We start from the raw sequence: 71,591 nt of genomic DNA, 5'->3' as shown, positions 1-71,591 counted from the left end.
CAGCTATTCACAAATGATGAATGACATATGAGACTCTGGCATGTTACTCTCTGGCCTGCACTATGGCTGCATAACTTACATTTAACCTCCCACCCTCCATCCATAGAAAGTGAGATTTGGGTTATCTGCCCCAAAGCGGGGATGGATGTCCCAGAACCATTCACAGTCCTCGCCAATACCTCAAAAGTGGCAGATGGGGATTCAGATACAACCTGTAGAATGTCTACACAGCTGACACTCAGCTCTGCTTACTGTTACAAGTGGATACCCACCCATTTCCCTTTCCTCCAAAATGACACCAGGGCCTTCTTCCTCTGCCATCCCAGACAAAGAGGAACCAGTCCTCCAAGCCAAGCAGGGGTGGAGGCCAATGCCTGAAAAATAAATTATTTCACCCACAGCTTTTTTTTTTTTTTTTTTTTTTGTCAACAAATACCTCTAGGCTGAGTTGGCAAATGAGAACCTGGGAAACGTGCAGGGAAATTCTGGTCCCTGCTGCAGCTACTGAGTAATCACTCTGAATTCGTCTTGTCTCTCCCAGAACTCTGCCTCCACTTCCTTGGGAATTCCCCCAGAACAGGGAGTTTGCAATGAACTTGATGTCCTGCTGTTTATTTCTAAAGCTGCACATGGAATATTTGTGGAACTTCCTTTGCAAGAGCAAACGGTGACCTTTAAACTTTCATCGAAAGAAAAGGAAGTAAATGCTATAATAAGATTCTCTCAGCCGATACTGTCTGGCAGGGCTAAGAGACTCTTACCTTTGGAGTGACCCCAGCAGAGCCCCTGAGAGACACCTGGGCAGGGGATCCCTAGTTTCTCAGGGCCTAAACCCCAGAGACCCTTCCTCCTCCCAGCCACTCTCCACTCTCAGGAAGCCTTAGATTCCATTTACTAAGATTAGGATAACAAAAACTCATCTAGACGAACTCTGTAGTCTCTACCTGAACCTATTTCCCAAACCTGTCCCTCCACACCCACCCACTCATCAGCCACTTGGTCTTTCTGTATGAGGAAGGAACTTTCTACCTCGTCACCAAAAAAGTCCAGGCCTTCAGGCTGCTCCTCATCAGCTGAGTTCCTGCCACCTCAGAAACTATACGCTCTTAAATTTCTCTTCCTGGGACTTCCCTGATGATTCAGTGGTGAAGACTCCATGCTTCCACTGCAGGGGGCATAGGTTTGATCCCTGGTCAGGGAACTAAGATCCCACATGTCATGTAGCATAGTCCCCAAAATAAAAACTAAGTCTTTTCCTGGCCTCAGGCCCTGGAACCCCTTAGAAATGAAATGTAAGTCACTCAGTCGTGTCTGACTCTTGCAACCCCATGGACTGTAGCGCACCAGGCTCCTCTGTCATGGAATTCTCCAGGCAAGAATACTGGAGTGGAATGCCCTGCCCTTCTCCAGGGGACTTTCCCACCCACTGCACTGTAGGCAGGTTCTTTACCATCTGAGCCACCAGGGAAGCTCAGAATCCCCTTACTCAGAGGCTTATCTTAACTCCCTTCCCTTTCTCCCTCTTCTTTTCTTGGCAGGAAGACTCACCTTTAACTGACTCCTGAGGTGCCTCTCTTGACCTTCACAGCATCCTAAACTAAGCTGCAGCATCTCATTTGTCTTCATTTACCCTTACTCACGGCAGGCACGTTCTCCTCCTGGGAAGTTTCCCCACATCAGCTGCTGAAATAAAAGAAGAAAAGGAGGGATGAAGGGAGACAGAGAGGGAAGGAAGGAGAAACGAGCTTTTACTGAACAGTAAACATAACCAGTACATTGGGCAGTCTGAACAGCACGAATGGCAACATGAAATGATTTTGTTTTCAGCTTGTTTTTGTGTATGGTGTTAGAGAATATTCAAATTTCACTCCTTTACATGTAATTGCCCAGTTTTTCCAGCACCACTTATTGAAGAGACTATCTTCTCCATTATATATTCTTGCCTCCTCTGTCATAGATTGCGGTGTGTGTGTTGTGTTGTGTTGTTGTGCTCAGTCATGTCCGACTCTGTAGCCCCCTGGACTGTAGCCCACCAGGCTCCTTGCTGCTACTGCTAAGTCACTTCAGTCGTGTCTGACTCTGTGCGACCCCATAGACAGCAGCGCACCAGGCTCCCCCATCCCTGGGATTCTCCAGGCAAGAACACTGGAGTGGGTTGCCATTTCCTTCTCCAACGCATGAAAGTGAAAAGTGAAAGTGAATTTGCTCAGTCGTGTCCAACCCTCAGCGACCCCATGGACTGCAGCCTACCAGGCTCCTCCGTCCATGGGATTTTCCAGGCAAGAGTACTGGAGTGAGGTGCCATTGCCTTCTCCACCAGGCTCCTTAGTCCATGGGATTCTCCAGGCAATAATACTGGAGTGGGTTGCCATTTTTTCCTCCAGGGGATCTTCCCAACTCAGGGATCAAACCTGCATCTTCTGTGTCTCTTGCATAGGCAGACAGATTCTTTAACACTAAGCCAGTTGGGGAGCCTTGTCATAGATTAACTGACATAAGTGCATGGGTTTGTTTTTTTTTTTCCAGCTTTTCTATCCTGTTTCATTGATCTATATGTCTGGTTTTGTGCCAGTACATACTGTTTTGATTACTGTAGCTTTGTGGTATTGTCAGGCAAAGTGATTCCTCCAACTCTGTTCTTTCTCAAGATTGTTTTGGTTATTTGGGATCTTTTGTGTTTCCATACAAATTTTAAAATGATTTGTTCTAGTTCTATGACAAATGCCATCGGTAATTTGATAGGAATTGCGGTAAATCTGTACAGTGCCTTGGGTGATAGGGTCATCTTAACAATATTGATTCTTCTAAACCAAGAATGCAGTATATCTTTTCATCTGTTTTCCTGCAGCAACTGCTTCAAACATGCTGTCAGAGCCCTCTGATGCCTCCAACCAGTGCAGAGCTTTCTCTCGAATAATCTTCATTTTTGAACAGTCTCAGATTCCAGATAAAGATGGCAGATATGAACTCATTCACTACTGTTATTTCTGTTCCCAAACCCACTAAAATAACATTAAAGGGGTCTTTAAAGGCACAAACCCACAAGGATGAAGAGAACAGGAAAGGAGACAGCAACAATGACCAGACAGCTCCCTGGCATGCCCTGTGCTGAGTTCACCTTCACAATAGAGATGCAAGAGTTCCCAGACTCACACAGGAGTTTCTCAAGGGGGAAAAAAAAAATTGAAAGCTGGAAAGCAGTAATTGGACCAGTGGAAGCTGACCTTAAGTGAGCAGAGGGAAAACTGAGAACCAGGCAACATCTAGTATCTCTGAAAAAGGGAGTAGAGGTTAAACTATGGAAAGTTGCTTAAAAGCTGATAAACAGACCAAAAAACAGTACATCTTGTGCAATTCTATTTTCATAAAACTCTAGAAAATGTAAACTAAGTCACAGTGACAGAAAACAGATCAGTGTTTGCTGGAAATGAAAAAGGGGAGAGGAATTATCAAGAGGCCTGCAGGAACTTATGAAGTGAGGAATGCCTTCACTATCTTGATTGTCGTGATGGTTTTGCATGGGTACATCAAAACATATGAATTGCACAATTTAAACATGCGCAATTTATCATATGTTGGTTTTACCTCAGTAAAGTTGTTTTTACCTCAGTAAAGTTGTTTTTTTTTTTTTAGAAGTATTGACAGGGCTGTGAGGGAATTCTCATTTGTTGCTGCCTGGCTCAGTGTTTTTGAAAAGCAATATGATAGTCATTTAACATCTGGATAATAAAGTGGAGAAGGAAATGGCAACCCACTCTAATATTCTTGCCTGGGAAATCCCATGGACAGAGGAGCCTCGTGGGCTACAGTCCATGGTGAAGCAAGGAGTCAGACATGACTTAGTGACTAAACAACAACAACAAACAATAATTAAAATGACATTACCAGGGGAAAAAATTAATAAGTAGATCTACAGATCATTTTTCCCATGCTAATACAAGACAACAAATTGATTCTGTAAAGGCTGTAAAATAAAGTGTCTTTGAACTAGGGAACACCAAGTATATCTGAAGGTGGGAGAAGTATTACAAACAGTAATTGCTTAAATTTATTTATCTATTTTTATTTTTGGCTCCACTGGGTCTTCGTTGCTGCAGGTGGGCTTTCTCTAGCTGCAGCAAGTGGGTTTAGTTGCTTCCCTGCAGTGCTGGGGCTTGTCACTGTGGTGGCTTCTCTTGTTGCAGAGCATGGGGTCCAGGGTGTCCGGGCTCAGCAGCTGTGGCACACGGTCTTAGTAGTGCCACAGCATGTGGACTCATCCCGAACCGGAGATGGAACCTGTGTCCCCCGCATTGGCAAGCAGATTCTTAACCACTGGACCACCTGCGCTACAGGAAGAACCTGTGCTACTTTTCAAACTTGTCTGGATGTTTAAGGATTTTTGTGGTGAGAACTGGCAGGGGAGGACAGGAAGCAAAAATACCAATCTCACATCTAATTCAAAGTTTCTCATGGGTCCTACTCAGCCTGGCCCATGGCTCTGGGACAAAGAGGCATGTCGGTTCCTTCACTTTTTCCTCCTTGCCCTTCTTCCTCTCTCCTACCTTCCTCCCTGATTTGGAGCCTAGGAAGAAGCAGTGGGGAGTAGGGAAAGTCTTTCATGTCTGGGGTTTGCCAACCAGACCGAGCCTGCCCTGAGTGATGGGAGGGCCGGGTGGAAACCTAGGTCAAGCCAGTGCTTGGAGACAGCTGGTCCAGGCAGGTCAGATGAGCAGGTGGGGCAAGCAGCAGGAAGTCCCTCATTGGCATGAGCTGATATGAATGCGGGGGCAGGAGAATCCACCCAGGAATCTGCGGTGAGGAAACATTGTGGCATTCTTCTTTAGTAAGTGCCTCTGTTCAGGCACTGAAACCAGAGAAGGGGCTTGGGAGAGTTATCTCATCAGAGACTCCAAGAGAGGTGGGGGTAAAAAAGTACCCAAGACACAGAGGCAGGTGGTAGGGACATGATCTGCTCTCTTCCGTCCTGATGCAGAATAGCCTTGATGCTTGTCCACAGGCAGGTCCTCAGAGGGCAGCCCCTCCTGGAGGGACCATGCCTCTGGCCTGTACATCAGTTTTCTCTGCTGATACCCGGCAGCAGGGCCAGCACCATGCCCTCAAGAAGCATCACAAGCCACTCCCAACAAGAGCAGCGTCAGTGCCACTGTGGAGACTGTAATTCCCAGGCCAATTTACATATGAGATAGTGTCAAAGCTATCTCTGCCTCTAAGATAAGCCGGGTGAGACACAGGAGCAGACTCTGAGTTCTTGGCCAGAAGGAAACAGCAGTCAGGGGAAACTGGAATTACGCTTTTGTAGTTTCTTCTTTTTTTTTTTTTTAATTTTTATTGGCATGTAGTTGATTTACAATGTTGTGTTAGTTTCAGATTTATTGAATAGTGAATCATTTATACATATACATGGCAATCCACTCCAATATTCTTGCCTGGAAAATTCCATGGACAGAGGAGCCTGGCAGGCTACAGTCCAAGGGGTCACAAAGAGCTGGACATGACTGAGCATGCATACATGCATGCACTTATTTTTTAGATTCCTTTCCATATTTGTTTTGTTTTTTGGCCACACCATGTGGCATGCAGAACCTTAGTTCCCTGACCTGTGATCAAACCCATGCCCCCTGCATGCGAAGCACAGAGTCTTAACAACTGGACTGCCAGGGAAGTCCCCATTTTTACTACAGAGTATTGAATAGAGTTCCCTGTGCTATACAGTAGGTCCTTATTTGTTTTTGCAGTTTCTTTACACCCACACAATTGTGAGACCCAGAGTACCTTTGTTTTGTCTTTTAACAGCTTTATTGAGATGCAACTGACCAGTTTAAAAAAATGCACACACTGAAAGAGTACAGTCTGATCATTTTGACAAAGGCATACACCCGTGAAACTATCCCCACAATCAAGATAATGAAGATTTCCATTAACCCCCAAAGTTTCTTCATTCCCCTGTGTAACCCCCCCTCCCCTGACCAGCCCCCAACACCAGACAACTACTAATGCTTACTGCCCCATTAGTCAGTTTGTATTTTCTAGAACCTTCTATAAATGAAATCATACAACATGTACTCTTCCACGTTTGGCTTCTTTCAGCATAACTATTCTGAGATTCATCCAGATTGATGTGTATGTCATCAGTTTATTCCTTTTGGAAGCTGAGCAGTTTTCCACTGTGTGTGGATGTACCATAGTTTGTTTATCCATTCATTTACTGATGACATTGGGTTGTTGCCACTTTTAAAATATTTATCTTTATTTACTTATTTGCTTGCTTCACGTTTTATTTGTGGCACGAGGGATTTTTAGTTGCAGCATGTCAAATCTTAGTTGCAGGATGTGGGATCTAATTCCCCAATCACGTACTGAACCAGGTGCCCAGCACTGGGAGTGTGGAGTCTTAGCTACTGGATCACCAGGGAAGTCCTTGCCATTTTCAAATAATGACAAAGTTACTATAAATACTTTTGTATATGCTTTTGTCTAAACATATGTTTTCACTTCTCTTAGATAAATAAAAACCTAAGTGGAAGGTCTGAGTCATATGGTAAAATAAATGTTTAAATGAATAAACTGTCACCTTGTTTCCCAAAGCAGTTGTATCATTTTCGTTCTCATCAGTACAGTATGAAAGTTCTATTCCTCTACATATTCATCAACACTTGGTATGGTCAGTCTTTTTCATAGCAGACATTCTTGTAGGTGTGATATGAGGTCTAAAGAGTCTAGAGTACACCGGTATCTTCTTTGGCACCAAGAACAATGCCAGGCCTAGGGGAAATATTTGTTGCTTGATTGATCAATCTTCTTCCAGTAAATGGAATCAGTTACTAACTGGTAGTCCTATGGGTTAAACTGTGCCTAACCAAAGGCACAGACACAGAGACAATGATGCAGAGAAGACAGAATATCTAGTAAAATATGAGTTAAGTAGCCATGGGCAACTCACTCAACTTCCCAGGGGCTCAATTTTCTTATCTGTAAAATGGGAAACTTTAGAACAATTGATTTGCATAAGTTTATGGTTGGTCAGGGAGAAGGCAATGGCACCCCACTCCAGTACTGTTGCCCGAAAAATCCCATGAATGGAGGAGCCTGGTAGGCTGCAGTCCATGGGGTCGCTAAGAGTCAGACACGACTGAGCAACTTCACTTTCACTTTCCACTTTTCATGCATTGGAGAAGGAAATGGCAACCCACTCCAGTGTTCTTGCCTGGAGAATCCCATGGATGGAGAAGCCTGGTAGGCTGCAGTCCATGGGGTCGCACAGAGTCGGACACGACTGAAGCGACTTGGCAGCATGGTTGGTCAAAATTTTATCAGTGAATAAAGTTTTCCTCTATCATATTACAGAAATTTCATTTCTATGAGAGATGCAAATTTCCAAATATTTTAAGGACTGCATCAGATGCAAAAGCAGAGAATTTGAATATTTTTGAGCACTTATTTTTTTTACCAGGAAACTCACCTTTTGTTTGATTTCCACACCTACCTTATAAGGAGAGGTACCCCATTTCAGATGCTAGAAAACATCAGTCTGTCAGACTCCAAAGCCCAGGTTCTCCTTCCTGCAGCAAGAAGTGAAGGAACTAGTTCTCCACAGATGCATTAACCATGCAGGAACCCTGCCTATGTGAAATCTGTCCGCCAAAGCTGAATGGAGTTGTAGTTTCCCAATAATCTCCTCAATCATTCTCAACCCAATCCTTAACATAAATAGCTTCGCCAGGCCTAGAGACAAAGTTGTTGAGGATTTAAAAAAAAAAAAAAAGAATGTGTTACAAATGAATTTATATGCAACACAGAAATAGAACCCCAGACATAGAAAATAAACTGATGGTTACCCAAAGGGAATGGGGGAAAGAGAAATAAATCAGAAGTTTTGGATTAACATATACATACTACCATATATAAAATAGGGGCTCCCCTGGTCTCTCAGCTGGTAAAAAATTCATCTGCGATGAAGAAGACACTGGTTCAATTCCTGGGTAGGGAAGATTCCCTGGAGAAGGGGTAGGCTACCCACTCCAGTATTCTTGGGTTTCCCTGGTGGCTCAGACGGTAAAGAATCTGCCTGCAATGCAGGATACCTGGGTTCGATCCCTGGGTTGGGAAGATCCCTTGGAAGAGGGCAGGGCAACCCTCTCCAATATTCTTGCCCGAAGAATCCCCACATAGAGGAGCCTGGCATGCTGCAATCTATTGGGTGGCAAAGAGTCAGACACAACTGAGCAACTAAGCACAGCATAGCATATACAAAATAAGGATCTACTGTAAAGCACAGGGAATTATACTCAAACTTTTTTATTTTGTCTTGGGGTATAGCCCATTAACAATATTGTGATAGCTTCAGGTGAACAGTGAAGAGACTCAACCATACATACACATGTATCCATTCTCCCCCAAACTCTCCTCCCATCCAGGCTGCCAGATAACATTGAGCAGAGTTCCCTGTACTATAGAGTAGGTCTTTGTTAGTGGTTATCCACTTTAAATATAGCAGTGTGTACATGTCCATACCAAAATCCCTAACTATCCCTCCCCCAAACCCACCCCAGCCCACGAGCAACCGTGAGTTCATTCTCTAAGTCTGTGAGTCTCTTTCTGTTTTGTAAGTCAGTTCATTTGTATCGTTTCTTTTTAGGTTCCACACGTAAGGGATGTCATACGATATTTCTCCTTCTCTGTTTGACTTACTTCACTCTGTACAACAATCTCTAGTCCATCCATGCTGCCGCAAATGGCATTATTTCATTGTTTTTACTGGCTATATATGCAATGCTTTTAATAATCTATAAGGGAAAAGAATCTGAAAAAGGATAGATAGATGTATAACTGAACAACTTTGTTGTACACTTGAAACTAACACAAAATTGTAGATTAACTATACTTCAATAAAAATAAAAAATAAAAAAATTTTAAATTGTAATTAAAATAAAGAAGAATGTGGTTCACCTTAGCTCCATTAGACAGAGCAGAGCATGAGCAGCAGAAAGGCCAGCCCATACTATTCTTCACACCTGGAGAACTCAGGAGTCCACATATTTCAGGAGGGCCACAGAAAAGCTGAGCCTTCACTGAGGAGAGAAACCAGCTCAGTGAGGGGTCTGAGAGACAAGCTATGTGAAGAGAACTCAGAGAAAACTCGGCAGGGGGTGGGGGTTGGGGCAGTGCATATGATCAATGTCATCACCTTCCTCAAGAGCTCTGCTGTGGTGTCCTAACTTCCGTGCATCTTTTCGGATATATCTTGGATCAACAGCTGGAACTCACAGAGGTACTTACAGGCTTCAGTTCTTTCACCAAAAGCGAGAACATTCTACTAGCAGAGCTGTCCACTTGCACAGTGGGCTGCTTCACAAAGTTTGTCGTTGTTTGTTGTTTTGGTTGCTAAGTCCTGTCTGATTCTTTTGCGACCCCATGGACTGTAGCCCTCCAGGCTCCTCTGTCCATGGGATTTCCCAGACAAGAATACTGGAGTGGGTTGCCATTTCCTCCTCCACGGGATCTTCCCAACCCAGGGATTGAACCCGCATCTCCTGCATTTGCAGGCAGATCCTTTACCACTGAGCCATCAGGGAAGCATGCTTCACAAAGCTACAAGTACCCCCATCTCTCACATCACCCTAGTCTTTGCAAGAAATGCAGGTGAAGGTACTTACTTCTACCATGAGGAAGAGTTGGACTAGGAAAACAGTCCAAAATTCTAAGAAGTAAGGTACGGTCGATCACATACTAGGAGTTTTCTAAGGTCTCTGTTTAATGAAACTCAAGAACTGAGACAGGAAATGCCAAATTAGACATTAAGAGATTGCATTAAGACAACGCAAGTGGATGGAAATGAAGTAATGAGTTCTAGGGCCTGGCTCAATTATAGTGAAGAGGGCTGAAAAAGAAGATTTCCCAGAATATTAAGTAAAGCTAAACATGGGCCCAGGCCAACTGGAGAGGAATAGTCTGGAGGGACTTTTATACAATGATCTGCTACCCAAAAAACTATCAACATATCCAGTGAAAAGAGGCATACGCACCCCCTTCAGAAGCCCAGAAGAGAAAAACCCCAAGAGCTGAAGGCCAGAGGAAGAGCTCTTGTAAAATTTTCATAAGCAGTTGGGAAAGACTTTTTTTTAATGTTTTAAATGCTTTTAAACAATTTTAAATGTTTTTCTTAGTATAACAAAAGTAATATATGTTTGTGGTTGAAATACTTTAAATAAAGAAAAGCACAAAGAAGAAAATTTTAAATATCTGTAATCCAAAATTCAAAATATTTCTGTTTGTGACATACTGGTATATATCCAACCAGTCTTATTTGTTTTTATAACATGGGACCATAAACACTGTTTGGGAACTGAAATGCAGACCAAAAGGGAAAAAACATATTTGCTTCAATGGAGTCAATGAGTTTACATTATTATTTTATAAAGAAGTTTTAAAAAGTAATAATAGGGACTTCCCTGGTGGTCCAGTGGCTAAGACACTGTGCTTCCAGTGTAGGGAGCCTGGGTTCGATCCCTAGTGAGGGAACTAGACCCCACATACCACAGCTAAGAGTTCACTGCTGCTGCTGCTGCTAAGTCACTTGAGTCGGACACCAGGCTCCGCCGTCCCCGGGATTCTCCAGGCCATCTAAAAACCCTACATGCCACAACCAAGACCCAGAATTATGTAAATATCTGCCTTTATTCTTCTCCTAATTTTATGATTTCTTTTTTTTTTTTTTATGTCTATGCCTTTCATTTATTTGGAATTGAATTTGAATTTGGAGGCTTTCCTGGTGGCTAAGACAGTAAAGAATGTGCCTGCTAATGCAGGAGACCCAGATTCAATCCCTGGGTCGGGAAGATCCCTTGGAGGAAAGAATGGCAACCCACTCCAGCATTCTTGCCTGGAGAATCTCATGGACAGAGGAGCCTGGTGGGTTATGGTCCATGGGGTCATATAGTCTGACATGACTGAGAGACCAGCACTTTTTGGCATGGAGAAGATAACCTTTTCATTTTTTCAGTGGATGATTCCTTCCTGAACAGCATTCATTCATTAACGTAAGTATTCCCCCACTGCTTTTAAATACTGGAAGTTTGGCTTTGACATGGAGTCCACCACCTTTCAGGCTACATTTCAGGAAATTTTAGACTGAGCCTCAGAAGATCCTGTCTCCTCCCTCAAGCCTATGAGACAGAGAATACGTCACTTCCTTTTTTTTCACTTTGTTTCTATGAATTTCTTCTTTCCAAACTCTGCAAGGTAAGGCCACTGGTTCCGTTTTGTAGAAATTCTCAGGACCACAGACAAAGCAGAACTAAATAAAATGGGGAAATACGGGAAACGCTTTCTATGCGTGAAGCCCACCCCATGTGACTCAAACTGTCTAGAGCATAAATCATTATTTTCCTCCCCAAACCATTTCCGCCTCCAGACTTCTCCAATTCTATTGTCCAGACTGATGTCACAGTAGAGTCCTCGTTCTCTCTCAAACACCCAGGACCCATCAGGGTCCATTCCTCTTTCCCCACTTGGGCCTCTCTGATCCATTTTCTCCATCCGGTCCCATCACGACTTCCCTCTGCCCAGCCTTCTGTCACTTTTCACCTGGAGGAACAGACTGAGCTTCCACCCCGACTCACTTCCTGTGCTAATCACTGTCAGAAATTTCCCCCATGCAGCATTGCTCTGCTCCAAACACTCCAGGGGTTCCTTCTTGGACATAAATGGAAGTTCAGATATTATACTTAGTGATGCCCACCACAACTTGGGAACCCCACCCACCTCTTCAATCTTTTCTCCTTCCTCTGACACAAGCTCTCAATTGATCTCTTCAACATTTCGTTATCTCTCTCCTCTTTTACCTTCAGTCTCAGCTGGATTTAAGGATTATTTATCCAAGTATTGAATAAAGCATGACAGTGCCCAATGTTAATTTCTAACATTTTAAATTACATTGTACCTTAATTCTCATGTATTTACTTTTCTCAGTGGGTTAGTAAGGCTTCCTAGTTGACAAAGTGGTAAAGAATCCACCTGCCAATGCAGGAGATGCAAATTCCATTCTTGGTAGGGAAGATCCCCTGGAAGAGAATATGGTAACCCTCTCTGGTATTCTTGCCTGAAAAATTTCATGGACAGAGGAGCCTAGCAGGCTACAGTCCACCGGGCCACAAGAGTCAGACATGACTGAGCACAGCACTGCACAGCAGTGGGTCAGTACCCTCACAAAGCACAGTTCTCAGGCCCAGCCTAAGACCTTGCTTTCTCCAAGCTCTTCTTTCAAGAGACATCAATATCTGCAAGGTGCACTATATTTGGTCCTGGAAATTTTGCATGGAAGATTTTATCAGATCACTTTCCTCTAAGCCACGAAAAGACTGGGAGCACAATAGGCCATGGGGTGACTAAAATGAAAGGGCTGGAACAGGTCAGAACAAGCTAGAAGGAGCAATGAGTAACACCACAGGTGAGCCGATGGCTTCAGCTGCACTGTGCCCTATGGATGGACCAGAGCTGGCAGCTTCTTTGACTCCCAGGAACTCACACTCTTTATGCTTTCCCTACTTCCTTGGCTTCCCATTTACTCTTTCTACCCTTTCCCAGGCACCTGCCCTCTGACCTCCAGCTGCACCTCTCAGAGCCTCTCACCCTTTCTCAAGACTTGCACTGCTAAGGATTCCACATCACCATCTCCAGCCCATTGGCTCTTTCTGAGCTGTAAACATATGGCCCCAACTCCCACTGGCTTCAGTCACAGGCTCCTCCCACTCCACAGCCTCTTCTGCAAGTCCGTTACCATTTATCTTAGAATATAGTGCTGTAATTATTCCCCTCACTGCTCCTTCCACAATAGGGATAACTGTTAATAAAATGCATCAGCCATCCGAGAGGATAGTTTTCTTGGAGCCATCTATCTTCCTCACATCCCTTGTCTAATCATCAAGTTTTGTAGGTTCTACCTTCTAATAACCCAAATACACCCTTTCTCTCTACCTCCACTGCCAGGACCCACGTCAAAGCCATCCTTATCTCTTACTGGGAGGATTCAGTAGCTTTCTCCCCTCATTTGATTTCTCCAGTTTAAACACAATACAGATCTTTTAAAAATACAAACCTGATTTTACCTGCTCAAAACAGCTCGATACTGCCTTCAGGGTAAATCCGATGTCCTTAATGTGTTTACAAGGCTGCCAGTCATGACCTAGCCCTGCCAACCCCTTCACCCTCACGTCAAGCCACTTAAAGTCCCCTCACTATTTTGGTTTCTGCCAAGCTGGCCCTTTTTTCAGTTTCTCTAATACACCATAGTCCTTCTAGATTGGGGGCCAACATGCATGCTGTTCTCATTGCTCAAGATGTGAATCGCTTTCCCTGCATCTACTTGCACATTCATGGGGATAAATCCTCCTCTTTCTATGCATTACATTGTTTCCCTTTAACAATAGATTCAGTTCTCCCCTCCCCCACCCCATATACATCTCCATAGCATCCCACATGACAGCTTTCTTAATAACCACCCACAATTGTGATCACATGTGCAAGATATGGTTTCTGGCTAGCAGAAATGATCCATGAGGTTGTTTTTTGGGGGCGGGGCAGAGGGAAGGGAGGGGTTTGGCTGTGCCATGCAGCTTGTAGCATCTCAGTTACCTGACCGGGGATTGAACATACACCATTGGCAGCTAAAGTTCAGAGTCCTAACCACAGGATCGTCCGGGAATTCCCAGAACCATGTTTCTCCTAATCACTCTCTGGCTTCACACAGGTTCCCAGATCAAAGATCCCCATCTTCTATGAATGAATGAACTGATAACCTTTAATAATTACTCCAGCCTACTATACCCACTCTAGACAAGCTTGCATTAGAATTCCTTTGACTGTAACCTGATCTCTTACCAGCTACATTTGACATTCCCTGCAGCAAATCTATGCTTTCCATTCTGTGTCCAGGAGGGAATAGGGCTAGGAAAGAAAGGTCCTAATTCCATGGATGGAAGAGGCGGAATAAATCCCAAAGCGGGAATAGCTTGAGGAAGGGTGGAAAGATGGGAGAATGTGGGACATTTGGGGAGAAGGAAAAGGAAACTAGTAGTAAACTGAATGCTCTGGGAGTGGGAGGAGCCTACTGTATAGCACAAGGAACTCTACTTGGCAATAGTACTGTAGTGGATTGCCATTTCCTTCTCCAGGGGATCTTCCCAAACCAGGGCTCGAACCCGGGTCTCCTGCATTGTAGACAGATGCTTTACCGTCTGAGCCACCAGGGAAGCCTACTTAATGCACTATGGTGACCCAAATAGGAAGGAAGTCCAAAGGGGAGGGTATATATGTGTAAGTATAGCTGATTCACTTTGCTGTATGGTAAAAAACTGACACAACATTGTAAAGCAACTACACTCCATTAAAAATTAATTTTAAAAACTGATTGGCATTTCCTGACTGCAGATGCACTAGAAATTTGAAGTTCACTGGGGAGAATGAGTGGTTTCAAGTTCTGTGTCTAATAAATGACTCAGTATTCCTCCTTTTAGTAGCAGAACTATACCTTAAGCTAATGTGCTAACTGAATAATAAAAATCTCAAGATAAGAGTTAAATAAATAAATAAACAAACTGAACACTCTTGCAACCTCATTTAACCTTTCCAAAATTCCTAAAGAATTACTAGCCCAGTTTTATAGATAAGGCAACTAAAGCTGTAAAAGTTAAGGAATTTGCCCAGGGCACAGTGGGCTTCCCAAGTGGCACTAGCGGTTAAGAACCTGCCTGCCAGTGCAGGAGACAAACAGGATCAAACTTGTAGGTTTGATCCCCGGGTTGGGAAGATCCCTTGGAGGAGGAAATGGCAACCCACTCCAGTATTCTTGCCAAAAGAATCCCATGGACAGAGGAACCTGGTGGCTACAGTCCATAGGGTCACAAAGAGTCAGACACAATTGAGCACACACAGAGCAGGGGAGACAGATATGAAATGTCTTATGCTTTTACTTACATAATTTCTTCAGCCTGTACTGTCCATTCTCCACTATCTAGATCTAATTCTTTGAGACAAAGCTAAAATCCAGCCCTCAGAGGTCCTGAAAGTGAAAGTCGCTCAGTCGTGTCCGACTCTTTGTGACCCCATGGACTATATAGTTCATGGAATTCTCCAGGCCAGAATACTGGAGTGGGTAACCTTTCCCTTCTCTAGGGGATCTTCCCAACCCAGGGATCGAACCCAGGTATCCTGCATTGCAGGCAGATTCTTTATCAGCTGAGTCACAAGGGAAGCCCAAGAATACTGGTGTGGACAGCCTATCCCTTCTCCAGCAGATCTTCCCAACCCAGGGATCGAACCTAGGTCACTGGAACCTGGACTTCCCTGGTGGCTCAGACGGTAAAGCGTCTGTCTACAATGTGAGAGACCTGGGTTCGATCCCTGGGTTGGGGAGATTCCCTGGAGAAGGAAATGGCAACCCACTCCAGTACTTCTTGCCTTGAAAATCCCATGGACGGAGGAGCTTGGTGCAGGCTACTATCCATGGGGTCACAAAGAGTCGGGCATGACTGAGCAACTTCATTTCACTTCTTCTTTACCAACTGAGCTTCAGTAACTCCTTTCCCATCTATCTGCTTCTGTCTTATTACAGCACTTTTTTTATTCTGCTTGTCCTGTCAGCATCTGCACAGGTCTTGCCCACAAGTTCCAAGGCTGTTAAGGCCCAATGGAGGTCTTTTTCACCTCTTTCATGTGGCTTCCAATACAATGCCTTACACGGGATGGATCTGTGAAGCAGGTTGTCAAGAGGGCTCCAGGAAGGTTTCATGGAAGTGTGCTCTATAGAATCACCTGCTCCCCTCTGCCTCCAGGTCCCCCTGCTGAGTCCAGGCTCTCTTAGGCTGCCCCTTCTCTCCCAAGGAAGTCAGTGCTTTGAGCAACCCTGCAGAGAATATAGTGGTCTACTGAGGACAGCCCTGGATGGAAGGAGGAAATTAAGATCATATTTTTTTCTTAGATGTTCTTTTATCTTTTTTCAAAATACTCCAACAATTATCCAGCCTTTCAGGCTCAGAAACCTAAACTTCCTTTTCTTGAGGGTAATAAGGACTCAGATGGTCCTCTATGTATACCAAGCTTTCTAGAAAACAAGCCTGAGTCATCATCACTTAACAGATAAGAGTACAACTGCCATTTCCTTCCAATTTATCAGCAACTGTTACGTACTTCTGTCCTAGAAAAGGAAATTATTTCTATTTATATTCAGAGTGACAAATCAAATTTGCCATTGGAATCATGAAAAAAATATATATGTCTTTGTGATTCAACTGTATGTGTGACTGAGAAAGATTTGACCAAAGCATAGTGCGGAATGAGTCCAGTGTAGGCTCTACACAATGGAACATAACATTTCAAGGGCACAGAGGTGCCACGGTCACGTTCAGGGTAGTCAAGAAATGTGGAATGGACAATCTGGGCTAGAAGTCCGTACAGTCATTCAGTAAAACTTCCTCCTTCTATAGATAAGGAAAGCCTGGGGAATGTGTGGTAATTGCCAAAGGTCACCAACTGGTTAGGGTCAGAGTCAGATCCAAGATCTCTTGCCTCTTCCACTGCCCTGTCTGCCACACCTGCGACTCCACTCCCTGGGCCACAATTGCTCTTATCAAGGGAGCATTCTCTCCAGCTTCCAGGAGTTCATACCAAAGGGAGGGAGGAGAGAATCATGTGCTGGGCATGGAACCTTTGCGATTTAACATTTGCATGCATAATAAGCTGTATTCAGTGCTTATACTGAGTTGGCTCAAAAGTTTGTTCAGGTTTTTTCCATAGCATTATACAGAAACACCCAAACAAACTTTTGGGCCAACTCAAAAGTTTTGTTGATGAAAAAATGCTTTGAAAAACTGTAAAGTATCGTATACAGGTTAGAGTTTTAATGTAATTATTATGTGTTTCTATTCCGGGAGGTTAATTCAACTTTATCATTGGCTATTTTGCTTTCACAGTTAATTGATCTTTATATCTGAAATTGAAATTCAGCCAAAATGAAAACATCTGATTATATTCTTGATTGACCTTAGTGGAATAGTCATCTCCCAGAGGTTGAAGAATGTAACCAGAAGAATTCTAAGACACACTTTTGTCCAAGGAGGAATCGACTGTATGAAAGAGGAGTTTTGAGGAAAAGTATATGTCATCTTAGAGTTTGTGATGGAGAAAGGAAAGATGGTCATACATAGTAGTAGTCAGAATAGGTTAAGTTATACCTGGGTAACAAATAAGTCCTAAAATCTCAGTACGGTTAACACTAATGCAGATTGTTCTAATCGCAGGCTTTTTCCGCCCACACCTCATGCATTTGTGACTACACCCTCTGGAACACATGACCTCTGAAGTTGCTGCATCAGGGGAACTTGGCAATGATGGTGGCGAACACTGGCCCTTGATTGCATCACCCTAGAGATGTGACAAGTCCTGTCTCACTTCCGGCTCACAGGGCACTAGCTGGAAAAACTGTGTATCTAATCTAACTGCAAGGGAGACCAGGAAATAAAGACAGACACTTATTAATTCACCCCAGAAATGAGACAAATATTTGATGAATATGGTCTACCAAATATATACTCCCTAAATCCCAGGAAAGCAAATATGAAAGTACTTGGGGTATCTCATTTGTATGAAACAAATAGATTCATGGCTTGAAAAAAAGAGAGACTGAAAGGAAATGCACCAAAACAGTAATAATGAATATTTCTAGTTATTCAATTTAAGAGGGGGTGTATTTTCTTCATTTTTTAAAAATTTCCCTGGCAATATTTAATCTGCATGTTTTAGAACCCATAAAAGTAATACAAGCTTTTTTTAACTGAGAAACAAGTTCAGACCAGAGATAAACATGACTCCTATGAAAAAATGACTCAAAAGAAAATGAAATTACTTAAAAATGCAGTTCTAACTAAGCAATCACAATTAGCCAGAAAGAAGAAAATGAGAAACAGGCCCAAACATGTCTGTTGCCACACAGGAAGCTTTCTGATGAGCTCTGGTTTCTATAGCTTGTCTGTGAAAGAGAGAAAAAGGGACACAGGGTCAAGAGAGAAGGCAAGGAGGGGACACAGCCCTATTTACCACCACCCCAAGAGAAAATGAAAGCGAATTTAGAAACAAGAAAGCGGCAAACTCTGCCCCGAAGCCGGTGCCGGTGGCCCGGCGCACTGAGATCCCGGGGACCCGCACGAGCGCAGGTTGAGACCAGCCACCCCTGGCCCGGGACAGAAAATTTTAAAAAAATAGAAACAAGAAAGCACATACATTAGGGAACAAATAAGCTTTATGCAAAGCGAGGAGATCACAGCTAAATAAGGATTTGCTAACCGATCATGAAACTGTCCCTTCCTGACTCTGCCAACTTGAATTTCTCCATCTGGAGAAAGTTACAGCCACCCCTCTGCTCTCTGAGTTCTCAGAGCACCTGCCCAAAGTTTCAGTTCAGTTCAGCCGCTCAGTGGTGTCCGATCCCATGGACTGCAACCCACCAGGCTTACCTGTCCTTCACCAACTCCCAGAGCTTGCTCAAACTCATGTCCATCGAGTCGGTGATACCATCCAACCATTTCATCCTCTGTTACCCCCTTCTCCTCCTGTCTTCAATCTTTCCCTGAATCAGGGTCTTCTCATCAGGTGGCCAAAGTATTAGGTTTCACCTTCAGCATCAGTCCTTCCAATGAACACCCAGGACTGATCTCCTTTAGAATGGACTGGTTGGATCTCCTTGCAGTCCAAGGGACTCTCAAGAGTCTTCTCCAACACCATAGCTCAAAAGCATCAGTTCTTCAGTGCTCAGATTTCTTTATGGCCCAACTCTCAGATCCATACATGACTACTGGAAAAACCATAGCTTTGAAGATACAGACCTTTGTTGACAAAGTAATGTTTCTGCTTTTTAATATACTGTCTAAGTTGGTCATAACTTTGCTTCCAAAAAGTAAGCGTCTTTTAATTTCATGGCTGCAGTCACCATCTGCAGTGATTTTGGAGCCCAAGAAAATAAAGTCAGCCATTGTTTCCATTGTTTTCTCATCTATGTACCATGAAGTGATGGGATTGGATACCATGATCTTAGTTTTTTGCTCAAAGTTTACCCAAAATTAAGTGGGTAAAGAGCTTAGTGGGGGCAACACAAGGCCCTGTCTGACAGGTTCTTGCTTTCCTTCCCCTCTAATCTCACCACCTTCTTAGGTCCCTTCCCCCCATCAACTCTAGGCTCCAGCCTCAATGCCCTACTTTCATTTCATCATTTGACCCCCACAGCCTTTGTGCTGCCTGGAATGTTCCCTCTTCCCTCTCCCATTGAACTACCCACTCCCAATCTCAGACTAGCTCTTCTGTTCGATGCTCTCACAACACTTTTATCTCAGTTTGTATAAAGCTGAGCACCGAAGAATTGATGCTTATGAACTGTGGTGTTGGAGACGACTTTTGAGAGTCCCTTGGACTGCAAGGAGATCCAACCAGTCCATCCTAAAGGAGATCAGGCCTGGGTGTTCTTTGGAAGGAATGATGCTAAAGCTGAAACTCCAGTACTTTGGCCACCTCATGCGAAGAGTTGACTCATTGGAAAAGACCCTGATGCTGGGTGGGATTGGGGGCAGGAGGAGAAGGGGACAACAGAGGATGAGATGGCTGGATGGCATCACCGACTCGATGGACATGAGTTTGGGTGAACTCCGGGAGTTGGTGATGGACAGGGAGGCCTGGCATGCTGCGATTCATGGGGTCGCAGAGTCGGACACAACTGAGTGACTGAACTGAACTGATCTGAGGGGATTATCGATGAATGCCTTTACTGTCAGCTTCCAGAAGAGTAGAAAATACAGATGGTTTTGCTCGCTGAATGGAATCTCATTTTGTTAATTCCTTTTTCACATACTGGTGAGACACCATAAAAAGATTTTTTTCTTAACCTAACCTTTCTTTATCATAGAGCCAGGGTCAGATTTCCCTAGCGGCACAGTGGGTAAGAGTCCACCTGCCAATGCAGGGGACATGGGTTGGATCTCTAGTCAGGAAAGATTCCACATGCCTCAGAGCAACTAAGCTTGTGTGCAACCACTACTGAGCCCGCACTCTAGAGCCAGCAAGTAACAACCAATGAGTGCCCATGCCACAGCTACTGAAACCCGAATGCCTAGAGCCTGTGCTCCACAAGAAAAGTCCCCGCTCCCTGCAACTAGAGAAAGCCCACATGCAAGTGGCAACAGAGACCCAATGCAACCAAAAATAAAATTAAAAAGAGTCAGTAGCACTAGATAGTAGGGTATTTTGAAATCAAGAAACGGTTTTCATTTTTCCTTCCCACTCTCATAATGAGGTCTCTGTGTGACCTTGGGACTTTTTACTTTCCCTCTGAGTGACTCCCTCTTTGATCAAGTAAGAGTTTAATTTAGAGTGTCTGCAGTGCATCCTTCTCCAACATATCTTTCTAGGTCCTTTGATAGACTAACAAGACAAAGCAGAAAAAAGTAGACATCAACAAGGGCAAAAGAAAGGAGGAGGTCACACTAAGAGAAAGAGAGTCCCTCGTGGTTGAGTGAAACTCTGGAAACTCTGGACTCTGAATCCTGTTTCGGCAATTTGGTAACCTCGAGGCCTTAGATAGACTGCTTCAAGTCTCTGGATCTTGACTTCCTCTTCTGTAAATGTGATAAGAGTACTGACCTCATACCACACGTGTGATTAGAGGATTAAAGGAGATAATGTAGTATAACACCCAGAACATCAAAGACAAGGTTACCTGTTAGATCCTTTCCTCTTTCCCACTAACTGGAATTTAAAAGCAGATTATAGGAGTGGGAAGTGGGAGGGAAGTTCAAGAGGGAGGGAATATAGGTGTACGTAGGGCTGATTCATGATATATGGCAGAAACCAACACAATACTGTAAAGCTATTATCCTCCAATTAAAAATAAATTTAAATTTTAAAAAAGCAGATTACAACTACGTAGGGCATCAGTTAAAACAAAAATCTCTGCATGTGATGGTTTCTGCACACTTTATTTCTCTGAAGAGGCTTTTCACCTCTTAAAAAGAAATCACTGCATCCCCCGATAATTCACAGAGAGGAGTTACCTTTCTCTCTCTGTTCAGACACCCTGTTACATCCCACTATTTGCAATGATTTTAAAGTTGGTCCCCAAGATGCATACAGACGTTTCGCATCTTCATGGTACACAGGCAAGAGCATCACTAAAGTCCTCAGCCAGACTCTACCAGGACTATGCACTCGAGTACACTCACCACCTTCACCCCTTTCTTGTATTTCAGAGAGAAAAGTGGTATTTCATTGGAGACGAAGAGAGGGAAGCTATTTCAAACATTTCCTTGTTTATCTTTTTTTCTTTTACAAAGAACCCCAGAATCACTGAATGATAGGCTGTTTAAAGCAGGAAAGATCTTTAAGAACAATCCATTTCAGCCCTGTCACTTGGCATTGGTGGTGATAAGAGATAAGCATCAATCTATATGCAGTGGGAAGAGAAGCCTGGGCTTGGAATCAGAAACTTGAGTTCGAGAGCTGCTTCTGCTGGTTTTGTGACTGTAGGTTGGTCACTTAACCTCTTCAAGAGTCCTCAGCTGTAAAAGGGCGTGGTGATCCATATCTCTCATAGGTAAAGCAGGTAGTCAGCGAGACTGCCTGGGTGAGAGCTCTTTGTGAACTACGTAAAGCAGTTTCCAAATGAAAAGTATCACTGTGACTTTTTGGACCCACAGCCTTCAAGCTCGTAAAACGTATCTACTCACCAACCAAAATACTACATCATCTATCCCACGTACCTAATTTTGTGAATCATGAAAGAAAATATACCGATGCCCAGCAAAATACCCGCCACAGAAGAAGTGAGCCATAAAATTTTTTAATGATGTAGGTAAATAGGACTAAAGAAGGATCGTTGAGGTCTCCTCAGAATCAAGAAGTGGGTATAACATGAAACCACCCAAAGTCCCAGTCGCAGGACAACCTCCAAACACTCTTGGGGTTCCATAAGTTTCTCTCTCTGTTTCTGAGAAAGAGGGGTTCTGATGCTGAGACTTACTCACAAGTCAAGTTTTGTTCACATTCACAGAAAAGCAGTTCCCCAAAACAAAGCAAGGACCTCTCACTCTCTAAACCTCACCCACATTTTTGTTCTTTCTTTGAAAACTGGTTTCAAGGAAAGTCACGTCCTGGAAAAAGACTCCAACCAGAATTGGCTGACTATAAAGAAACGTTCAAACCCTCCTTGAAGAATTCAACAACCACATTTGAGGAATTTTCTACAACTGAGATGTGACATCGGCCAGGATGGGCGTTGCCACTGCCAATACAACCAAGGGTATTTTCCTGGATTACCAAAGAGGTGGTATGTATCCCTCCCAGAAACTGGGTATCTTCAGGGTTTCGGTGGAGGCCTTCACCTGAAAATGTCCTCCCTATTGAAGTTTCCAATTACTATTTTCATATGAACGATATTTTCTTCAGTGAACTAAAGTGTTACAGTGATGACTATACAGGTTCCCAAGAAACAGAATCCATCATTAGCGCTGTTATTATTTTTGTTTAGTCGCATCTCCATAGCAGCCCACATTTACAATGTGCTTTGCAATTGTTTCTTAGTAATAGTTCTCACAAGATCTGTAGGAGGCAAGAGGGGGTGATCGGGCTTAATATTTCTGTGTTGCCTGAAGGGAAGCACGTGCATGTGTGTGTGCTCAGTCATGTCCAACTCTCAGCGACCCCATGGACTATAGCCTGCCAGGCTGTTCTGTCCACGAGACTTCCCAGGCAAGAATACTGAAGTGGATTGCAATTTCCTTCTCCAGGGGATCTTTCTGACCAGGGATCAAGCCCACGTCTTCTTTACCATTGAGCCACCAGGGGAGCCCAAAGGGAAGCACAGATGTAGAGAATTGGCTGCCATCACTGTCCACAAGAGGATCCATTCTGAGATCCCCAAGCTGGACCCAGCCTGGTCCTACATTTACATTGCCTGCATCCAGGATTGGCTTCCCTGGTGACTCAGATAGTAAAGAATCCACCTGCAACTCGGAAGACCTGGGTTCAATCCCTGGGCTGGAAAGTTCCCCTGGAGGAGGGCGTGGCAACCCACTCCAGTATTTTTGCCTGGAGAATCCTCAGGGACAGAGGAGCCTGGTGGGCTACATTCCATGGGGTCACAAAGAGTCAGGCACAACCGAGCGACTGAGCACAGGACAGCATCCAGGATACCATTTATTTCTGTGGCTCTTGTTCATAACTATTATAACACCAGGTCTATGACCAGGAGGAACTGAACTGGGCTACAGAATCAGAACCAGAGACTTTGCACCTAGGACAGACCTTAATGATCACAAAATCAGCCTCATCATTTACAAGTAACAAAACCAAACAGCATACCTTACTCACACTTGACTTCTGGTTCTAAGCTTTTTTGCTTTTCAATAACATGTTGCACTTTGGTGCCTTGCCTTTCTCTCTTTACCTTTTTTTTTAATTCCTCCATCCATTTCTTTTATTTAAAATTATGTGGCTTAAACTCCAACCAGGAAAACAGAAACATTTATCTGCTGAGTCTGGTGTTCTGCCACCTGAACTGGGCCATCTTCGGGATACTTAAAAAGTCTTTGATGATAACAGCCAGGCAACACTGAATCAGTTTCATGTATAAGAGTTCCTCCTTCCTTTCTCCCAATCTTTTTTTTTTTTTTTTGGCCATGCGATATGGCATGCATGATCTTAGTTCCCCAACCAGGGATCAAAGCCATGCCCCCTGCTGTGGAAGTGTGGAGTCTTAACCACTGGACCACCAGGGAAGTCCACCCAATCTCCCTTGAATCCAGCTACTCCCTGAGTCTCCAGCTATCCTAATATACCTTGGGTTTAACCTAGAGAAGACTAGACTTCTCCTTGGGCTCTGGTAGAAGGTAACTTTGCTGTAACATGAGCCAGGGCATAGAGTTTTCTCATAAAGCTCTGTCACTTCTGTCTGAAACAGACTGACAGTATTTAGAGGAGTAAAAGGATTGACTTCAGTGGTTGACTGTCGATTTTCCGTCTTCTACCCTGCCCTAACTGGGAGCTTGTCTTCCCACACTCAGAGTGATTTATGGCTACTCAAGCAAACGTCCCTCTTCAGAAAAGATGGATAGGCTTCCCTCAAGACCCACTCCTTAGCTGCCAGGGGCTGTCAAGTCATACTCAGCCCCGGGGTGCAATAAACGAATTAAGCCGAAACACAAGCTTCTAAGCACCCCTCCAACTCTAACCATCTACAATTCTGCTTTGAGGACTTTTCCCTCCCTCCCCCACCAAATACTTTTAGAAATTTAAATTTCTTGCTCTTTCCCCCTTTTCTAAGACCACACGTTTAAAACTGTTAACAGCAAAAGCAATAAATAAATGAATCAAGTCAGAAACTCCTGGAATCTCTAGGAATTTTTCCTGGAAACACTATATTCAAGTATATAATTTGTCATTATTTGGACCGGTATAGGTTGAATGAACTGACATACAAAACAGAATTCTTGTAAATTCCCAGTGACGCAATCGCAATCGTGGCCACGCCCACTCCGGAGCAGACAAAAGGCGAAGTAGCCTGACTCAGTTCAAGCCTCCACGCGAAGACGAGGGAGCCAGTCATCTCATTGTTGCTAGCTCGGTTCAGCAAAGGTATCGTCCTTATCACATGTTTGGCTCTTATAGTATTTTTTGCTTTTCCTCCTTGGCTGTGATCTCTCAAATTGCCCTCTCTGAAGTTGAAGCCTCTTCCTTCCTTTGCCGTCCCACTCTGGTTTGGCGGGTGAATTAGAATCATAGTCAGATTTCAGAAAATGATTCTCTCTCTGCTGGTGGGAAATTGAGCAACAGAGGAACTGGTTTCCTATGAGAGCATGAGATTACAGCCAAGCCTTCCTTTGGGGGTACTCTCTGCTATCAAAAACTATTCAGAGAAAACTGGGAATTTCTAACTCTTTCTCTCTCTTGCAACTGTATAAATTAAATATTTCATGCTTGTTGAGGTTTTTCAGTTTTGATTTTTTACTTATTCAAATTTTCATCAAATGCCTACCAAATGCAATGCATTGGGTTGGATGCCTAAGAGATACCGAGATTCTAACAGAAGTTTACAGTCTAGCAGAGGAGGCAAATACATATGCAGATCATTCAAAGGGAGTGAAAAGAAGAATGCTGGGTGTGAGCTCAGTCATTCATTAAGTGTCTTAGAAGGGAGGTGGTTCCCCTTGCAGGTGTCTTATTCACACAATGGCCAGACTGACAGCTACTGGTGTTTTCTGTTGCAGAAGTGAAGATGGCCAAAGTCCCTGACCTCTTTGAAGACCTGAAGAACTGTTACAGGTAGAAAAGAGATTCTGTCTCTTGTGACTTAATGAGGGAAGCAAGGCACATTAGAATCCAGCTAGGAGGGATTTGCCAGGGAGTCCAGTGGGTAAGACTGTGTGCTCCCAATGCAGGGGACCCAGGGTTCCATCCCTGGTCAGGGAACTAGATCCCACATGCTGCAATTAAGACCTGGCTGAGCCAAGTAAATAAAATAAATATTTTTTAAAAAGAAAGAAAGAATTCAGCTAGGATTACAGTAACTATCAATGGGGCAAGACCAGTAGAGGCTGTAGAGATGTGTTCTATCTCTGAAGTCAGGGCAGATTCAGAGAAGACTCAGGGAAATTAAGCATCTAGTAGGTAAACCAAGGTGAAATTGTTGACAGGGAGATGACCATTTTAGAAAGATTACTTTTAAGGTCTCCTGACTCCTAGCAATTCTCAACATCTACTTAGACCCAGCTTCAGTCAAATTCACATGCCCTGCTACAGTAATAGATTGTCAGAAAGAGAAACCTTTCTTAGGAAAACTTCTTGATCTCAATCTGGAATGGGAAATGGCTTCACAGCAATTTGAGCATGTGAAACCTACGCAGTCAGTCTCATTCAGACGCGAAAGAAAGATAATAAATAAAAAGTTTAACTTGTAGAACACCTTAAACAGATGCAGTGTTCCACATTACCTACACACTAACACAAAGTAGACAGTGGAAATATTGCCTGCATGTTTTGCAAAGTATAAATGATTAAATCTGTTTTAGTGAATACATGAAAGCAAAGTGTAACAAATAACCTATTTGATTCAAATTTAGATGAAGTGCTTCAAAAGGATTTCTCTCTTAAGTTTAAATTTTTTCCCTGAAATTCAATTACCACTCTTCAATCCGTTAGCCAAGCCTCATTTATTTGTTTATTTTGGTGAAGGGGGAGCTAATTTAAAAAATTTTTTAATTGAAGTATAGCTAGCTTACAAAGTTGTGTTAGTTTCAGGTGTACAGCAAAGTGATTCAGTTATATATGTATATATGTATTTCAGATTATATTCCATTATAGGTTACAGTACCTGTGCTATATAGTAAATTGGCCAAGCCTCATTTTTATCGATAGAATACAAGTAAAGTTCAAGGCCTGGCCTGATGATTACTAATTTCAGATTATCAGGTACAAATTACTGTATGGATGTGAATGCATAGAAGTCCTTAATTTTCAAAGATGACAATAATGGCTATGCATGTGTGTTACCCAAGGCTAGTTTGGTTATTAAAATATGTTGCCCAGTGAATGTAGTGATATAACAAACAGAATTAAATTCTCATCAACAGTGAAAATGAAGACTACACTTCTGAAATTGACCACCTCTCTCTCAATCAGGTAAGCAAATGACTGTAATTCTTAGAAGATTGCTATCCTTACACAGTATTTTCTCTACTAGAACAGCAACAGCTTGAATCTTAGATGCATTTGTTTTGGCCTCACTAGAAGTCCAGAGAGATTCATCTCTTCATGATAAGTGAGGCCAGCTCCTTCTCTAGACTAACAGCTGATGGCACCCTTCATCTCAGTGGATTTTCCCAGAACAGAGCAGAACGAACCTGAAACTCCAAGAATGAAATCTCCTGAGTCAGCCTTCCATCAGAAAGTTGCTTATGCCCTCCCGGGCCAACCCCCTTGGGCTACTTCCCCAGGGGTCTTAAATGATATGTTGTGGATATCTTCTCTAACATCAGCTCCAGAGATTAGAGATCGCTTTCTAGATCTAGGAAGCAGGCCAACTGAAAGTAAAAAATCTGCAGTCATTCAGATGCTGTGTTATTTCGCTAAGAGACCACAAAACAGTATAGGTCCTGCTTTGTGTGTCTTTGATAGTGACTCCAAAAGCTGTATCTGTATCTAAAGGAGTATTCCTAAAATATTTGAGCCTTGTCAAGTAGACGTTTAACTTTCTGGGAAGAACTAACAGAAAGGCTAAGTCACTCACTAGCATCACTTGAAGACCTGTCTCATCACAACATCTCTTTTTTTTTTTTTTTAACCGAAGTGTAGTTGATTTACAATACTGTGTTAGCTGCAGGAGTAGAGCACAGTGATACATTTTTTTCTGATGATTTTCTAATATAGGTTATTACAAGATACTGAATATAATTTCCTGTGTTATGTAGTAAATCTTTGTTGCTTATCTATTTTATGCATAGTAGTTTGAATTTACTAATCTCATACCCCTAATTCATCCCTCCTCACCTTCCCTCTCCCCTTTAGTAACCATTAAGTTTGTTTTCTATGTCTGTGAGTCTATTGCTGATCTGTATATGGGTTCATTTGTATTTTCAAGTTATTTTTTAAATAATTTTATTTATTTATGTTTGACTGTTCTGGGTCACTGCTGCGCGGGCTTTTTTCTAGTTGCAGCAAGCAGTGGCAACTCTTTGTTGCAGTGCTCGGGCTTCTCCATGGGGTGGCTTCTCCTGCTGCAGAGCGTGGGCCCTAGGGCGCATGGGCTTCAGTAGCCGCGGCGTGTGAGCTCAGTAGTTGTGGTTCCCGAGCACTAGAGCACAGGCTCAACAGTTGTGGCATAGGGGCTTAATTGCTCCACAGAGCTTCCTGTGGAAGTGAGCCTTGTTAGGGGGATTCTTTACCACTGAGCCACCAGGGAAGCCATGTATTATTTTTTAGATTCTACATGTAGGTGATATCATACAGTATTTGTCTTTCTCTGACTTACTTCACTAAGTATAACAAGGTCTCATTTTTGAGTCTGAAGAGGGATAACAAAAAACCTTGCCAAGATCACATCCTTTGAGGGAAATCCTAAAAGGAGAGGTGGGAGGAAAAGGGGAAAGGGGAGGGATACAGAGGAAAGGGGGAAGGAGAGTGCGGGGAGAGAAAGTCCAATGAAACGTGGGTTGCCAAGGCCAAAATGGCCACTCTTCTCTCTGAGACTGTTGAATAAAACTCCTACTGTAAAGGATTCTTGTTCACTGGCCTCTTAGTTTCTATTTTCCTTCATCGCAGAAGTCCTTCTATGATGCAAGCTATGAGCCACTTCGTGAGGACCAGATGAATAAGTTTATGTCCCTGGATACCTCGGAAACCTCTAAGACATCCAAGCTTAGCTTCAAGGAGAATGTGGTGATGGTGGCAGCCAGTGGGAAGATTCTGAAGAAGAGACGGTTGAGTTTAAATCAGTTCATCACCGATGATGACCTGGAAGCCATTGCCAATAACACAGAAGAAGGTAAGGGGTCAAACACAATAATATCCTTGTTTTCTGTTTTCAAGAAAATGCAGACAGCAGAGTACAGGGGAAAATAAAACCTAAAATCAGAGTAACAAGAGGGCAACCACCCATTTGTCTGATAATTATAAGAAATAAAATTAATTTTTATCCTTCTGCAAAGGGCAGAGAGCAGTAGGTACTTGAGCTTAGCATATGTGCTCACAGGCTTACTTGGTGGCCATATGATTAAGTCATGTGACTTCTAGCCTGTTGGCAGAAAGTAATTATATACCGTTAGTGAGTGACCACTTACAAGTTATGCTGTCCCACATACTAGTTATGTCTTGGGCAAGTTACTTAACCTTTCTGTTCTTCGGTCTCCTCTACTGTAAATGGAGTTAATCCAAGCCCCTACTTGTTGTGAAGATTAAATGAGTCAACACTTGCTAGCTTCTGAACGAAAATAATGCCTGGCACATAGAAAATACCTAATAAATGTTCGCTATTATTGTTATTATTACTTTTGCTAATACTACAAACACTACTAACTTATTAATGATTGCATTATCTCTAACCTTCAGACAACCCTGCATTCTCATTTTATATGTGAGGAAACTAAGCTCAGTGAGATAGTGACCTGCCCAAAATCTCACAGTGTGTAAGGGTAGAGCATCAAATCATATCACTTCTACCTGACTATAGATGTCATGAGTTTTCTCCCATGCCTCTTCTGTACAAGCCTCTTCGTGAATTATAAATCTAATATTTTTAAAGTAACAGTTGATCACACGTGTTCACCTAGAAAATACAAGGAAAAAAAATAAAATTACTTACACTACCCCACAGAGTTTACCACTGCTAGCACTACATTACTTTCCTTACAGTCTTTTCTGTAATAAATCTTGATTTCTGTCATCATATATTTCCTCAGTGATAAAAGATTCCTGGAAGTAAAATTATTCAGAGCCATGAAGATTTGTAAAGCTTTGAAACATACCACCGTTCAGAAAGGTGGTAGATAGAAAAAAAAAACAAACTTTTTTAAAGCAAAAAGATGGCAGACATTTATACTGGCACCTCAGTGACATATAAAATTTTTAGTGGATTCTTTTCTCACGGTGCATTCATTTGAAAATGTAGTTGAAGAATACAAGGAGTCTTCCCAGTTACTTCCAAACCTTCAAACAACCAAAAAAGTTGTACATGTGATCTCTTAAAAAAAAAAACCCACCATTGCCGGAAGAATCAAAGTTTTTAGAGATAAGTAACCACAGGGGAGCCTGGTGGGCTTCCATCTCTGGGGTCACACAGAGTCGGAAACTACTGAAGCAACTTAGCAGCAGCAGCAGCAGCAACCACAGGGGTAATCCTGAAATAATTCCGCTGATAGGGTGATTTCACTTCTATGTCAATTTCCTCACCTCCCTTGGGATATTCTTCAGGTGCCTTCAATAACTACTTTGTATGCTTGTATTAGAGAAGATACATCATCTGTGTTTGTACTTGGACATTAATCTAAGCTTGTGATAATGGTTTTAGAAATCATCAAGCCCAGATCAGCACATTACAGCTTCCAGAGTAACGTGAAATACAACTTTATGAGAGTCATCCACCAGGAATGCATCCTGAACGACGCCCTCAATCAAAGTATAATTCGAGATATGTCAGGTCCATACCTGACGGCTACTACATTAAATAATCTGGAGGAGGCAGGTAAATGGACACTTCTGTCATCTCCCCATCTTTAAAAAAAAAAAATGATTTTTTTAATTTATTTATTTTTGGCTGTGCTGGGTCTTCATTGCTGCAAGAGCTTTTCTCTAGTTGTGGGGAGCAGGGCCTACTCTCTAGTTGCAGTGCTCTGGCTTCTCATTATGGTAGCTTCTCTTGTTGGAGAGCATGGGGTTATGGGGGACTCAGCCTTCAGCAGTCGTAGCACAAGGGCTCAGTAGTTGTGGTTCCTGGGCTCTCAAGCAGTGGCTAAATAGTTGTCCACCACATGTGAGATCTTCCCGGACCAGGGATCAAACCCTTGTCTCTCACATTCACAGGCGGATTCTTTTACCATTGAGCCACCAGGGAAGCCCTCTTCTCACCTTTTTATTTCTGCATTTCTTTTAAGCTTCTGCTTTTAAAGAATAAACCTTTCTAGATTCCTGGCTTTGCACATGAAGCACTTCACCCCTGGTTTAAAAAGAAAAAAACTTCTGGGTTAGGCCAGAAACTTCAACCAAATCTGAAAGCTTTAACAAGTGTCCTAGCTCTGAAAGCACTAAGTGCAGTAAAAAGCTTTCTGAGGTATTATCTCCCTTGGTTCTCTGAGACACTCTTATCCTCAGATTTTAAAGGTAAGGAAACTGAGTCTCAGAAATATATAATGACTTACCCAAATTTACTCAGAAGCCAATGAGGAGCCTGCTGATCAAACTTCCTAATAACACCAAACTAGAAAGAATCCTTATCTTTGATAACATAATTGTGATGCAAAGCACCCAATAATTTTAAAGGAAAAAAAAAAAAAACAGGAAGATTTGCATGTGTTCTGAAGAATGAAATTTAGGATCCAAGAAATTTTGTTACACCGAGCCAGCTTCCATGTTGCACATATTTTTAGCTTAAGGACATGTCATCAGTAAACAAAATGATTTCCAGAGGTCAAAAGAGGTTACTCTGTGCTAACAAGCAGGGCTGTTTCTGATTGGATATATTTCATCTAACATGCTTTCTACTCTATGACATTCACAAATATCTTGTGTTCTACAAAATAAATTGTTTTCCTACTTGATATTATTTCACATAATTTTCCCATATATGGACAGAGTATATGTTATTTGCCATTTTTAACGGCACTAGGCCATTAAATGGTGCCAAAATGTTATTTGCCATTTTTAACGGCACTAGGCCATTAAATGGTCCCAAAAATGGCACCATTTTTAATGACTCTTATTCACTAAATGTATAATTCACCACCCAGTCCCTCCCTAACTAGGATTTATTCAGTCATGTTGCTATACAGGTGTCCAGGGTTTCCTCTAAATAATTCAGTTGCACATGTCTTTGTATAAATTATTTCTTTTCCTATGAGGATATTTCTTTGGAGCATATTCCAAATGCTGGATTTCTAGGCATAAATAATTTTACAGCTCTTATTAAGCATTGCTCTCTAAGGAAAGCTGAACTGCTTTTCACTATTCTTAGCAACATATGAATGGATCAGCTTCCCTAAATCTCCCCATTTTACTCATGACTTCACAAATTCCAGGGTCTTATCCCATTAACATAATTATAAGAGATTCAATAATACTCCACCCACAAACATTCGTTCAACATAGAAAATTCTAAAGTCATTAGGTATTTACTTGCCTAGTGAATATGGCAGACATTGTGAGGGATACAAAGATGTATCAATATAAATTCCATTTCTGAGCTTCAGGTACTTACATCATAGTTGGGGACATAACTACACACACACACACACACACACACACACACACACACAGCATCTTCATGAACACTTGATTTTATACAAATACAATGGATTTACTTTCTTTTTTGGCTTTTCTCTTTGCCAGTGAAATTTGACATGGTTGCTTATGTATCAGAAGAGGATTCTCAGCTTCCTGTGACTCTAAGAATCTCAAAAACTCAACTGTTTGTGAGTGCTCAAAATGAAGACGAACCCGTCTTGCTAAAGGTCAGTTGTTCCCAGTCTCCAATTTACCTTCATTTACAGCCCATGCATTTGTAGATGATCCCAAGAGGCAGACACCCATAGCAGGATGACCCAGTTCTTTCCTTCCTACCACAGTTTCACCTGCCTACCTACCTTCCCATCCTACTTCTGACCCACTATCCCCAGAGGCAGTTCTAGGCAGGATCTGTGAGACAGCAAGACGGAGCAAGATGGCAGTGGCAAAGTACATAAAAGGGAAATTGCCTTCTTCTTGCTCTTTTCCCTGCCTGATCCTTATTCACCTCCCATTCCTGGGCATCTATTTATTCCATCCCTCTTTGAGCTCTACTGACACTTACCTGACCTACGTGATAGTAGGCGTTAGGACAATGGAGTCTGCCTCTAAGAAATTCAGTAAGCCACTGAGATTAGGGAGGATGAATCACCTGTCGAAGGGTACAAAGCAAAAAGCTGTGAGCCAAGCCCCAAACCCTGGCCTTCTGACTCCACCTCCTCCCTCTCTTCATTGGTGCCAGTTTTCTGTGTCATCAGCCTCAGCTCCACTACCACCTTCCCGTCCGAACATAAAGACATAAACACATGCCCACTACAGCCAAATGTTTCTCCACTGACTAGTAGATGACTCTTATTCACTAAATGTATAATTCACCACCCAGTCCCTCCCTAACTAGGATTTATGTGGGTGCATGTGTTTCTTTCCTGGATCAAGTGAGATGAAAGTGATGTCTACAGAGTAAGGCAGTAGCTTCAATCGTGAATTCATTCAACAAATGTTGTTTATTGAGAGCCTTCCGGTTTTCAAGCAGAGTGTCAAACAGCTCAGTAGACAGTAGTGAGCCAAAGTCTTATAGAACTCAATCTTCCAAGGGACACAGACAGTAGATGAGCCAAATGACCAGCAAAAAAAAGGGCAAGATGCTGTAAAGCCAATGAACAGTGTGCTGAGAGAGAAAATAGGACCGCACTGTTTAGACAGAGCTCCCTGTGAGATGAGAGCTGTCAATAGAAAGGAGTATACCATCAAAGGGGTGATGGGGCGAGCATTCCAAATAGAGAGGTCTGAGTGCGCCTAGCCCTAGACCTTCAAGAGGTTACAGGCGAGTTTTAAAGATCAGAAGGAACACCCAAGGATCTGGAAGCTAGGGTACTCTGCAAAAGAGGAAAGATAAGTAGAGGAAAGGAATTCAAACTGAGAAGTGTCCTGTTTTTGTATATTTTTTCTAACTTGGAGAATAGAATAGAAAGGAGGCAATAGAGTCCAATTAGGATGCTGTAATAACAGTTGGGGTGAGTGAGGAGAATTGTGAGACAAGTGAAAAGAAGGAGACAGAATCTGGTTATATTTTGGAAATTGAACCAACAGAAGGAAAAGGGGAGATTCCATTTACTGAGATAGGGGGGAAAAAATAGGAGAAAAATTGGTTTGGAAAACAAAATCCTTGTTGACATTGAAAACCCCAGGGAAACCTCAAAAGGATGTTTAGTTCTTTTAGATTAAAAGAACAGAGAAGCATCTCAAGTTAGAATTTGAATTTTGTTTTTCCATGAAAGCACTTTTAGACTTTTCTCATACTCACAAGAGGAGTATGATCTAAAGAGATTACAACTGTCAAAAAATTGTCTTGAAAGGATTGCCTTTCAAAGGATTGCATATCAAAGGACTGCTGATATGCCTGGGAAGTTGTGTGTGTTGAGGTGGGTTTTTTTTTTTTACTTTCAATTGTTGACTTAAATACAGAGATAAACATGTCTGAATTCTAAATTATTTTCCCAAAGTATGCTTTGGACATTTAGAGGTCAAAAGGTTTTCAGGGCTTAGAGTCATTAGTGCTCAGATTTGAGCACTAATTTGATAATGCTTTATGCCCGTGTTAGAGGCGATGTTTCACCCTACCTGCCAGGATACAACGAGACACTAGTGTACTTGGCAATCTGCATGATGAAATTGGATTTCTCTCCACTTAACTAAGGAAATTAATTATTATGAATAGATGGGGCCATACATCTAATAGGCATGTAATGAACACTTTTGGAATGAACAAATGAAGAACTTGTATCATCATGTTACGTAGTCATAGTCCTAAAGTGCTGTGTTTCTCACGAAGGCCAAATGCCAAAGGATTGAGGTCACTTCTTTTTTTAGCATCTTCTTGTTCTCTAACAGATTTTTGTTCTCTGTATCCTAGGAGATGCCTGAGACACCCAAAATCATCAAAGATGAGACCAACCTCCTCTTCTTCTGGGAAAAGCATGGCTCTATGGACTACTTCAAATCAGTTGCCCATCCAAAGTTGTTTATTGCCACAAAGCAAGAAAAATTGGTGCACATGGCAAGTGGGCCGCCCTCGATCACTGACTTTCAGATATTGGAAAAATAGCCTTGACTGTGCACTCTACTTACTTGTAAAGTGGTGACCATCCGTATGTACTATGTACATGAAGGAGTCGAGCCCTTCACTGTTAGTCACTCGCTGAGCATGTGCTGAGCCTTTGTAATTCTAAATGAATGTTTACTCTCTTTGTAAGAGAGAACACAAAGTCCAACACTAACATATAATGTTGCTTGTTATTTAAAGAACACCCTATACTTTGCAAACTACCAATCAATTTAATTATTATTCTGCACAATAATCTTGGGAGGACTGAGGCTACTATCTGTGGCTACAAAAGGTTCTTTCCATATTATAGATGAGTAAACTAAGGCATAAGAATACTAATACCCATGACAGCAGTTGGAATAAGCCGTGGAGACACAATTTCATTCCAACTGCTCAGCTTCTACTTTTAAGCCACTGATGGACCCTTTATCAAATACTATAAGTTTCTGGGGTCTCAGTTTGCTGCTGCTGCTGCTGCTGCTAAGTCACTTCAGTCATGTCCAACTCTGTGCGACCCCATAGACGGCAGCCCACCAGGCTCCGCAGTCCCTGGGATTCTCCAGGCAAGAACACTGGAGTGGGTTGCCATTGCCTTCTCCAATGCATGAAGTGAAAAGTGAAAGTGAAGTCGCTCAGTCGTGTCCGACTCTTAGCGACCCCATGGACTGCAGCCTACCAGGCTCCTCTGTCCGTGGGATTTTCCAGGCAAGAGTACTGGAGTGGGGTGCCATTGCCTTCTCCGGGGTCTCAGTTTGACCATCTTCAAAATCAAGGTAATGATGACAATAGCCCTCCTACCTCAACAGTATTTTATGCCAATGAGTTCACTTAAGTAAAATTTTTCTTGAAGCTGAGCCTCAAGAAGAATGCAAAGCATGAAATGTTATTTTAAGTTATTATTTATATGCATATATATTTATAAGCATTATTTCTAAGATATTATTATTTATAACATATTATTATATTTATGGCAATTCCTTGCAATCTCTGAGTATGACCAGGTATCTTCAATAATAGGAGACAGTGTTTTCTAGGCTGAGTAAGTCCGAGGTACTAACGCACTTTGGTTCAAAGTGCCTTTTCCATTGTCATGAACTTCTGTATTCCAGTACCTGGGAGCCCTGTGATTATGATAATAAATTTATATTAATTGCCTTGTTTGTCTGAGATGGTAATTGGCCAAAATCTTTCACTCCTCTGCCTTTAAACTTGATTTGGCATTTTTGTGTTACTCAGTTTCATCTGTTATCAAATCCTACTAGCTAAAATGGGATGAACTTAACTTTAGCAACCATGAAACAAGCGTTATCTAAACTTTCGTTTCTGGAACATAAGCAATGTTCCTTCTAGGTTCTAAAAGTTATGATCCAATCGTAGTGTTACATTACCATCAACAATGAGAACTGACACATTATTATCAATCATAATTGAATAAAGCTTAAAAAAAATAAATCTGGCACATCTTAACCATTAGTTTACTTCATGGTATAATTAGGAACAGATGATAAGAATTCATAAAAATAACTATAATTAGTATTACTTTACAAAACTAAACCCAGATTTTATGCTTTTTCTCTCCTCTTTTTTAGCTTGTCAATATGCATAAATGGCATTAGGAATGATAATATTCCCTGGTTCATTTAAAACTTGTATTAAATGCAGCATGTGTGTTCATGTGTTTATACAAATTCACACATTCAGAACCACATTAAAGACTAATGAATCCTTTTGGAAAGCATGAATACCAAGTATGTTGAGTTGGACAAAGTTGAAATCAAGAGATCTTGGAATTAGATGTGGGAATTAATGGGGAAGGAGTAGTTCAAGATGATTCGCAGTTTCCCGCTATTGCAGAGTGGGTGAGCTCAGTTCAGTTCAGTTCAGTTCAGTCTCTCAGTCATGTCCGACTCTTTGCAACCCCATGACTGCAGCACACCAGGCTTCCCCGTCCATCACTAACTCCCGGAGTTTACTTAAACTCATGTCCATTGAGTTGGTGATGCCATCCAACCATCTCATCCTCTATCATCCCCTTCTCCTCCTGCCTTCAATCTTTCTCAGCATCAGGGTCTTTTCAAATGAGTCACCTCTTCCCATCAGGTGGCCAAAGTGTTGGAGTTTCAGCTTCAACATCAGTCCTTCCGGTGAATATTCAGGACTGATTTCCTTTAGGGTGGACTAGTTGGATCTCCTTGCAGTCCAAGGGACTCTCAAGAGTCTTCTCCAACACCACAGTTCAAAAGCATCAATTCTTCAGCACTCAGCTTTCTTCACAGTCCAACTCTCACATCCATATATGACAACTGGAAAAACCAAAGCTTTGACTAGACGGAACTTTGTTGGCAAAGTAATGTCTCTGCTTTTGAATATGCTATCTAGGTTGGTCATAACTTTTCTTCCAAGGAGCAAGCGTCTTTTAATTTCATGGCTGCAGTCACCATCTGCAGTGATTTTGGAGCCCCAAAAAATAAAGTCTCTCACTGTTTCCATTGTTTCCCCATCTATTTGCCATGCAGTGATGGGACCAGATGCAATGATCTTAGTCTTCTGAGTGTTGAGCTTTAAGCCAACTTTTTCATTCTCCTCTTTCATCAAGAGGCTCTTTAGTTCTTCACTTTCTGCCATAAGGGTGGTGTCATCTGCATATCTGAGGTTATTGATATTTCTCCCAGCAATCTTGATTCCAGCTTGTGCTTCATCCAGCCCAGCATTTCTCATGATGTACTCTGCATACAAGTTAAATATACAGGCTTGACATACTCCTTTCCTGATTTGGAACAGTCTGTTCCATGTCCAGTTCTAACTGTTGCTTCCTGACCTGCATACAGATTTCTCAGGAGACAGGTCAGGTAGTCTGGTATTCCCATCTCTTTAAGAATTTTCCACAGTTTGTTGTGATCCACACAGTCAAAGGTTTTGGCATAGTCAATAAAGCAGAAGTAGATGTTTTTCTGGAACACTCTTGCTTTTTCGATGATCCAAGAGATGTTGGCAATTTGATCTCTGGTTCCTCTGCCTTTTCTAAATCCAGCTTGAACATCTGGAAGTTCACAGTTTACATACTGTTGAAGCCTGGCATGGAGAATTTTGAGCACTACTTTGCTAGCATGTGAGATGAGTGCAATTGTGCAGTAGTTTGAGCATTCTTTGGCACTGCCTTTCTTTGGGATTGGAATGAAAACTGACCTTTTCCAGTCCTGTGGCCACTGCTGAGTTTTCCAAATTTACTGACATATTGATTGCAGCACTTTCACAGCATCATCTTTTAGTATTTGAAAGAGCTCAACTGGAATTTCATCACCTTCACTAGCTTTGTTTGTAATGATTCTTCCTAAGGCCCACTTGACTTCTCATTACAGGATGTCTGGCTCTAGGTAAGTGATCACACTATCCTGATTATCTTCTTGTATGGTTCTTTTGTGTATTCTTGCCACCTCTTCTTAATATCTTCTGCTTCTGTTAGGTCCATACCATTTCTGTCCTTTATTGTGCCCATCTTTGCATGAAATGTTCCCTTGGTATCTCTAATTTTCTTGAAGAGATCTCTAGTCTTTCCCATTCTATTGTTTTCCTCTATTTCTTTGCATTGATCACTGAGGAAGGCTTTCTTATCTCTCCTTGCTATTCTTTGGAACTCTGCACTCAAATGGGTATATCTTTCCTTTTCTCCTTTGCTTTTGGCTTCTCTTCTTTTCTCAGCTATTTGTAAGGCCTCCTCAGACAACCGTTTTGCCTTTTTACATTTCTTTTTCTTGCGGATGGTCTTAATCACTCACTGCCTCCTGTACAGTGTCACGAACTTCTGTCCATAGTTCTTCAGGCACTCTGTCTATCAGATCTAATCCCTTAAATCTATTTCTCACTTCCACTGTTTAATCATAAGGGATTTGATTTAGGTCATACCTGAATGATCTGGTGGTTTTCCCTACTTTCTTCAATTTAAATCTGAATTTGGCAATAAGGAGTTCATGATCTGAGCCACAGTCAGCTCCCAGTCTTGTTTTTGCTGACTGTATAGAACTTCTCCATCTTTGGCTGCAAGAGTATAATAAATCTGATTTCAGTACTGACCATCTGATGATGTCCATGAGTAGAGTCTTTTCTTGTGTTGTTGGAAGAGGGTGTTTGCTATGACCAGTGCATTCTCTTAGCAAAACTCTATTAGCCTTTCCCTGCTTCATTCTGTACTCCAAGGCCAAATTTGCCTTTACTCCAGGTATCTCTTGACTTCCTACTTTTGCATGCCAGTCCCCTACAATGAAAAGGACATCTTTTTTGGGTGTTAGTTCTAGAAGGTCTTATAGGTCTTCATAGAAGCATTCAATTTCAGGTTCTTCAGCATTACTGGTCAGGGAATAGACTTGGATTACTGTGATATTGAATGGTTTGCCTTGGAAACAAACAGAGATCATTCTGTTGTTTTGTTTTTTTTTTTTTTTTTTTCTAATTTTATTTTATTTTTAAACTTTACATAATTGTATTAGTTTTGCCAAATATTGTTTTTGAGATTGCATCCAAGTACTGCATTTCAGACCCTTTTGTTGACTATGATGGCTACTCCATTTCTTCTAAGAGATTCTTGCACACAGTAGTAGATGTAATGGGCATCTGAGTTAAAGTCACACAGTCCAGTCCATTTTAGTTCGCTGATTCCTAAAATGTCAACATTCACTCTTGCCATCTCCTGTTTGACCGCTTCCAATTTGCCTTGATTCATGGACCTAACATTCCAGGTTCCTATGCAATATTGCTCTTTATAGCATCGGACTTTACTTCCATCACCAGTCACATCCACAGCTGGGTGTTGTTGTTGCTTTGGCTCCATCTCTTCATTCTTTCTGGGGTTGTTTCTTCACTGATCTCCAGTAGCATATTGGGCACCTACCAACCTGGGGAGTTTATCTTTCAGTGTCCTATCTTTTTGCCTTTTCATACAGTTCATGGCGTTCTCAAGGCAAGAATACTGAAGTGATTTGCCATTCCCTTCTCCAGTGAACCACATTTTGTCAGAGCTCTCCACCATGAGCCGACCATCTTGGGTGGCCCTACACAGCATGGCTTATAGTTTCATTGAGTTAGACAAGGATATGGTCCATGTGATTAGATTGGTTAGTTTTCTGTGATTGTGGTTTTCAGTCTGTCTTCCCTCTGATGGGGAAGGATATAAGGCTTATGGAAGCTTGCTGATGGTGGAGACTTACTGAGGAGGAAACTGGGTTTTGTCCTGATGGGGAGGGATGCTCAGTATATCTCTAATCCAATTTTCTGTTGATGGGTGGGGCTGTGTTCCCTTCCTTTCATCCACCTGGGGCCAAACTGTGATGGAGGTAATGAAGATAATGGCGACCTCCTTCAAAAGGTCCCATGCACACATTGCTACACTGGAGTGGCAGCTGCGCAGCACTGGAGCAGTGGCTGCAGGGCGCTGGAGCGACTTTGAGGAAATACCCCATGTCCAAGCACAAAGAAGCCCCAGCAAGACTGTAGGAAGGGCAAAGTCACGTTTAGAATCAAATCCCACACCCACCAGAGATGCTTAGTTCAGTTCAGTTGCTCAGTTGTGTCCAACTCTTTGCGACCCTATGAATTGCAGCACCCCAGGCCTCCCTGTCCATCACCAACTCCCAGAGTTCACCCAAACTCATGTCCATCGAGTCAGTGATGCCATCCAGCCATCTCATCCTCTGTCATCCCCTTCTCCTCCTGCCCCCAATCCCTCCCAGCATCAGAGTCTTTTCCAATGAGTCAACTCTTCGCATGAGGTGACCAAAGTACTGGAGTTTCAGCTTTAGCATCATTCCTTCCAAAGAAATCCCAGGGCTGATCTCCTTCAGAAGGGACTGGTTGGATCTCCTTGCAGTCCAAGGGACTCTCGAGAGTCTTCTCTAACACCACAGTTCAAAAGCATCAATTCTTCGGGGCTCAGCTTTCTTCACAGTCCAACTCTCACATCCATACATGACCACAGGAAAAACCATAGCCTTGACTAGACGGACCTTTGTTGGAAAAGTAATGCATTGCGGGCAGACGCTTTAACCTCTGAGCCACCAGAGAAGGCGCTAATAGCAAAGAATCCTGCCAAACAGGAGACCTAAGAGACGCGGGTTTGATCTCTGGGTGGGGACGATCCCCTGAAGGAGGAAATGGCAACCCACTCCAGTATTCTTGCCTACAGAATCTCATTGACAGTGAAGCCTGGCGGGCTACAGCCCATACGGTCGCAAAGAGTCAGACACGACTTAAGCGACTGAGCACCCAGGAACTGCTGTACTAAGAACTAAGATCATTTAACTTCAGAGATCCATAAAAAGTAGGAAGTATACTCGTGAGGAGCTGCCAAATTCATCGTTTTGGTTTTATACTATTTTTATGTGAACCTTAGGATCTGAAACGGCGGAGGAGGAGCTTTGTCTGTGGGGCCCGGGTGCAGCTCCCCGTCGCCAGTCCTGGCCACCTTTCTCGTAACTGAAACCACAGCAACCCAGAAACCTCATCTTTAAAGGGGTGGGGAGGGTTCCGCCTCCCGCCCAACCAGCCGTCTTCAATGCCAACGGCCCTTTCCCTGTACATTCTTCCAATCAAATGGCCCCAGGGTGGGGCTTGAAGGGTAGAGCCAACCGAAACGCTTCTATTTCCTTTGGGCCCGCCCTCCCCTATTTCCGATTGGCAGGTTTCAAACCCACGGGAGCCAATGAGAGCGGACGCAAGCGCGGCGCTCCGGCTTTCTCTCCAGGCGCGGCCTTTGAAGAAAAACTGTCGTTTGAGAATCATGGTGCGGCCTGGACTCTCCGCCGCCGCGGGTGAGTATGACCTCCACCAGCTGTCTTACGGGCGGGGACGAAGGGAGGCCCCCGAGTGAGCGGAAGTGACCCGATCGCTTGCCTGCCTGCCTCTGTCTCCCCGTGGGCGTTTTTGGTTCTGCGGGGGCTGACCCAAGCCCACGCTCCAGGCCTCGGTGAGAAAACGGGGCTGGGGGGCTGGGAGGCTATGCGCGGGGCCACGCCTCCAGGCACCTTCCCAAAGAGTCCCGCAGCAGCTCTGCAAAAAGCTGTCATTGTCACCTCGTTTGGGTAAAGAACCGAGGGTCCTTGCCCGAGATCGCACAACCAGTGGAAAGCCGAGCGCTCTCGCGGCCTAAATTTGGCTTCAGGCAGAGCCGGGGTGTGGCCCTCGGGGTAACGCCGCCCGCCCGAGCGGGCTGTGACAGCTGTCAAGGCGGGTCTCACCCAGACGCGGAGGTCTTCTTGCAACACACGCGCCCTGGAGGCTGATGGGTTAAATCTGCATCGATGCTGAGGGTCCTGGGCTCCCTGACTTTCCTAAATGTGTCTGGAGCCCTTTGTTGACTTTTTAAATATTCCTGCTCAGATACCTGTCACCTGCTCCAAAATGCACAGTTTTGTTAATTTCTGCAATAACACCTGTTGACTGTTTCCAGGGCCCAAGCACTGTCCTAGGCATTTTACACAACAGCCCTTAAAAATGGGCATTTCTGCCCCATTTTACCTGCTCAGCAACAGCAAGGTTTGCTAACTGGCTAGACATCATAGAACTGGGATTCCAGCCACATCTCTCAGCTCCATCAGCCCTCTCAACACAGCTGTCTCCTGGGGAAAGATCAGAACCAGATATCAAAACACAGCTGTTGTTTTTGTTTGGCCGATAAAGCATGTCTGACCCTTTGAGACCCCATGGACTGCAGCACACCAAGCTTCCCTGTCCTTCACTGTCTCCTGGACTTTGCTCAAACTCAAGTCTATTGAGTCGATGTTGCCATCCAGCCATCTGGTCCTCTGTCATCCCATTCTCCTCCTGCCTTTAATCTTTCCCAGCATCAGGGTCTTTTCCAGTGAGTTGGTTCTTTGCAACAGGCGACCAGAGTGTTGGAGCTTCAGCTTCAGCATCAGTCCTTCCAGTGATTATTCAGGGTTGATTTCCCTTAGAATTGACTGGTTTGACCTCCTTGATGTCCAAGAGACTCCCAAGGGTCTTTTTCACACCACAACCATCTTAATTTTAGCCTTTTCCAATGACCCGCTCCCCTCACTCAGTTCCTGCTTCTGGACTCCCATAGTTCTTTCTTTGACCTGCTTTTATCACCACTACCAGGATGAAACTTCTCAAAGAGAGAAATATTAACTTTTCATCCCCTCACAGGTGGCTTGCTTAGAAAGAAAGTCACTGTATGGATAGATGTTTGCAATGAACCTCCAGCCTAGCCTATTTTGTCCTTAGTTCCAAAAGAAAGGGTTTGTGGGCAAAAATCATCATTCCTGTCAGAAGGGATTAATAAAGCCCTGAACTCACCAGCTCAGGTGGGCCAGTAATAGCATTTCTTCATGCAAAGCTTGATAGGTTGTAGCTGAAAACAGTGGATACGAGCAAGGGCTCTGGGTTGAATAAACCTGGTTTCAAAATCTGGCTTTGTATACCATTTTGTTGTTGTTGTTTAATTGCTAAGTCATGTCGGACTCTTGCCACCCCATGGACTGTAGCCCGCCAGGCTCCTCTGTCCATAGGATTTCCCAGGCAAGAATACTGGAGTGGGTTGCCATTTCCTTCTCCAGGGGATCCTCCTGACCCAGGGATCAAACCAGGATCTCCTGCACTGGCAGGCAGATTCTTTACTGCTTGAGCCACCAGGAAATTCCCTGTATAGCATTTATCCATGTTTAAATTTCAGACTGTAAAATACCTTATAGGATTTTTGTGCAGATTAAAGGAAGTAATGTAAGTGTAAAGAGCTTAGCATAGAATGAGACATATGAATTTTATTGTCAATGTTGATGTGAACCTGGAGGCAAGTCTGTAAGGCTAGGGACTTTAAAACATTATGGTCCAACACCAAAGTCAATACAGAAAAGTGCCTTCTTTTGGAATATAAGTAAGCTTGTTAAAATCTTGAGCTAAAATTCTGTTGTTTGCTTGCCTGTTTTGCAGAAGAGCGGCAGAGAAAGCTGCAGGAGTACCTAGCAGCCAAGGGAAAACTGAAGTGCCAAAACACCAAGTGAGTCTATTTCCCACAGTTATGCAAGTCCTGCTGCCCTGGTTGCTAATGGCAATTTAAAGCTCTGCCAAAACATAGCCCTTTTGTTTGCAGTCTGCTCAGACTGCATTAGGATCCTAGGATTATTCAAAAAGGGCATTTTGGTGCAGGTGTGATAAAAATGTTGGCAAAGATTAAAAGCATTATTATTGTGAGTCTCCCAAGGTGAGAGAGAAGGGTCTACAGTAGCACCTACAATGCTGGAAGCTTCTCCCATCTCTGCTTTGTTTGCTGGGAGAGGGATGGTCCTGGTCCTGGTGCTGCTTTCTAAAATGAAAACCAGTTATATAATCCATCCACTGTAAACTGCACATCCCCATCCTCTAGCCTGAGAATGTGCTTGGGTATTCCTCTTAGCACTGACTGTGGAGGTGAACAGAATATGACGGCCTCACTTTTCTCTTTTGTTGACATCTTGTCATCTCAATGGTGTCACCACGCTTACCTTAGCACTGATATGTTTTTTTCCCCAACGTGTTGCTAAATTTTTAGTTGAAAACAAATTTTTACAAACTAAGTTAGCTTTCAGCCTTTGTTTTAGCTTCTTTTTACTTTGAGTTTTTCATCTTGTTTATAGTTTCCCTTTCAGTGCCAGAGCTTTTAAGTTTAGTTAGGTCCCATTTGTTTATTTTTATTTCCATTACTTCAGGAGGTGGGTCAAAAAGGATCTTGTTGAAATTTATGTAAAAGAGTATTCTGCCTGTGTTTTCCTCTAAGTTTATTAGTTTCTGGCCTTAAATTTAGATCTTTAATCCAATTTGAGTTTTTTTCTTTTTTTGGCTGAGCCATATGGCATATGGGATCTTAGTTCCCCCAACCAAGAATCGTACTCATGCCCCCTGCATTGGAAGCGCAGAGTTTTAACCAATGGACTGCCGAGGAAGTCCCTTAGAGTTTATTTTTGTGTGTAGTGTTAGGAAGTGTTCTAATTTCATTCTTTTACATGTAGTTGTCCAGTTTTCCCGGTACCACTTAATAAAGAGGCTGTCTTTTTCTCCATTGTATATTCTTACCTTCTTTTACTTTGAGTTTTTACTTGACTTGATTTCCTTGATTAAATAAATAAACTTAATTCATTTATTCAACAATTTACTTAATACCTATAATGTATCGATCCCTCTTGGTTCTGGAGATAAGGTGCTTACCAAAACAAAGCAGTCCCTGCCCTCTTGGGATGTGCATCCAAGACCAGAGAAACAAACATCAAGTCCTGATCAAAGTTCCTGTTTGGCAGTTTATGATCTGTGAAGTTTGAATCTAAATTCTCCTCTACTTTTCTTTTTTTTTTTTAATTTTTCTGTCTCACTAGCTAGTTTTCATGTGTGCCTCTATGTTCTTTTATTTATATCGCTTTCCTCACCTAAAAATTAACTAGTTGAAGACACTTAAAAAACAAGCAAGTTTTTTTAAGTTGAAGTGTAGCTGATTTAATACAAATGAATTTATTTGCAAAACAGACTCATAGAAAACAAACGTGTGTTTTAAAGAAGCACTTATTTGGCATTGAATCTCTAGTGACTGGCACATTGCATTGTTCAGAGAATGATGTTTAAATGAGTAAGACTATGCAGATATGAAGAAAACATATTAATATTGTTAGAATGTTGTATCTATGTATAGGACATCTATGAAAGGATCACAGAAAAAAAATAGGTAAGAGTGGTCATGGTCACCAAGGAGTGGAATAATAGGACTAAGGAAAGGTTGATAAGGAGACTTTTTATTAATTTTAATTTTTGAATTTTTTACCACATGGAAATGCTAATGATTTAAAATTATAACCATAATATTTTTTAATATTTTTAATCACTGTATTCCCAAGCCTTGCTGATTCTTCTGTACTAAGAATTAATCTTATTTCATCTTTTTTAGGCCTTACCTAAAAGCCAAGAATAATTGCCCAAATCCTCCACCTTCTAAATCTGTAAGTAGAAATTAGTCTTTGCCCTTAATGCCAAGTGGGTCTGGTTACACATTCACGAAACTTACATAGTAATTATTCATCATTTAACCAAACCAAAAGCAGAAAGTCGTAGCTCTAGCACTGACATATCTTTCCCTAGATAGTCAATAAATCTCTGACAAATTCTCCCTTCTAAGTAATCACTTTCAGTGTGGATGCTGTAGAATCCTCAGTGGCCTGTTTCTGTTTTTTACCATATTAATTCTAAACACCCCTCCCTAGTTTTCAGTTTTCTGCTACCTAGTCCTCCCTTTCTTACCCAAAATTAAGTCACATGACTGAAGTATTTACTTATGAATAATATAGAATCTAACCTTAAAACCCTGTCCTAACTTCACAGATATGACTCACTTTCTACTGAGATTTGATGCTTATTCAGAGTTGTCTCACAGTATGTCAGGCCTGCCAGCATCTCCCACCACTCCATACCACTAATCTCCAGGATGAGACAGTGTTCCTTGAGTGACACTCTGACCTTTCAAAGGCAGTGTTGTTTTAAGAGAATTAGTGTAGCAATACAAAGTACAAGGAAGGGACTTCCCTGGTGATCCAGTGGTTAAGACTCAGCACTTCCACTGCTGGGTACACGAGTTCGATCCCTAGTCAGGGAACTAAGATCCCACTTGCCTGTCAATACAACCAAAACAAAAAAAACAAACGAAAGTATGAGGAGGAACTCAGGAGGTACCCTAACATAAGTTTATTATGTTTGTATCTTTCTGGAATTCCAGGAAGGATACATCATTGGGACACCGTGAGCACTCAGCAAGTACTTGTTTATTTTGTTAAACAGCAATTTTTGTGTGTTCACTGCAGATCTGCAGAATTCTATTAGAATTCTATTAATTCTAATATATTTCTAATAGGAACTCAAGTTATAAAAGTCATCTGTTAGTGAATCTTTGTTTTGTCAAGTCAATTTTCTTAAGTTATCAACAAAATAACTAGTTGTTTTTTTTTTTACTTTAAAAACAATGGACTAATGTTTTTACCTTTAATTTATTTGTATTTTTAGACTATTGGACCCAAAAAAGATGTTACCAACCATGTTGCTTTGCCTGTCAAAACTACAAGATCCATCAGCATTAAACTGCAATCCAGACCTGCCAATATCACCAGGTCCCAGAGGCCAAAGTTGGAGCCACCAAAACTAGGCAAAAGGCTCACTTCAGAAAGTGTTTCTTCTAACCCAAACGGTAAGCCTCCTGGCAATAGTCAACAGCTGCGTGGATTTGGATCGTCCACTGATGGAAAACAGCCAAGAAAAACCATGGGATCACTTAATATACAGAAACTGAAAACTACAAAGCAGCAGGTAACAGATCAAAGAACTGCTAAAGGTACAGACCCTGTGGACAATACCCATGTTGAAAATGAATCCCTGGGTGGCTGTCTAAAAGAGATGAATAAAGAGAACTTGCCCCAAGACTTACCAAACTCGGAAAGGAAGCCAAATCCTGAATCCTGGACCATAAATAAGCCCCAAACTAATCAAACCAAAAGCAGTTTGGCTTCTACTAGAGAAGTCTTGGACAAAAGCTCAGTGAACAGTGCTGCTCTGAAAGAGGGAGTTATTAAACCATTTGTTGAAGAAACACAAATCAGTGTTCCACCAGGGAAGTCTCAGAAACTCTCTAGAGTAGCAGACCTTATAAGACCAGGGGGAAAACCCCCCAAAACCCTCCCTTCTCACTTTGTCCAGACACTTAATAGGACTCAAGCCACAAAGAAAACAGTGGTTAAGGACATAAAGTCTATAAAGGTTAATAGAAGTAAGTATGAAAGACCAAATGAAGCTAAGTTACAGTCATACACTGTTACTGAGCAGAAAGTAAAACACAGCAAACCCAGTACACACCCCAGTGTGCTTCAAGGAGGGTGTAACCACAGACATCCAAACATTAAGCAAGATCATAAACCCACTCAGGCTTGTTGTAGACCTCAGACATCATATGCACTGCAGAAATCAAAAGCCATAAGCCAAAGACCAAATTTGACTGTTGGCAGCTTTAACTCGGTCATTCCAAGCACCCCTAGCATAAGAGCAAATGGAGCCACTGGGAATAAATGCAACAACAGTTGTCAACAAAGAGCGCGGACTCTGGACTCCAAGTTCAAAAGCGCTCCTCCCCAGAAATGTTTTCTAAACAAGACAGCTCCCCGGACTCAAGCTGGTGGCCCAACCATAAGTGGAAGAGGAGTCCCAAATGGGGCCCAAACTAATCCATGTAAGAAGATCGCGGCAGAGGATCGAAGGTACTTTATTTTAATTCCATACTTTTGCAAATTAAGATGGCTAGGCAAATTGACTATCAGGAGTGCTAAAGTCAGGAAATGGGTCATAAATAATGGCTCCTGGGTAATTTTTAGCTATAACTCTTAAAAATTCAAAGCAGATATTAAGACTTGATAGAACTGGATGGAGATTGTACTCTGTAATCTTCTGTATGCTTGAAATAATTTATTTTTTAGTTTTCTTTTAATTTTTTTTTAAAGAAATTCAAGCAAAATAGTTGACCAAGAAGTAGGGGTTGCAGAGGTAGATTATTCATGCAGGAAGTGCCTGCCCCACAGGGACAGAACAGAGGCAGGGTGGGAGCAGCCAGAGTAGTGAACTTGCATAGATAGGAAGTGCAGAGATGGTAATCCCTCATCAAGCCAACTAGTGTGTAAAGCCAGAAAGGTTATCAGGGAAGAAGGAGCAGGCAACTTCTATGAGTCTGAGCAGGCCAAGTTTTGGAAAGTGAACTGAAGCAGAGAGAATTAAGCAGTTCACATAGAGTTCAGATGGTAGAAATCAGGACCTCAGGCATTAACATAGGTGATGCTTGAAACTGAGCCAAAGGACTTCATACACTTTCTGCACAGGACCATATATGTTCTCACGATGTGGTGAACATCCCAGGAGAAGCACCTCGGTATACTTGGTTGGAGTAGAAAATAAGGAGATTCCTGACAAGGGCGAAAGGACCACATAAAATACGATGGTAGCTAAAAGGTGTAGCAGAGTGAAGTGAGGGCAGGATTTATTTTCTGATACAGCCCTGAACACAACTGACAAGCTCTCTGCCCCTTGAAGAAAGAGAAAATAAACAACTTGATTCAGGGTGAGGTGATTGAGAGAGGGAGGCCGGGATGACTTTTTTAGATAGAAAGGTCGGGGGAGGTACTTTCAACAGTGACAACTGGGCTGAAAAAGGACAGTGACCAGAAGAAAGACAAGTCTTAACAGAGAGAAAACTGAATGCAGAGACCTGGAGCTGGTGAACGAGGAGGCCAGGGTCCCTACCCTGGAGCTCACAGTCTAGACCACATAACCTACAGTGGATCATAAGATAGTCTGATTACAATTGGCCAGCGTTGATGACCAAAAGAGAAGGAGTCTGTAGAGGGAATAGATCTTCACTCATTCCTGTGGTGTTCCTTCAGCACCTACAATGTGTCAGGAACTGAGAGATATAGTGGTGTGCACACAGTCGCAGTCTACTCTTAGGGAACGGTTTTTTTCTGGTGTGTATATGGAAAGTACTAGAATAACAAATCTGTGGCTTTCAAGTCCTGGGAATGAGTTGACTTTAGAAAAGGCAAATTCTAAGAGCGTTAATAGTTGTTGATTTTCTGGCAAAAGCAAAATAAGGACAGCAAACAGATCCGTGATTGCTGGAGGCTGGACGTGGGTAGCATGGCTGACCACCAAGAAACATCAGGGAATCTTTAAGGGTGTTATATCTTGATTGTAATCATGGTGACATGATATTCATGCATTTGTTGACACGCACAGAACTGTGTGCCAGAAAAGGTGAATTTTACAGCAATCAAACACTTACTGTGTTCCAAACACCGTGCTAGGCACTAGGCCATCCAAGGTTTCCATCTTCACAGACCTTGCATTCCAGTGCAGAAGATATTAATAGAAAATCAACACATTGATTAAATAAGATTAATTACAGAAAATTACCTCTTCAAGGAGGTATCATTTGAGTAGAGGACCAAAGATTGATAATACAAGGCCCTGAGACAGGAATGAGTTTGGGTCAGGTGATTGGAAGGAAGCCAGGGCTCCTGGATGGCAGGGGGTGAGCAGGAGAGTGGTGAGACGTGAGTCTGGAGTAGGCAGGGGGCACATTGCTCTGCGGCTCTGGCCATGGAGAACATTTTGAATTTTATACCAAGAGCCATGAGAAGTTCCTGGCAGTGACTCTGGTTTATGTTGTAAAGATCACCAGCAGCTGTGCACAGGATAAATTGGAAAAGGATTAGAGTGGAAGCAAGGAGGTGACTTAGGAGGCTTGCTGCAGCACTCCAGGCAGACGGTAACGGTGCACTGGACCAATGGTAGCAGTGGGGACAGAAGCAGTACTGACCACACGATGACGTGTCAGATGCGAGGAAAGAAGGGGCTACTCACGACATCTGGATTTAGGCCCTAGCAGCTGGGTAAGTGGGGATAGTATTTACCAATGTAGGGAAGGCTCTGGGAAAGGATTTAGAGATGAAAATAAAGAGCTTTGTTTTGGACGATATTAAATTTTAAATACCTGCCAGACATCAAACAACAGATATCAATTAGGCAGAGGGTTTTACAAAGTTTGGGGCCCTAGGGAATGATCTGGGCTGAAATGTACATTTGTGAGTCATGAAAGTGCAGTTGTGATTTAGAGAAGCAGAAGAGCCTACACTCAGATGCTTGGGTCCTCATGTTTTGGTGCCACCCCCAAGAGTGGACTGCCTCAAAGCAGGAGTGCAGAGTGGGAACAGTATGGGGAGGGTGCAGCCTAGGAGTTGGTGCCATCAGAGACTAGCTACCTAAGAAAAGAGCCCTGAAATTATTGCCCTTGTTAGGGGAAGCAGGGGTCCTGTGTCATGAGGAGAGGCTTAAGAAACTGGGCCAAGTGGGTTGCTTTGAGTGGCCAAGACCCTACTGAGGGCAGAATATAGGTTTGGTACATCTGGTTGAGTGGCAGATACAGAGCTTATGAGAAGAGAAATGGAGTGCTGAGTTAGTGATCGTGAAGATGGAGGGATGTCTTAAGAAAGCAACTGTCAGAAGTAGCATACAGGTGAAATAAAAATTTTCAGGGAATAATATTAAAGAATAATCAGGGAATTATTGAGATAGTGAAGGACACGGAAGCCTGGCATGCTGCAGTCTGGGTCGCAAAGAGTCAGACATGACTTAGCGACTGAATAACAATCAGGAAGTTAAGAAATTTGAAGACGGAGATGCTAACCACATGTTGTAATCCTAGTACTCCATCTGGCATCTACCTTCTGAAGGGTGGGAGCAACCAGTGCCTCCGTAGCAATTAGTAAATTGTTTTCAAAACATTCTCCCGACTTTGCAGTTGAAGGTGTGCAGTGCTAATCTATGCTCATCGTATGTTAGAATCTTATCCAGGTACCAGAAAAAAACCTTAAACCTGTTCCCTGTTTTAATTGTATAACAGGAAACAGTTGGAAGAATGGCGGAAATCTAAGGGGAAAATCTATAAACGGCCTCCTATGGAGCTTAAAACAAAAAGGAAAATAATAGAGGAAATGAATATTTCATTCTGGAAGAGTATGGAAAAAGAAGAGGAAGAAAAGAAAGCACAACTTGAACTGTCCAATAAAATTAACAACACTCTGACAGAATGTCTGCAGCTCATTGAAAGGGTGAGTGAGAATGATAATCTTCCAAAGCTTTGCCAAGTCTTAAGGTTTTTAAACACTTTTCTTAAGTATAGTTTCAGGGAGACAACCTCTGTCTAAGCAGAAATTTAGCTACTCCTTTTAATAGGGAGGAGTGATAGTAATAATAATAATGATACATATTTAAATAATGGCTCCTGGTATGCCAGGTACTGTTCTAAGCACTTCACTTATATTATCTCATATAATTATCATAACAACTATTACTATATTCACTTTATAAATGAAGCTGAGGCCCAGAGAAGTTGGGAAATTAACCCAAGCAGTCTGGATCCAGAATGATCCAAAAGGAACTTTGCCTTCTTTGTGTATCAAGGTCCAAAGAGTTCACATTTGACATTTGGAGGTGAAGCTATAGTCAAAAGGCAAGGCCTAGCCTCCAAACTTGGCTTTGGTCTTATCCTTCAGGTTTGACTAGGTAATGTTTCATATCAGTCAAGAGTCAAGTCAGGAACACAGAAACACAAGCAATCTCAGTAGAAAGAATGTAATATGAAAATCACTTTCACAGTGTTTTATGTGAGTTTCCTGGAAGCAGACCGTACAAGGAGAATTTGTGTGGAAGTAGTTTACTAGGAAGAGGCTCCAGGGGACAACTGGAAGGGGATTTGGGGATGTGGGACCAGGAGGAGAAAGAGGGCAGGCAAGGCATGGTCTCAAGCAGAGTTCATGGAGAGTCGCTGCGTCACAGTCCCACCTGGGAGCTGCAGAGACAGTGCCGGTCTCATCTCTCAGAGCTGTCCTGATCGGGGTAAGGAAACTGTGGCATTAGTCATTCCATGGTCATTGATTAATGGCTGCCCTTGGGGGTCAAAAATGCCCAGTCCCTTCTGACTCTATGGACACATTACAAAGAGGCACAGATGCTGCCTGTAAAGTACTTTGTGAGCCTGTGTGCACAGAAATGATAAAGGAATCATCAAAGGAGATAGGGGTGCCGCACACAGAACGGACAGCAGAAATGAATCTCAGGTAACAGTGGCAATAACTGCAGGAAGCAGCTAGCAGCATCCACTGGGTCTAGGGGAACAAAGAGGGTGGGGACGTCAGAACCTAGAAGCTGGGAGAGACAAACCCTGGTGTAAATGGGACTCCAACTCTCAGGATGCTGGCGCCACAGGAGCTGCAGGAGGGGCCTACGGGGCTGGGATTCAGACCTGGAGAAAAGGATGCTAACTACCCAGTTGGGGCTTTTGCCTCTGAAGGAGCACAGTGAGACAGGATCCGTGCATGCCAGGGTGAAAAAGGTAGAGGCTAGAACCAACTGCTGCTGCCAGAGTGAAGAGCCTGGGGTGATGAAAGCAAACAAAAAAGAGGAAGTCCCCTCTCTTCTCCAGCCTGCAGCCTTCCTCTACTGCCCCACACTGGCTGAGCCCATCAAGGAACTGCTGTCAAAACAAAGTGATTTATAGACTTACAGAATTCTGTATCACAAAACAGAGGATAAAAGGTGGGTTTAGAGCTAAGACACTGAAGCTCAATAACTGACATGTTCTCATTTGTTGCTAGTTTGACATTTCCATTTTGAGGTCTTCAACCCAGAAGTTACCTTAGAAGAGTATTTTAACTTCCAGATAGGTAGTTGGTTTTGTTGGTGTCTGGTTTTTTTGTTTGTTTTTGTTTTTCTGGCTACCTGTCTGTCAGTTTTTAATTATACTGCATTGTGGTTGGTGAATGTAGCCTATATGTGTTCTGCTTTATGGAATTTGTTGAAATTTTCTTTCTGATCTTAATGTCTGATCAGCCTTGGTGAATGTTCCAAAAGTGTTTGAAAAGTGTATGTATTCTCTGCTGAATAGAAAATTCTACATGGATATCCATTAGATCAAACTTAGAAATTTTAAATAGCACGATTATTTTTTTGTTCGTTTACTTGCTTTTTTTTGCTCTCTGAAAAAAATATACCAAAGTCTTTTACTAGCACTGTGATTTCATAATGTCACTTTGTCTTTCTATCAATGTTTACTTTCTATTTTTCAAAGTTATGTTGTTAAGTGCATAAAGATTCATGACTTGCTCTGATTTTTCTATCTGATATTAATCTTGCCACACCTGCTTTGTTGTTGTTACAATCTTTCCCTATCTCTCTATTTTTAAAGGTATGTCTCATATGAATACATAGTTTAATTTCTCTAACAAAATATGGAAAACTCTCTGCTTTTAAAAAGTGCATTTAGCCCATGTACATTTATTATAATTACATATATGTTTAACTTTATTTAAACATATATGTAATTACATATATGTTTAATTTTATTTAGTAACTCAATTTACATGCAGTATTTTTTGGTTTATTTTTCTTCATGTCTTTGTTTGATCCAGTTTTCATTTCATAAAAAAAGCATATAATTTGAAATCACAAAAGAAAGTGCTAAGTATGAGTTCAAAAATGGTGTGCAGTTATATATCATATTCTTCTTGTGGCTATTTTTGTTTCAAGTCTTCCAGTTGAATTCTAAAGTTCATTCACTAATAACTTTATGGTTTTTGAATGGTAAACTTTCTGAGTTGTTATGCTTATAAAAATGTCATCATTTCATCCTCATGTTGGATTCATAGTTTGGGGGAAATGTCTAAATTCAGATGGTTTTTCCTGGAAGATTTGAAAGTTACTGTTTCATTTTCTTTCTTGCATCTGGAATTGTTGATTTAGTAAAGTCTCGTGTCAATCTCTCATTCTTCTGTAGGTAATCTTGTTTTTTTTTCCCCCCTCTCTGGAAGAATTTAAGATTTTCTTTTTATCCTTGGTTTTCTTAGTATAGGTCTTTTTTCATCCATCTTGCTTAGCTCTCTGGGGACCTTGCAGTCTGAACATTTGTTTCTCTGTCCAATCCTTGGGAATTTTCTTCTATAACTGCAATGCATGTTCAGCTTTGTTCTTTCTGTGTCTTTGAAGAAATTCTGTTACATGGATATTGGAATATATCCAATATAGATGTATCTAATAAATATATCCAATATAGAGTATACATGTGTCCTCCAGAACTCTTTTATATACTTCATTTCTTTGTTCTGTTTCACTGGGTTCTGGAAGAATTCCACAGCTGGATTTTTCAGCTCACTGATTATTCTTCAACAGTGCCACTGTTCTGCCCATCTATTGATTCTTTTTCATAACATTGATTCTAGTTTTATGATGGCAGTATTTTATCACTCTGAAGATATTGACTGCAACACTCTTAAAATTTATTCCTCTTTGTGCCCTCAGCTCTTTGCAGCAGTGTTCATTCTTCTAGTTGTTGCATTTTATGCCTCTTTCATGCAGTGTTGGTTTCCTCAGAAATTAGTGACTCTTGACTGTGAGCTTACCCCTGTGTCTTTCCCATGTCAGGAAGAGTAGGAGGTGCTACTTGGTTCAGTGTGCCACTACCTGGATTTCTGAGCATAGTAGCTCCCATTTTCCTTCTAGTCCATGTCACTGCGCTGCTCTCAGTACAAGGCAGCAAGGGTCCAAACCTATGAAGCCATTATAAAGTTCCTTTGTATGTGGTTTAACCTTCTTTATATATACCTGCAAAGAGTTGGACACGACTGAATGACTCACATACACACACACACACACACACATATACGTGCATGGATCCCCAACACATACATATGTACACCCATGACCCTTTCACACCTATGCATCCTTATGCTTCTGTTAGTTAAGCAGAAATTCTGGTCACTATTCAATGTTCACGTTGTTATGACTATGTAAAAAGTACATGGAAGGTTGATTACTCTAGGGTTTGGTTAGGTTTTGGGTTTACATAAACAGGTAGAACAATTTCTTACTTTGAGCTATGATAAACATTTTTCTATTTGGTCTCTTAAAATTTAATCATCAGTGCAAAAACTCCTCAAAACTATTTAAATAGGTTCATTTTATTATCTAAACTACTTCAGTAAAATTGAATATTTTTAATTAAAAAAAAAAACCACTTATCAGACTGATTTCTGCATACCTGCTATGGTAAGTATTAGGAGATGTGAAAATAACAGCAAGTAACAATTACCTCTGGGTACTTTTCTTTTTTCCAGGGTGTACTTTCTAATGAAGTATTTGCCATTTTGTCCAGTATTCCTGAGGCTGAAAAATTTGCTAAATTTTGGATCTGCAAAGCAAAGTTGTTGGCAAGCAAAGGCACCTTTGATGTTATTGGGCTCTACGAAGAGGCCATTAGAAATGGGGCCACAGTAAGTATCTGTCTTAAATGGGTGACTTCTTAAAACTCCTCTTTCATATGAGTTCTCTGTTGTTTGCAAAATGGCAGTTATATAATGTAATGTTAAAGGTTCTAATTTACTTCATAAAGTTATATGCAAAATATGAAGTACAATATGTCCTTCATGAACATTTTAATTAAAATATTTATTTTCTAGAAATTAGTGTCACATGTAAACAAATAGAGTCACTTTCTTGTCAAGTGAATCAGTTCAGTTCAGTCATTCAGTCATGTCTGACCTTTGCGACCCCATGAATCACAGCACGCCAGGCCTCCCTGTCCATCACTAACTCCCGGAGTCTACCCAAACCCATGTCCATTGAGTCGGTGATGCCATCTAGCCATCTCATCCTCTGTCGTCCCCTTCTCCTCCTGGCCCCAATCCTTCCCAGAATTAGGGTCTTTTCCAATGAGTCAACTCTTTGCATGAGGTGGCCAAAGTATTGGAGTTTCAGCTTCAACATCAGTCCTTCCAATGAACACCCAGAACTTATCTACTTTAGGATGGACTGGTTGGATCTCCTTGCAGTCAAAGGGACTCTCAAGAGTCTTCTCCAACACCACAGTTCAAAAGCATCAATTCTTCAGAGCTCAGCTTTCTTCACTGTCCAACTCTCACATCCATACATGACTACTGGAAAAACCATAGCCTTGACTAGACGGACCTTTGTTGGCAAAGTAATGTCTCTGCTTTTGAACATGCTATCTAGGTTGGTCATAACTTTCCTTCCAAGGAGTAAGTGTCTTTTAATTTCATGGCTGCAGTCACCATCTGCAGTGATTTTGGAGCCCCAAAAAATAAAGTCTGACACTGTTTCCCCATCTATTTCCCATGAAGTGATGGGACCAGATGCCATGATTTTAGTTTTCTGAATATTGAGCTTTAAGCCAACTTTTTCACTCTCCTCCTTCACTTTCATAAAGAGGCTTTTTATTCCTCTTCACTTTCTGCCATAAGGGTGGTGTCAAGTGAATATGTCTCACTTAAAACTCATTGCAGAAATGTGCACTTATGGAAAGCAATAGCATAGAAAATTATAGTATAACATCAATATCCAATACTTAGAAATCCAATACTCATGCTATGCTATGCTAAGTCACTTCAGTCGTGTCCAACTCTGTGTGACCCCATAGACGGCAGCCCACCAGGCTCCCCCGTCCCTGGGATTCTCCAGGCAAGAACACTGGAGTGGGTTGCCATTTCCTTCTCCAATGCATGAAAGTGAAAAGAGAAAGTGAAGTCGCTCAGTCGTGTCCGACTCTTCGAGACCCCATGGACTGCAGCCTACCAGGCTACTCCTCCATGGGATTTTCCAGGCAAGAGTACTGGAGTGGGGTGCCATTGCCTTCTCCTCCAATACTCATACCTCACCATAAAGAACCTAAAAAATATATTAAACCCAACACATCAATATCCATAGATCAATCATTCAGAGCCATTTCATGAAATAACTTGTAATTCTAAAACCTAATAAAACCACTGTCTCTATATAATTTAACAAAGACTGCATCAAATAGTTTTAAAACTCTTTTCCCTATAATATGTAAATAGGTGAGAAGTATATACTAATCCATGTAGTACATACTATGGTTACTTTGCCTTCTAAGTATGGTTTTCTAATTTTCCTGAAATTATTTTCTTGTTTTCCCTTTGCTTAGTATTTCCAAACTCTTCTATAATTATCTATACTTTTCAATACTTTCAAAACATTACATTCTGTTGATTTCTTCTCCTCAGGTTATTCTTCTTTTTTTGGCAGGGGTGGGGGGGTGGTGGTGCTATGCTAGGTCTTCACTGTTGCACTGCCGGGCTTTCTCTGGTTGTGGTGAGTGGCCAACTGGTGGTTCTTCACCCCCATCTTTATCAGTTGTCATTCTGGGATCTCCTTTCACCAGAACTATCAAGTTACCTTTTCTTCCTGTACTGCCTGATTCTTTTCCAATGCTTTTTCTTCTCTCATCTACTTTTTTTTGAAGGTTGTATTCTCTATTATTCATTAGAGGCTTTAGTCAGATGCTGGTGAAACTGGACCATTTGTATGTGTATGAAGTAGGTTTTAAAAACTTATTAAAAACTCTGGTCACAGATGAGGCTTTACCATAGAGTGATCTGGCTGAGTCAGCTGATTGAGGAACCCCCTCTAAGATCTAAGAAAGATCTAAGAGATCTTTCTTCTAAGGCTGGTCATATTCTCTGAAGAAGGCTCATTTATTCTCCTTCCCGAGAACCAGGAATCAGGCTACCAATTCCCCTTTATTGGAGAAAAGGGAGCTGGGAGTCTCAACCTTCAGCATGGAAACTTCCATTTATCCCTTTTTTCAACAGACACTCCCACCCTCAGTCTTGCATGATATCATCCGGAGACTTGGAGCATATGTGCCTGGTGCCCTGTTGGGATGAAGGTGGGCGGGACAGAGCCACCAGTCTGCATGGAGTTCAGGGATACAGGGTGGATTTGGAGGTCTAATGATTTTTATTGACTGACTGGCCAAACCACCAGCTTTGGGGATCTTCCCTGACCAGGATGGAATCCAGGCCTGGCAGTGAAAGCACCAAGTCCTAATCCCTGGACTGCCAGGCAGTTCCCAGGTGTGACTGCTTTTTGACAGATGCTCTAGAGCCCTCCAGCAATTCCTGAGCCTTTCAGAGGCTTTGAGGTTGAATCAGATTCTTTCTCAGCCAAACTGCCAGCATAGAATTTGACTCTTTCGTTGGTCAAGCTGGCTACCTCTTCCTTCTACATTCTTATTGCTATTTCTTCTATTCTCTGTGGCTATTGCCTCCTTTTAACCCCTTTTTAAAATCATTTCAGAAGAGTTTCAAGAGGGATTAGGCATATTTGTGTACTCAGTCTATCATCTTTAACTAGAAGCTTGTGAAAATATACACTTAATGAGTGTTTTATATAGTTAAGATGCTTTGCAATGTATTTTGTACATTTATTCCCATTTCCTTAAGCATTTAGCTCTTAAGTATTTTAGCTTTTGTAAAAATGTATAGACAGCTTTGCTTTTATGCTCTATTTTCAGTTTATATCTGTTATTTATTTGATATAGGGTCCCGGGTCAGGAAGACCAGCCTCCAAATACTGTGTTCCTATGAGAAAGTATAGTTCGTTTGTGATGTTCTGTTTCATGGCATCATTTACATACTTTAAAAAGGAAGGGGGGGAAAAAAGGAAGACTATCTCAGATAATTTTATCAGAAAATTACTTTTCTGTGATAGATTTTAGTTTAGTGTTTTTTATATTACATTACCAAATAAAAGAATTAAAGGAAAAGCTGGCGGGAAATTGTCTAAAATGCTAACTAAAGGTTATATGTAGATGATGGGATTATGGGTAGTTTTCCCTTTTAACTTTGACCTATTGTTCAGTTGTCTGTATGGACATATATGACTTTCATGATGAAAACAAAAATTCAGTTAAGACAACACTGAAAACATATCAATTTTCTGTATAGCTTAGTTATATATCTTTGGGTTAGAGTCTTTATATGGGAATACGTCTTTGACGGGATCATGTTAGTCAATAAGAAACCTAATTTGATTTAAAGAAATTTTATTATAGACAACTTTCCATAAATTCATCACTTCATTAAAGTCAAGCATGCCAGCATTTAACCAGTATTTTTTCTCTTCCTTTATTTTTCCTATAAAGCTAAAACTGAAGCCTTTTAATTAGACAAGAGATTAAAAAGGGAAACATTCTTGTTATAAAAAGTCTATTTGATGTTAAACAACATCATAAATTCCTTGGATCATTTTTTCCATGAATGTTTTTAATATATCATTCATGTATTTTCTTCCTTCTAGCCAATACAAGAGTTGCGGGAAGTTGTCCTTAATATTTTGCAAGACCGAAACAGAACCACAGAAGGTACTGCTATTTTGTATTTAAACTCATTCCCTCAAGCTACTCACGTAAAGGTCACTGAAGAACACAAATAGGGAAAGAATTATAAGTTCCTGAAATGCCTCTCACTTCTTGGTTTCCCTGGTGTGGACCTTTCAGCTTTCATCATCAGCTGATTGATTTCTGTTATTACAAGTAAATATACTGCTCCAACACCAAACAAAGGTTCCCACCAGAGCATCCTAGACCACGGTGACTTGCTTCCCTGGAGAGAAGACAAGAGGCTCTTTACCAGGAGAGACTGAGCCAGAGAGGAGAGGTGCTTTAGTTTAAGTTATGTGTTTAATTTTTACATGCCCACCAACCCGGATACATCCAAATTCATGTTCTACCTTTATAACATAGCCATTTCAGGAATCATTTCACATAGTTCATTCACCATTCCTGTTATTGGCCAAAACCTTTAGAGAACCCTTATGAAAAATATGCCAAATAAAGCGAGTGGCACATTATATATATTTGTGATATGATCAGGGTTGGGGGGAAGACACCTTGAGAAAATGAAATGCATTACTTATATAATCTTAAAAGGTGACAAATCTTTTTCCATTAAGAGTAGATTGAACTTTGGGGAACCAAAGTTCAATCAAGCCATGTAGAATTATAGCCAACTAACCCATTACTTTTAGGAATAAGTTGTAGTATATATATACTCAATGATACTCTTACTGAGAATGATGCTACAATTCAGATATTTATTTATAATATATGGCAGTGTTCTTTAAAGGATTAAAAAAGAGAGAGAGAGACAGGAATTCATGCCTTTTCCACATGTTGGCCTCTCTTGGGGTCTCAGCCTCCGGCCACAGTATGTCTCAGTCAAATTTCCTTCCCTTCATCTTGGTTGCTGTGGTGGTTAGGCTATGATGCACATTGTGTTAACACAAGACATTTACACCTACATCCAAGGTGAGAGCCATATGGTCATCCCTGGGTTGGAGGGGATCAGAAGGTCAAGTGGGTTAACCCTAATGAGTTAGGAGAATTGCCCCAAGGTGTGGAATGAGGGGAAGAGGTCAATGGTTAGTCACTAGGGGAGCTCCCTCAAGAGTGAGTAAGAGACTGGGGATGCATTCAGAATGTTGAAAGGGTAGCAGGGATCTATTCTCACAGGCCCAAAGGTTGTGTGGAGGACTGGTTAGGAGGAGGCTTAATGCAGCAGGGTGTTACTACAAGGCTTAGTGGGAAAAACTAGTTGTAAGTCCCACTCTAAATCACTTACTCTTTATTTAGCATATGGAATCCATAAGGATCACTAAGAAGTCATGGAGATATTCCTGTTTCACTGTATTGATTTTTTTTAGCTTCAATATTAAATTGCTAAGTCTTTCCTTTTGATCTTATATACATAGGAATGACCTCTAACTCCTTAGTTGCTGAAACTAACATAACATCAATAGAAGAGCTGGCCAAGAAGACGGAATCTGGGGCATCTTGCCTTTCCCCAAAAGAGAGTGAACAGATGTCAGTAACACCCCAAATAACAAAGTCAGAACAGGATGGTCATCCTGGTATCAAATTACAGATCGCCCCAATCCCTCGGTAAGCACACTGTAAAGCTTTTGTGTTCGCAGGTCTAAATTAAATCCAATTGTCAGCTTCTCCTCTGAAGATCCGGAATACCAGCAGATTAGTGATATGAATACTTCCTGCCTCATATGAGGACTAGGTGATCTAATCAATCTTTGGTGCCAAGGGGAAGAGGGGGAGGGGAGGGGTAGAGCCCATGCCAGGGAGACAGTCCTTTGTACACACACCCACCTCCCCCACCCCTCGACCACAGCACCTCCAAGGAGATCTGACCTTCCTGTGAGGAAGGAGTGGCCAGACTCAGGAGGGATGTTGGAGAGGAGTCACCCCTTCCTCCTGAAATCAGTCCTCCCCCTTCACCCTCATTTGTCCTGCAATGGCAGATCCCATCCACCTTTCCTGGGGGTCAGGAGTGGGGGTGCTGCACTAATTGCTAAGCAAGGGCAACCTCTGGAGCTATGGGAAGGAAGGGGCCATGGATAACCTGTAAGAACAAGGAGGGCGGTCAGGACTGTACTAGTTAGAGGCTGCTCATCTATCACTTGCTCATGTATCAAGTGTTTGGTTCTAAAACAAGTGGAAGTTTAAGACAGAATCCATAATAATTTAAGGAACTGTGTCAGGGTATCAATGTCATTCATTGTTCATGCTCTTGAAAGGAAAATTTCAAACAAAAGCACCAAGACCACAGTTCTTTGTCTTACTTTCCTGGGGAGCACAGCTGGGCTTCTTCCACTCTAAACACCTCTCTCAGATGTATCATTTCCCCACTATACTCCGCTTATGGGTGGGTGAAGTTAAGCTGCTGATGTGAAAGCCACCTCTCACTGGCTCGGGAATTTTTAGGAGCATTTTCAGCAGACTGGCTATGAGTTTTATAAGACTAATGTAATCTGTGATTTTGTATCCTGTGGCCAGGATTCACTCCATGGAAAGTCTCAGCAGCTTATCTTTCAGGCTGTTATAGGAATGCATTAAAGCCTTTACCAGGAAGATGCCCAATTTGCTCCAGTCTCCATCTGTGGTTTGGTCCACCATCTTCAAAGATGTTTTTGGATTTTACTGTCAAAGCTAGAAAGTGTCTTTAAATTCTTTAGTCCAGCCTTTTTTGGTGTTAGGCCCAATTTCCCCAAAGGATGTCAACTCTGTGGAAGTTCATGGAATAAACAAACACCAACTGCCAAGTAGTTGACTTCAAACAAAACCACACTTAGCACTTCATTCAATGAAATCCCTCTGCTGACACCATCTGAGAACAGATGGTGGAGTCCACCCAGTTCATTCTAACATTCAGGGAACGTCCATCTTAGGATGAGAGCTGCCCTAGACACATCTCTTGTATCAGCCAACGTTGAAATTCTCTCATGTTTTATTAGAGAATAAGAAGAAAATAATAAGTAGAATTTTGAAAGGAGTTACAGGGTTTTAAATGCACCTCTTGCTCTCTTAGGATAAATGGGATGCCAGAGGTGCAGGACATGAAGCTGATCACACCCGTGAGGCGTTCAGCCAGGATTGAACGAGCCGTGTCCCGCTACCCGGAAATGCTGCAGGAACATGACCTCGTGGTGGCTTCTCTCAACGAGCTCTTAGAAGTGGAAGAGACTGAGTGCTTTATATTCCGCAAAAATGAGGCTTTGCCTGTAACGTTAGGGTTTCCAGTCTCTGAATCATAATTTCTCAGTGCTTTCTTTTTTAAGAGACATTTCAGAGCCTCCATGAGACAAGAAATGCACTTACCCAGGTGACCTGGGAGAAACTGTATAATAGAGAGGCATTGTGGATGCAGGCCATGGGCCCCTGGAACTTGAAAAGTAATTCATCAGGACCGACTCTCAAATTTTATATCCTTGCAGGAAAGTCTGGTTTATTTAAGACTGGAGTTGGCCACAGTTTTACAGCATACATATATTTCCAACTTTTGAAAATTAATTTATCCCACAAGTACAGAAAATTTTTGAATTTTATTGACCTAGCTTAATCCCACCATAGTTACTTTTTATATCAGGAAGTCAGATCCACAATACAATAAACTTTCCTTCCTGCATCCACCCTAGCAGAGAGGGCAGGTCCTCGCACCCTGAAAGACCTGAGCGTAGACACTGGCCATCCCCACTTAGATGGAATGTAACCCACCATCTGGTCAAATGCCCTCATTTAGCTGATGAGTTTACACCAGCCGTGCCTTGGCTCAGAGATCACAAATGACTTTTCTGTGTGATCTTTGACTTCCCTCACAGATCCCTGGAGATGAGGGGTAATTCCCATCCTCTCTGTGCCTTGTTTCCTATAATGATACACAATCCTGAATTGGGGTGGTCATTAAGCTTTTTATATTCAAACCTAGTTTACATTTATTATTCAGAAATGCTTCAGATAAAAGCAAAAGGGAGTAGCAGAGAGCAGTAGGGAGAGGACCCTTGCCTCTTCAGTTCTATGCTCTGTAGGGAACATCTGGCCTGAGAAGACCACCTAAGCCCCAGAGACTCCCCATTTGCCTTTCCCAATCAGAATCAGTGTAAATATAATGTATAGAAGGACCTAGTCGATGTATTTTAGATTTGTTTTCTTAATATTTATATTATCTTAAAAAATTAACCTTTGTTCACTCCTGCTTATTTATCTTATTTATTACAGAAAACTGTGATGGTAGCTTGGCCTAGAGAATTAGGGGTGTGTCTGTGGAAACACTGGTTTCCCAAGTAGCTCAGTGGTAAAGAATCTGCCTGACAAGTAGGAGACTTGGGTTTGATCCCTGAGTCAAGAAGATCCCCTGGAGGAAGAAATGGCAACTCAATCCAGTATTCTTGCCTGGGAAATCCCATGGACAATGGAGCCTGGCAGGCTACAGTCCATGGGGACCCAAACGGTCAGACGCAACTTAGTGACTAAACAACATCAACTGGGAAACACCAGTAGCCCTCACAGGGAACACCCATTACCCTGGAGAACTCACCTTGATCTGACCCCCAGCTTCACCCAGGATGTGGATGTTCCCACTGTGAGGCAAGCAGCCATCTCTAAGATTTATAAAAACAAGATTCATAAAACTGAGCTATAAAACCCTGCAGCTGATAGACTAACTCTCAATGAGAAATAGACTATCACCACAACGAAAATGCAGGAATCCCTGCAGCCAGCCCTTTCCTCCCCTCATAGACAGACTCACTTGATCTGTGAGGCCAAATAATGCTTAGAAGGAACAGAAACTGAAAATGGGACTGGGAGAAATCAAATATTCAAAATCAGCAGACAACAAGAGTCAAGCACATCCCTCCTAGTTCTCAAAAGAGCAACTTTACCGTTGCCAATTCTTAGCAGGATGTCTCGGTACCATTCTGGGTTCTGACAATGCAGGATGAATTATTGGAATCTAATAATGTGTAGTTTTCAAACTGACAAATTAGAGGATTTAAACAGCCTGATTAGACTAAGTAGCATCTTCAAGATCTAAAAGGATGTGGAAATGATAGTGGATGGTACAGCAGCTGCAGAAAACTACACCCTGATTCTGGAGCTCTTTGTAGGTTCTCAGTAACCTTCTTGTTCAGTAAATAACTGTTCCTAGAAAGCAGAGCAGGTGGGAAGGAAAGAAGGCAGGCCCTTAATTGCTTGGCAGGAAGATTCACAGGGAATTGGCGGAGATACAGGCTTTAAACAGAATTAAGTCTAATATGTAGGGACAGCTTCTTAGGAGAGGGGAGTGTGAGTATTGAAGATAAATAGGGAGGGTTATGTGCTGACATCAGGTGCAGAATGCCTGGGAACTAGAAGACAAGGAAGGGAGAAGGTATGACAGTTATTACTGTTTACTAGCTACTGGTTATTCCTGCTATAAAAGACATCCATCGTTCCTGCCGGGCATGCAGTCCTAATAAGAACACCCTAGGGATTTCCCTGGTGGTCCAGCAGTTAAGACTCCACACTCCCAATACAGAGGTCGTGGGTTCAATCCCTGGTCAGGGAATTAGATCCTACATACCACAACTAAGACCTGGAGCAACCAAATAAATAAAAATAGATAGCTATCTTTAAAAAACAGCACCCTAATTTCCTGAGGACCACCTGTTTCCTGCTCACAGTCTGTAGCTTAAGAGGAATGGACTACCCACCAGAGCATATGACCCAGGTCAGGCCGACCAGCACCCAGTACCTCTTGGCTAATGACATTGACTGGACGATGGAATTGTGGCTCACACAAAACCAGTGAGACTTTTCCTGGTAGAGTTGCCAAAGAAATAGGATGGGAATCTGTAAATCTACTTATACCCATGGAGAAAAAGAACCTACCTGAGAATGGCACCAAAATGGAATAAGCCTGAGAGCTGGAGAAAGTGTGGTGACATCCAGTGACATCATTTGATCCCCGGGCTAAAGCCCAGAGCCAGCCAAGTCCTGTACTGTCCAATATGAGACAACCGATTCTCTTTTTTGTTTTTTTAATTGGGGTATAGTAGGCAAAAGCTAATAGAGTTTTGCCAAGAGAATGCACTGGTCATAGCAAACACCCTATTCCAACAACACAAGAGAAGACTCTACACATGGACATCACCAGATGGCCAACACTGAAATCAGATTGATTATATTCTTTGCAGCCAAAGATGGAGAAGCTCTATACAGTCAGCAAAAACAAGACCGGGAGCTGACCATGGCTCAGATCATGAACTCCTTACTGCCAAATTCAAACGTAAATTGAAGAAAGTGGGGAAAACCACTAGACCATTCAGGTATGACCTAAATCAAATCCCTTATGACTATACAGTGGAAGTGAGAAATAGATTTAAGGGACTAGATCTGATAGAGTACCTGATGAACTGTGGACAGAGGTTTGTGACATTGTACAGGAGACAGGGATCAAGACCATCCCCAAGAAAAATGCAAAAAAGCAAAATGGCTGTCTGAGGAGGCCTTACAAATAGCTGAGAAAAGAAGAGAAGCCAAAAGCAAAGGAGAAAAGGAAAGATATACCCATTTGAATGCAGAGTTCCAAAGAATAGCAAGGAGAGATAAGAGAGACTTCCTCAGTGATCAATGCAAAGAAATAGAGGAAAACAATAGAACGGGAAAGACTAGAGATCTCTTCAAGAAAATTAGAGATACCAAGGGAATATTTCATGCAAAGATGGGTTCAATAAAGGACAGAAATGGTATGGACCTAACAGAAGCAGAAAATATTAAGAAGAGGTGGCAAGACTACACAGAAGAACTATACAAAAAAGATCATGACCCAGATAATCATGATGGTGTGATCACTCACCTCTAGCCAGACATCCTGGAATGTGAAGTCAAGTGGGCCTTAGGAAGCATCACTACAAACAAAGCTAGTGGAGGTGATGGAATTCCAGTTGAGCTCTTTTAAATCCTAAAATATCATGTTGTGAAAGTGCTGCTTTCAATATGTCAGCAAATTTGGAAAACTCAGCAGTGGCCACAGGACTGGAAAAGGTCAGTTTTCATTCCAATCCCAAAGAAAGGCAATGACAAAGAATGCTCAAACTACCACACAATTGCACTCATCTCACACAGTTCTCCAAGCCAGGCTTCAGCAATATGTGAACCATGAACTTCCAGATGTTCAAGCTGGTTTTAGAAAAGGCACAGGAACCAGAGATCAAATTGCCAACATCTGCTGGATCATTGAAAAAGCAAGAGAGTTCCAGAAAAACATCTATTTCTGCTTTATTAACTATGCCAAAGCCTTTGACTGTGAGGATCACAATAAACTGTGGAAAATTCTTCAAGAGATGGGAATACCAGACCACCTGACCTGCCTCTTGAGAAACCTGTATGCAGGTCAGAAGCAACAGTTAGAACTGGACATGGAATAACAGACTGGTTCCAAATAGGAAAAGGGGTACTTCAAGGCTGTATATTGTCACCTTGTTTATTTAACTTATATGCAGAGTACATCATGAGAAACACTGGGCTGGATGAAGCACAAGCTGGAATCAAGATTGCTGGGAGAAAAACCAATAACCTTAGGTATGCAGATGACACCACCGTTATGGCAGAAAGTGAAGAACTAAAAAGCCTCTTGATGAAAGTGAAAGAAGAGAGTAAAAAAGTTGGCTTAAAGCTCAACATTCAGAAAACTAAGATCATGGCATCCGGTCCCATCACTTCATGGCAAATAGATGGGGAAACAGTGGCTGACTTTATTTTGGGGGGCTCCAAAATCACTGCAGATGATGATTGCAGCCATGAAATTAAAAGATGCTTACTCCTTGGAAGGAAAGTTCTGACCAACCTAGACAGCATACTAAAAAGCAGAGACATTACTTTGTCAACAAAGGTCTGTCTAGTCAAAACTTTGGTTTTTCCACTAGTCATGTATGGATGTGAGAGTTGGACTATAAAGAAAGCTGAGCACTGAAGAATTGATGCTTTTGAACTGTGGTGTTGGAGAAGACTCTTGAGAGTCCCTTGGACTGCAAGGAGATCCAACCAGTCCATTCTAATGGAGATCAGTCCTGGGTGTTCATTGGAAGGACTGATGTTGAAGCTGAAACTCCAATACTTTGGCTACCTGATGCGAAGAGCTGACATATTTGAAAAGACCCTGATGCTGGGAAAGATTGAGGGCAGGAGGAGAAGAGAACGACACAGGATGAGATGGCTGGATGACATCACCAACTCAATGGATGTGAGTTTGGGTGAACTCGGGAAGTTGGTGATGGACAGGGAGGCCTGGCGTGCTGCAGTTCATGGGGTCTCAAAGAGTCGGACACGACTGAGCGACTGAACTGAACTGAACTGAACTGATATCTGCTTTACAATATTGTTAGTTTCTGCTGTACAAAAACATGAATCAGCTATATATATACATATATCCCCTTCTTCTGGGACCTCCCTCCTTCATGCTCCCCACCCCATCCCACCCCTCTAGGTCATCACAGAGTTATCACAGAGCATCAAGCTGAGCTCCCTCTGCTATACAGTAGGTTCCCACTAGCTATCTATTAATATTTACACATGATAGCATATATATGGGATAAGGCAATGGCAACCCACTCGAGTACTCTTGCCTGGAAAATCCCATGGATGGAGGAGCCTGGTGGGCTGCCATCTATGGGGTCGCACAGAGTCAGACACGACTGAAGCGACTTAGCAGCAGTAGCAGCAGCATATATATGTCAACCCTAGTTTCAGCACGTGGGCTTAGTTGCCGCATGACATGTGGGATCTTAGTTCTCCAACGGAGATTGAACCTGCACTCCCTCCATTGAAAGGTGGAGTCAACCACTGGACCACCAGGGAAGTCCTGACATAATGTGTTTTTTTTTTTTAACACACACACACAAACTGCATCAAATGAACAACCCCCAGATAGAAATACAGATGACTTCCTAGGAGTTGAGCAGAGTTCTAATCCAAAGCTGTCTAGCCTTTCCCCACTTCCTCTTGTCTTTATGATATATCTGTAGCCCCAGTCTTTTCCCTGCAAGTCTACATGCCGACCCAGAGTAATGATAAATCAGGTTACGTGGCTCATGCAATAAAACAGGACACTTGACAACAGAGATACCATGGTGACCCAAATGACCTGTCCCCATGGAGCCACAAGTCTAGTGGGGACACATGTTAGAGCATCACAAATGTCAGAGTATGATGATCCTGAGAAAGAGGATCAGGGAGGTGGGAGGCCCCTGAGACCTGAGGGAGGAGCAGAGGTAAGATAGAAGGAGAAGCACAGGAAGGGGCCTTCACCTCTTCTTTCTTCGGGTCTGCCTTCCCCCTCCCCTCCCCCTCCCCATGCCTTTTCCCCTCCCTCTGCCTCATCTCTTCCTCAGACCCCTTAAGGATCTTCTGCCAGGCTGCTTATCCCCCAGGCCATTTCTGCATTCTCTCTGCCCTAGGAGGGAATTCTAAGTGTTCATTTTTGTAGTATTAACAAAATACTTTTTATAATGCTGCTGCTGCTAAATCGCTTCATTCGTGTCTGACTCTGTGCGACCCCAGAGACAGCAGCCCACCAGGCTCCCCCGTCCCTGGGATTCTCCAGGCAAGAACACTGGAGTGGGTTGCTATTTCCTTCTCCAATGCATGAAAGTGAAAAGTGAAAGTGAAGTCGTTCAGTCGTGTCCGACTCCTAGTGACCCCATGGACTGCAGCCTACCAGGCTCCTCCATCCATGGAGTTTTCCAGGCAAGAGTACTGGAGTGGGGTGCCATTGCCTTCTCCGTTTATAATGCTACTGGATTTCAAAGAAAAGCATGCACCCTAGGGTCTGAGCAGTTTTGCTGGTAAAATACTATCCTCTAGGCCTTTTCACTTTCATGCATTGGAGAAGGAAATGGCAACCCACTCCAGTGTTCTTGCCTGGAGAATCCCAGGGATGGGGGAGCCTGCTGCGCTGCTGTCTCTGGGGTCGCACAGAGTCGGACACGACTGAAGCGACTTAGCAGCAGCAGCAGCAGCAGCAGCAGGCCTTTAATAAGAGTCTAGTGTTTAAAGACACAAGACCAGGGACTTTTCTGAGAGCCCAGTGGCTAAGACTGCACTCTCGATGCAGGAGGCCCATGTTCCATCCCACACGCCGTAACTAAGAGTTTGCACGCTGCAACTAAGACCAGGTGCAGCCAAATAAATATTTTAAAAGACTGAAAACAGCTAAAAATATACTTTCTGTTTCTTTAAAAAATAAAGACACAAGGTCAGGGGTACCTAGTCCTTTCCTCGAAAACTTGCCCCTGGTGACTCTGAGGCACAAAAGTCGACACAGGAAGAATAATGAAAGGTCTGGAAGCTTCTGAAATGCACAGGAGATGTCAAAAAGTGTGAACTCTGAGCACAGGGCCTGTTGTCCCTTATTTATCCTCAGATATTCCAAATGTTTCCCCTATTTACCCACAGAAAATAAAACGAGTGAACTGGATCACATGCTTTCATTTCAAACATCTATTCCTTCTAAGCCTCCACTGAGGGCAGGAGGAGAACGAGGTGACAGAGAATGAGATGTTTGGATGGCATGCATTGGAGCAAACTCCAGGAGATAGAATGAAGGACAGGGAGGCCTGGCATGCTGCAGTCCATGGGGTTGCAAAGAATCAGACACGACTGAGAGCCTGAACAACAAAAGCCTCCAGATGATACCATTAACAAGAAAAGTGAATTCAAATTCAGTAAAGGGCAAGGGCTTAACACCATGGAGGAGCTCCAACTAGAATGAAGAATCAAGCTTTAAAATCACAAGTAGGACTTTTCATAGATTTTAATGCATGTATATACATCAAGTTCAAAAACTATCCCGCTGTCTTTCACAGTGACTGGAAAGAATAGTTAATGAAGTCATCGATGGCCATTGTCGTTACTAGTAACAGAATCAAAAGTGCACAGAAACACTATTTTTTTAAAAATTGATAGAAATAAAAATGGATGAGAAATACACTCAGGGGAACTGGGTTAAATAGTTCCACTTAGTACACAAAAATGGCCCAGCAGCCAGGGAGAACAAGACCCCTTCCTCCTCCCTAAAAGAGGGGCTCTTGGGCTCCAGATCTGTTACATTTAGATTTCAATATGGTTGCTTTCTCTCTTTCCCATATTTGTCCTGTTATCTGAAAAATATCTCATAGAAGAGGATGGTGATGCCAGCCATGTCCTGGATTCAGTCTGCCTCCATGCAGCCCTCCTGGTCCTTCTCGCTTTGCCCTCAGCCTTACAAGAAACAAAGAAAGCTGGTTATGGAACCTTCCCAGGTTCACACAGTGACTCCCAGCCAGGGGTAGAAAATGTGTCCAAATGCCTTAGTCTGTGCTGGGATGGAGATGAGAGGATAGAGTAACCAACACATCCCCAGAGAACCCACAGTTACAGAGGGGAGTGGGTCTAGTCCCCTGGTGGGTTGGGAGGGAAAAAATAGTTGCAAACCACTGGTTTAAGATTGGAAATAGCTCAGTTGGAATTCCGTTATCTCCACTAGCTTTGTTCGTAGTGATGCTTCCTGAGGCCCACATGACTCCACACTCCAGGATGTCTGGCTCTAGGTGAGTGACCATACCATCATGGTTATCTGGGTCATTAAGACCTTCAGTTCTTCTTTTGCTTCTGTTAGGTCCTTGCCATTTAATGTTATCGATGTACTTGAATTTTGAGCTTCTCCTGGGCAGGAGTAAAGTGGCTCATAATTCAGTTTCTACTTTGTCAGGCATATGGGAGGCACCTGGTGAAAAACACTGATGGAAAGAATGTACACTGAGCCTGGAGCCACCACACTAAAGGGAACCGATAAGATGGCCATTTTGAAAATCAAGCCCTAAGAACGCCAGGGTAGAAACAGGAACCCTCCTGCAGGGCTCGGGGCTGCAGAACTTGGTGAGGAGCCAAGCCTGCCACTCAAGAAAGCTTGGGTCTCCACTCAGAGGGCAGAGTCACAGAGCGGGCGAAGAAGAAGCCCCTCCACTTTGTGTCCATAAAAGTCGCCTGCTGAGGAAGCCTGGCCAGGGAGAGTCTGTGTCCTGTCACCTGTCCCAGAATGAGGATGGATCTGTCAGAGGAATGATCCAGAAGAGATGTGGGGAGATATGGGACCCCATTCAGTCAGCCGAGCAGGACCTGTGAGTCTGAGAGCCAGTGATTCTTGGCCCTCTCAGACCCCCTGCCTCGTCTTAAAAC

At 42.3% G+C, this 71,591-nt stretch overlaps 3 protein-coding genes across 4 annotated transcripts in view; 2 read left to right on the top strand and 1 right to left on the bottom strand.

Annotated features, from left to right (window-relative positions):
* The first annotated feature begins 24,581 nt into the window (after positions 1-24,581).
* IL1A (interleukin 1 alpha) lies at positions 24,582-35,784 on the top strand. Its single transcript, XM_027555460.1, has 7 exons — positions 24,582-24,666; positions 25,299-25,353; positions 26,661-26,709; positions 28,348-28,570; positions 30,092-30,265; positions 32,125-32,246; positions 34,433-35,784. The coding sequence occupies exons 2-7, from the start codon at positions 25,307-25,309 to the stop codon at positions 34,622-34,624; spliced, it is 807 nt and encodes a 268-aa protein (XP_027411261.1). The 5' UTR covers positions 24,582-24,666; positions 25,299-25,306; the 3' UTR covers positions 34,625-35,784.
* Positions 35,785-41,340: 5,556 nt separating this feature from the next.
* Positions 41,341-63,585, top strand: CKAP2L (cytoskeleton associated protein 2 like). Of its 2 annotated transcripts, XM_027555458.1 has the most exons (9): positions 41,341-41,424; positions 43,565-43,631; positions 45,543-45,594; positions 46,649-47,889; positions 51,081-51,288; positions 55,348-55,503; positions 59,348-59,411; positions 60,800-60,989; positions 62,428-63,585. In XM_027555458.1, the coding sequence occupies exons 1-9, from the start codon at positions 41,394-41,396 to the stop codon at positions 62,651-62,653; spliced, it is 2,235 nt and encodes a 744-aa protein (XP_027411259.1). In that variant the 5' UTR covers positions 41,341-41,393; the 3' UTR covers positions 62,654-63,585. The 2 variants fall into 2 exon arrangements, with proteins under 2 accessions (XP_027411259.1, XP_027411260.1); XM_027555459.1 differs by lacking the exon at positions 45,543-45,594 and having other exon boundaries at positions 41,372-41,424; positions 62,428-62,653.
* Positions 63,586-70,024: 6,439 nt separating this feature from the next.
* The window catches only part of NT5DC4 (5'-nucleotidase domain containing 4), a 10,174-nt gene continuing 8,607 nt past the window's right edge, over positions 70,025-71,591 (bottom strand). Inside the window, 1 exon segment of the mRNA XM_027554454.1 lies at positions 70,025-70,634. Within this exon segment, the coding sequence (XP_027410255.1) occupies positions 70,485-70,634 (150 nt within the window). The 3' untranslated portion in view covers positions 70,025-70,484.

This window comes from Bos indicus x Bos taurus, chromosome 11, assembly GCF_003369695.1.
Source record: "Bos indicus x Bos taurus breed Angus x Brahman F1 hybrid chromosome 11, Bos_hybrid_MaternalHap_v2.0, whole genome shotgun sequence".
Classification (NCBI taxonomy): Eukaryota; Metazoa; Chordata; class Mammalia; order Artiodactyla; family Bovidae; genus Bos; species Bos indicus x Bos taurus.
The sequence above is the reverse complement of the archived record's forward strand: the minus strand, read 5'-3'. Positions and strand labels throughout refer to the sequence as shown.

Bases quoted from the DNA above. Each gene is read 5' to 3' on its own strand.
- CKAP2L (XM_027555458.1), top strand. From the start codon at position 41,394: ATGGTGCGGCCTGGACTCTCCGCCGCCGCGG. The intron at 47,890-51,080 runs GTACTTTATTTT...ATTGTATAACAG, and splicing joins ATCGCGGCAGAGGATCGAAG to GAAACAGTTGGAAGAATGGC. The intron at 51,289-55,347 runs GTGAGTGAGAAT...TCTTTTTTCCAG, and splicing joins GTCTGCAGCTCATTGAAAGG to GGTGTACTTTCTAATGAAGT.
- IL1A (XM_027555460.1), top strand. From the start codon at position 25,307: ATGGCCAAAGTCCCTGACCTCTTTGAAGACCTGAAGAACTGTTACAG. The intron at 28,571-30,091 runs GTAAGGGGTCAA...TAATGGTTTTAG, and splicing joins TGCCAATAACACAGAAGAAG to AAATCATCAAGCCCAGATCA. The intron at 30,266-32,124 runs GTAAATGGACAC...TCTCTTTGCCAG, and splicing joins AAATAATCTGGAGGAGGCAG to TGAAATTTGACATGGTTGCT.